Source organism: Ctenocephalides felis, unplaced genomic scaffold (assembly GCF_003426905.1).
Source record: "Ctenocephalides felis isolate EL2017-DRISC unplaced genomic scaffold, ASM342690v1 CF-g0.4_SCAFFOLD_01886, whole genome shotgun sequence".
Taxonomy (NCBI): Eukaryota; Metazoa; Arthropoda; class Insecta; order Siphonaptera; family Pulicidae; genus Ctenocephalides; species Ctenocephalides felis.
The window spans coordinates 92,231,451-92,292,331 of NW_020538040.1; the positions used below are offsets into that span (position 1 = coordinate 92,231,451).

Here is a 60,881-nt window from a genome sequence, read left to right on the forward strand (position 1 = left end):
AATTTTTATCACTAATAAGTAAGCTCCAAATTATTTAAAGCGGCAAAGTCTGGAAAGAACTCATTAGGAACAAAGTCTGGAAGAAGTTTTTCGTCTCATTGAAAAGCATCAAAAGCATTTGAAGCAGCAAAGTCTGGAACGTCTTTATCGTCTTATGGAAAAGCATCATCAGCATTCAAAGCCTAGAAAAAAAAATCATCATAAGCAAACATTACATAAATAAATATATTTATAACACAGTTTAATTAACGTAAATTTTGGGGAAAAAATATTGGAGAAAAAAGTTTTTTTCACGTTTGATTTAAGTGAAAAAGCATGGATCCTTGACTTTTTAACATAAAATATTGATAAAATATTGATAGGAAATGTGTATGTTTTTTACACGTTTGATTTTAGTGAAAAGGCATGGATCCATGATATACAAATTACAGCATTTTCAAACAATTAACACCTTCGGGCCATATATAATTATTTGTTAGTCTATGAAAAAGTGAAAATAATTTTTTGTTCCAAATTTTCGGGTAGTGCGGTTGTTAAAAAAATTAGTCTATTTTTAATTATCTTCGTTAGAAAGGCTATTAATTTTTCTTACGCTATCCAAAATTTAGTTTTAGTCCATAGGGTAGAACACATTCAAAAGTTGAAATAATCTGAGCAAGTAGTACACGCTCGCGCTCATAGAACAGCCGTGTAAATCGTCTCCGTGTAAATTAGGCGCTTTAATTTGAATGCATTTATAAGCAAGATACTTGTTTATCTATGATGCGACATGCGATTTGAGTGCCACAGCGACTTTACGGCCGTTAAAATCTCTAGATCTTTGAACGAAAATATCCCGAGAGAGGAACATCTATATTAATATATTGTCTAGGCATATGCCCTTCACTAGTGAAGTGTCAATTTTGTTGAACTTTTTTTGACAGTATATGTAGATAACAAAGATAATAATAAATAAATAGATAATAATGCAATAAGTAATTCGCGTTCAACAAAAACGTTTCTTTTGATCGAGTATGTAAAAAAATTTTTTTCGAGGTATTGATATTACCATAACCTATAACCAAAATCTATGACTATAACTAAGTACTGCTTCTTCGCATTTTACAGAATGGAGTCATCACTATCGTCAGCAACCGATCAATCGCCCACAACTTTTGGGGGTAACCACTGCCAATATTTCGTTGTACGAAAAAAACGATATTGTCGTATGACACTTAAAGCTGGATATAATTATTGTGGTGAACATCTACCATCAAATATTCCACATACAAATGATAATTCTGATGAATATCTTCGAGTTCCCTGCCCATTGGATCCTACCCAGTTAATAAATTAATTATTTAGAATTGGTGAGCATTTTTGAATGTTTAAATGTTGTGGACTGGTTTGCTTTTCTGAAGCTTAAACACCACATTTTTTTATAAATTTCTATATGCATTTTTTTTGTAATGTTTTAATAGAAGAAAAGTTTAATACAGGTAATCGGTCTAACTCGGTTTAAGAGTTGAGATCATCCCCTTCATGAGACAGTACTTTTAAAGCCCGAGTATGCTATAACATGGTTTGAGTATTGAGCAAAACCCTAATAGAATAAGAAACATAGTAAATCTATGAAAATTAGCATTAGAAACTTTATCTAATCTAAAATTAGTAAAATCGCCATACAATAGATCTGAAAATATCACGAAACTAGTGCAAAATATTAGTAATTTAATATTCATTATTTAAGTGAATCTGTTCTATTGAAACAAAATTCTAGGATTATCAGAACAATATATTTCATATTTCTTAAACAAAGATTTTTTAAATAAAATGGGCATAAAAGTATAATAAAGATAACTTTGCATATGTTAAATATATAAATATCACTTTGCTAAATGCAATACCATTTATATTATAATTTGCAAATTTATTAAGCTAAAATGTATATGTAAGAAATTACTTTCTATATTAGAAGCCTTGAATGATTTAAAATTGCATATAAAAATTAATAATACAAATTTATCGTATTGCATCCAAGGTTAAATGCAAAGAAAATCTATAAACTTCACTTAATTTAATTCACATAATTTTTGCTAAAATACTTCCAGTAAATATCAGGTGCCAGATTTTTAGTATTCATCAACGGTATTATCTATATAATAGAGATTAATATGTTTATTACACACTTCAACATTAATTTGATTTCATAATTAATTAATTAATGATTTTTGTTTTCTTCTGCTGTAGAATAATAATCATGTTATATATATATAATAACTGTTCAGATGGTAATAAATATGTTGATAAAACAAACTTTTTAACAGTCATTCATCCAGATGATATAATAAAAGGAAAACTAAAATGTATTTCTTGAAATAAATTTAATAAGCCCATATTTTTTGAGTTCCAATTTGAATCTTCCTATTTGGAAACAAAAATACAAAAATGGAATGTAATGGTTTTCCAGTTTCATTTTTACATTAAATATTTTTATGTTAGATTTACTAAATTGGGACTCGAAATGTATGGGGCTATTAAATTTACTTTAAAAAAACATTTCAATTTTATTTATATTATTATCTCAATGGATGCAGATTAACTGTTTTTTGTTTTATCAACACACACCCATATATATATATATATATATATATATATATATATATATATATATATATAAACAAATGCTTTATATAAAATGCTCACCAGTTCACATTACTCTCTATTAGCATTAGATAAAAGAATAATTTTTTCACATTATGTTGTAGTTCTTGTTATAAGAGTAAATTATCGAAACACTTAAAAATATGCAATGCAAGAGAGACCTTTTTACCCAAATACATAAATAAAGGAGTAAATTTAGGCTATGATCCAGTTTCTCAACAAGATGTGAATCGAATAGAGTTATCGGATATTGACACAGATGAAATATTAGAAGTTGTTGATAAAATTAATAAACTTTACACAGGTAGTTGATCATTACCCTCATATTACTCATCTTATACCACAGCACACGTATGCTTAATCAAATTTTAATTGCATGGTCAATTGTGTATGCATAACTTGTTGTAAATCAACATTGTGTTCATTTCTTTTGTTTTTTAGTCTGCTAATATAATTATTAATAGTCTGCTCTATAATTATTTATATAATCTCTTAGACGTATATATTAATAGTTTTCTATTTTGTAAGAGATGGAACACATTTTGAATTTGATTGCTGTTTTTAAAATTTTGATAGCATATATCATATATTGAAGAGAATATTGTAATATTTTTAGAATGTTTTGCTGAGGATATAAAATATTGTAATTACAAACATAAATATCTAGAAAGTGAATGTAATAATGAGATATATGGGGATAATAAACGAAGGCATTTAATCCAAACGTCTGCACTTGCTGGGGTGCTTGAAGTGAGTTCCATACATATATATTTTAGTTGAAATATTTATATAAAACATTTAAAACAATTGTAGAGTGAAAACTTTCTTGTTCCAAAAACGTGCTTCATTGAATTTGGTGGTGGAAAAGGTCAAATGACTTATTGGATAGCAAAAATAATTCAAAACATTGAAGAAACAGATGTTCTATTGATAGATAAAGCAAGTCATAGACACAAGCAAGATAATAAACTTGAAGATATGAAAAATCGAGTTCATAGAATAAGAGCAGATATATCGGATTTGGTTTTAGATGAAATTGATTATATATCTAAAGCTGAAAATGTAATTGCAATTGGAAAGCATTTATGCGGAGCTGCTACTGGTATACTCTAATTTTCAATAATATTTGTGCTACTCTCTATTTGATTTTTATTCATTGCTTCTTATCATCATTAATATGGGAATTGGTTATTCAATCCCTAAAATTGATTTCAAAAATCATTCAGCTTTATATATATTTTTAAGTGCATATGCAAACATTACTAATAATTTTTATAAATCTTTTAATGGTAATAACATATGAATGACTGTACTTATATTTTATGAATTTTATTTTCATTATTTCATTTCAGATCTTTGTTTTCGATGCATGACCCGACATGATCAAGTTTCTTTGTCGGGAATTGTATTAGCATTTTGTTGTCACCACAGATGTACTTGGCTTACGTATACTGGTAGAAAATGGATGGAGGTATACAAACGATATGTTAAGTTAATCATTTGATCAAATATAATAAAGATGTTTGCAGTTTGTAGGTATTGGAAAGAAAGAATTTGATATCATGTGCGCAATATCAAGTTGGGCTACATGTGGATCTGGACAAAGTAGAGAGAGAAGATTGAAAACTTCTAATGAAAGTAAAAATCATGTTGAAGAATATATTGATAATTGTGTCGACGGAGCTAATACTAATAAATGTTCATCGTCACAATCGAACACAAAGTATGGAATTTGGATGCTAATAGCTATTTTGTAGTTAAATTTATTAAATCTAATAAGCCTCTTAAGGAGTTGATAATATTTTTAAATGATTAATATCTAAGGAAAGTTTAATTTAATTTTTAACAAATTTTTGATGTTCTATGAAGCATCAAGGTTTGCGGATTTATATTACTTAGAAATTTTTTGTATTTGCATTTGCATAAGAGCAACAGTAAAAGTTTAATTATTTGTTTACATGTAATGGTCACGTTTTTTTGTTGCAGACGAAATAGGTTTGGAATGACTCAGAAAGAACGAGAGCTGATTGGAAGAAAAACTAAGCATATAATAGATTTTGGACGAAAAAAATATTTGGAAGAAGAGGGTTATACTTGTAAATTTACTTATTATGTTTCTACAGATCTTACACCAGAAAACTTATGTATTATAGCACATAATACAGAAAAGGTTAAGAAAAATAAGTGTGCATAAAAATATTAAATTAGAAAATCATTTGTACAATATAAAATAAAAAATATTTTATTTAAAGTTGTTATATTATTTCACTTAATGTCTAAAAATAGTTGCTATCTAACCTACAGCATGTATGTATATATATATATATATATATATATATATATATATATATATATATATATATATACGAGTATATATACAGGCTACAACAAAATGTACAGTTTATTAGACTAATATAACTGAGAAATCAATGAACACAATTACAAGATAATGTAATTGCTTTTAATTGTAAATGCGCATTGTCAAGGTCAATCTTACCGGTGAGATACTTTTCTTGGTTTAAAGTCTAGCCAAAACCCATGTTCAGCTGTTGGAGTGAGATAAGCTTTGCTCAATTTGATAGGCACCTGAGTCTTAGAAGAAGCTTTTAAGTCGAATGCTTCTAAGACATAAAATACAAGTATTTTAGCTACCAGAAGTGCAAACCTTGAACCTGCAAATAGAAATTAAATAAGTGTGTCATTCATGCTGTTGTCAGTTATAATAATAAGCACCGCAATTATCTATATTTAACGTTGAACGACGTTTCACATTTAGGTAAACATAGTTTGATAACAATATATTTATTTATATATTTACACTACATGTAATATTGTTACAATACAAGTGATAAGTGGAAAATGAATATTATTCAATAATGGGTCTGAGTTTTATACTCTAACCTTAACAACCTGGACGTTTTCCATTGGCCATGATATCATTGGTTGCCATTCCTATGGTGGTCAATTAGAGAGTCGCTACACATATCTTTCTTTTTATTTTACTTTATTCTGCAATCTGTTTTTTTACAAACAATAAGCAGCAAAATAAAAATGAGAAAATAGTTAAAATCTCATATTCAAGTTTCATTATAATATAATTTAAATTATAATACTAATCTCATCTCATCAGTGTAATTACACTGATGACAAACCATGGTATCCAAATATTACTAATTAAACTTCATGTAAAAATCACGGTTATATAAGTAATATGTATAAGGAGGGTCAAATTGGGATACTTTACAATTGTGTTTCTATGGGCCATATAAATAAACTTTTTTTAAAAAAATCATTTTCCCAAAGCCAATTTAGTGCCAGCGAAATTTTCAATAAAGTTTTTTTCTCCATATATATCATCTTCAGGTAAAAGTAATCTACGCCGGTAGTAGTACCCCAGTAAACCACAAGACGTAATAATGGTTACGTAGCGCCGCCACTTTCGCACGTGGCATGTACGTAATCCGGTAGACCTGTCATTTAAGCTTAAATTAGCTAAGAATCTCAGAATTCGAGGTACCCAGCTGTAAGTCTGTAAATACTTTTGTATATTGACACCCTAAAGTTGTCTCAAAACCTACATATGGTAGGGTGTCAATACCATATGTAGGTTTTTTGGCAACCTTTAGGGTGTCAATATACATCAAGTATTTACAGACTTACAGCTGGGTATCTCGAATTCCGAAGTTAACTTACTAAAATGACTGGACTATGGAAGGCACACAGAAGTATCTATTTTTCGGGCAATATATATCTTATACATAAAATTTCCGAGTCACAATGTTTGTCTCCATAGTCCTCCGAAACGGCTTTACCAATTCTTACTAAATTTCATATGCGTATTATTTAGTAAGTCTGATAAACGGTAACTATCTAAGTAATGAAAGTTATCCTTTTTTTGACATAAGTATTTTATTTTTTTGTAATGTGGAATTAAAAAATATAGATAAACTTAAATTTTTACTTTTTTAGCACCAATCCCTATTATTTTCATAGAAATTTTAGTAGGGTTACCATAGGTTTCCCTGTTTGCCCGGAACAGTCCCGGATTTCTTGTGGGTTTTTCGTAAAACAAATTTTGTTCCGGATTCCGATCTTTTGTCGGATAAATTTTTGCCATTAATTGACAATAAAAATACAACTAAGCCTCGAATTTGAAAATTATATATACATCGAATATGCTTATTTAGAATAAAGCGTTATGAATGAGAAAACGACTAAACACAAAATTTCAAAGATGTGCTAAAATAGCTACTCACATCATTATTTTCAATCTTTCATTTTCAATTTCACTAAAATTATAAAAGCTATATTCAAGTTAATTATAAAGAAAATTAAATAGAATTTTTTAAAAGACTCAAAAGCAAAATAAAATATAACATATTAATAAAAAAATATTAGATATGAAAAATAAAATAAAACAATAAGGCTCTTATTGAATAAAAAAAAATCATTTAAAACAACTGTTTATTATTGTATTCTTGAATAGTATTTGCGATTTAAAATCATATTCAAGTTATTTGGCATGAAGTAACTTTTTTCTTGAATATTTTGTGCACAATTTTAGCTTAAATTTTACTTAAAAAAACATTTATTTTTATCGATGGTTGTATATCCCTAACATTTTTTTCAATTTTGGTACCAATTTTATTTATTTTAATGTGGAATTGAAAAATTCTTTACACATACTACTATTTTTACTTCAAAATACTTTATTTATTTTTATCAAAGGTTGTTCACCCCTAACATTTTTTTCAAATTTCGGGACCGATTTTCTTTATCTTAATTTTCTTATAATTTGAAATTGAAAAATATCTGAAACTTTCTTTACTTTAAAAAACTAGTTTTATCAAGGGTTGTTTACCCCTAACTTTTTTCAAATTTTGGAATGATTTTTTTAAATTTCAATTTTTATAATGCAAAATTAAAAGATGCATACAACTCTAAATTTTTACCAGCCTTTCACAAAACTCTATTTCATAATAGCCATTTTAGTAAACGAGTAATTTTTCACCACGGTTTCAGGAAAGAAGTGTTTATTTTTTTTACTGAATTTTAACTCATATTGTCATGACCTTATGATAAATCATGAATTTTACTTAATAAAAATATCAAGGGTTGTCCACCCCTTCAATTTTCCCATCGTACAAACAGTGCTGGATTAACCCATAGGTCCGTGAAAGCCGGGCCTAGGGCGGTACGAATAGAGAGCGGCAAAATTTTCAGGTTGTCAAAATTCGGTCCAGCCGTTTTTGAGAAAACACACGCACACACACATACTTTTTCTAAATTTGGTCTCATTCGATTCAGAATGGCTTCTATGCTAGCTAGAGGCTGTTACGGCGACGATATTAGACGGCCGTGCAAACTTTTCCAGACTTGAAACTAAAAAAGACTTTAAACAATAGTTTATGAGTTTTACATAGTTTTATTTACTTATCTTATGATTAGATAAATCTTATAATAAAAATAAATCGCAGATTTTTGTCATGTTGAAGTACCCAAAATGCAACTTTTGTATGGAGGACCTCTAAAGGGAGGTCCCAGGGGGTGAACCATGGGCATGGGTAGATCGGCCTTCCAAAGTTACTGGGGGTCGGTCATACATTTGGACATTATTGAGGCGCTTTAAATGAGCCAAAACATCTTTGGGTGAATGCACGGGACATCAGAATTCATTTCATTGGCAAAGTATATTATTTTGATCCCTAGTATACGAAAATCATATGTGCCTATGTGACTGTTTTTTACCCATACAAATCGACCCGCCCTAATGTATATATAAATATATATATATATATATATATATATATATATATATATATATTTATTTATTTGCAAATATCTTTGCAAATATGTGGGATCTTAACACCTACCTATGCAGCCTCTCGGCCCAATTCCAAATGGAGTATAAGTGAACGGCTGCATTTTTATTCTGTTTGAATCCGAAAATCTCTCTGGATCAAACTTGTCCGCATTCGTAAAATAATCTGGATTCTTATGTATTCCTGATATTGGTATCCATACAGCATCTCCAGGTTTCAACTAAAATAAAAGGCTATAAACTATCTCTGATATTAGAAAGCACCAGAAAGAAATGCATACCTGAATTTTTATTTTATTACTACTATCGGTGAGAGTGTATGGTTTGACACACATTCTATCCAGAAATATACCAGGTGGCCAACATCTGAGAGTTTCTTCTCAAAAATAAATATATCAAATCATAAAATTTATAAGTATAAAGCGCTTATAAAAAATAACAGAAAAGTAAATAGTCTACCTGAAATGATCATATCCAAATATTTCATATTATGTATCACATCGTAAGTAATTTTTGTATTCTGAGCTTTGACTTCATCGATTTCTCTTTGCAACCGTTTTTGGACATCGAGATTTACTGCGAGTTCATGGCAAGCAAAACACAATAACAAAGAAGTTGTGTCAAAACCGGCAAGGAGAAAAATAACAACCTGTGCGGCAAAGTCGTCACTTTCCCAAGCTATATAAATACAATAACATTTAACTTACATTTAATTAAATAAATATCAAGTTTGTTATACTTCATTGTGTAATGGGGTAGGGTTAGAATCAATGAATGAACACAAATTTCAACACTACCGTCACTTTATTTTTGGGTGTGTAGGTACAGAATACGGAAAGAACAGATATAAATATATATAGTCACTAAGTCAAACTATGCTACGCGTACACAGGGAGTAAAATTAACAAAGTCAGAGTTACTTTATTACACTAAGAGTTTACACAGCTTTCTAATTAAATGCCTCCGCATTTAATTCACAAAGTTCAAAAAAGTTATTAAATGCTTCTGCATTCAATTTCACTAAGTCCGAAATTATTTAAATGCTTCTGCATTCAAAATCACTAAGTCCAAAATTATTTAAATGCTTCTGCATTCAAAATCACTAGAAAAGTATTAAATTATTTAAATGCTTCTGCATTCAAAATCACTAGAAAAGTATTAAATGTATCTACACTTAATAACTTTTCAACCGTTTTTGTTAATCTTAACAAAATAATTCTAATACCTTAAGCCAACTTGTTAAGTTTGCTGATGCAGTCAGAACAAGTTCCTTAAGGTATTAGGGCAAACGCGACTAAACACTTTTGACAAATTTCTTAATTTTCTATGACCTTATATACTAATTGAGCTTCTCCTACTCCTGTAGTGGGGTTGATTTCTTGGCGAGGGTGGTGGTTCCTTCGTATCCTTTCGGAGGTCGTCGTCGGTTCATCTCGCCAAAATCTTCGGGGGATGAGACGGTCATTGGTCTATGATGAACTCATCTCGCTTGAGGTCATCGATAATTGGCTATGACAAATTTCTCCTTCGGTGATGTCGAATGTGTATATATGATTATCTTTCTCACACCCTCGCTTGAGTCACAGGGCAAAAGTCGTATCGAGCTATCTTTTATCTTCCTTTTACTTGCGTTGACTCACAGGCTTGGGATGCTTCGTGCAAATTACACAACTCTTTCATCTCTCTCTAACGTTGTGCTGGTTTGAACGCGCTGAGGTCATCGAGCGCCCTAGGATCCTCCGTCCTTATCGCGTGTATGCCAGAGCGTATGCTGCATCGTGCTTTCACGCGAGACCCTTCGTTTATCGTTGTATGCGTAAAACTTTCACTTTGGTGACGTCACGCGTATTCTCGTGCGTTGTTGACAAAATATTTACGTACAGCGAATTTTGTAAATAGATTACGAATATTTTGTAAATACATTTCGAATGTTTGTAAATATATTACGAATGTTTAGTAAATACATTTCGAATGTTTGTAAATATATTACGAAATGTTTGTTAAAATAATAATTGTTACATGACTAATATTAATTAAATATAGAATGTTACAGACTCCCCCTATGGACCTACAGTCGTCTCGGCGGAGAGTCCATACATAAAACATTCTATTGGGTCGTAGTCCTCTTCTTGGGTCGACCGCGCTTTCTTATCGGAATCACAGGTATGATGTTTTCATTACCTAAGAAAGGTGATAGGGCAGATGTGTGGAATGTGCCTATGATTTCGTCTGTATTATCAGGGCGTCCTACTTCATAGCTGGTAGGTCCTCTCTGTTGTAATATGATATACGGTCCGTCGCGTCGTGGAGCGAGTTTTGACGTGAAACCTCTCTTCGCGTTGCTCAGTGTATGCGTGGCTACCCATACTCTGTCTCCTGGACTGTATGCTTGACCAGACCGCCGTTCTTTGTCCGCATATTTCTTTCTCATATCTTGCTGCTTTTCTTGGGTCTCTCGTACCTGTTTGAAAGTGTCAGCCATCTTAAGTAGATACGGTGTGATGTCTGGTATGGGGTTTTCTTTCTCGATGATCGCCCTGAGATCTCTGTAGACATCGTCTGTTGTTCGAAGTTCGCGCGCCAGATTTAAGTATGCCGGGGTATACCCCGTACTCTTGCATATGGCTGAGTTCATCGCGAATCTTATCGCAGGTAACTTCCCTGGCCAAGTCGTGTGTTTCTCACCCACTAAGATGGCTAGTTGAGGTTTTAGATCGCGGTTGCGTCTCTCCACTGGATTGGCTTGTGGGTGGTACACCGGAATAAGGTGCTGTTTGATCCCTAGGCAGTGCGTCGTATGCTGCATGACTGCACTCACAAACTGAGATCCGTTGTCACTGATAAGCCTTCTTGGGAACCCGAACCGCAAGAAAACTTCATCCACTAGTGTTTTCGCACATTCTTGAGCTGTTGCATTTTTCAGTGCGAAGAGCTCCACCCATCTGGTCGTTGGGTCTTCGACGATGAATATCCATTTCAGGTCTTCTTCCGACGCTGGTAGAGGTCCAAATAGGTCTATGGCGATGACTTCAAACCTTTGTTGTAGCGGCGGTGTCTGTATCAATCCCGCCGGCTTCTGATTCGTGGCTTTGTACCGCTGGCACTCCACGCAATCCTTTAAGTGAGCCGTCACGTCGCGTCGCATGCTTGTCCAATAGTACCTTTGGCTGATTCGTCCTATTGTGCGTTCAATACCAGTGTGTCCTGCAGTTGAGGCGTTGTGGTATTCGTGCAGAATATCTTTAACTTCCTGTGCCGGGACTACCAGCTGTGGTTCCTCCGCGTCAGAGTCTGGATTGTACCTGTATAATACCCCTTGATACATTAGGTATCCTCGTTCTGTCCACCTTTGGTAGTCCTGCCGGTCTTCGGTCGTTTCAAACGCATTGATTATTTCTTGCAATTTACTGTCCTCAAATTGACCCCGTCTTGTTTCAGCCGCACTTCTGCTTGGGTAATTGATTGAAACCAATCCAATCCGTGCGGATGTTACTTCTTGATTTTCGATGTTCGGTCGTGACAACGTGTCTGCTACTACGTTAATCCTTCCCGGGGTGTAGTCAATTTGCAGGTTGTACTGCTGCAGTAGTAATGCCCATCGCGCCAGTCGACCACTGGGCGATTGTAGGGTCATTAACCATTTTAGAGGCCTGTGATCGGTGGCTACCGTTATCTTGGCCCCTTCGATGTACCCACGGAACTTGTTAACGGCCCATACCACCGCCAGTGCTTCGCGTTCCGTGGTGCTGTAATTCCTTTCAGCCGGAGTCAATAGGCGACTTGCATACTCTACCGGCCTTTCGTCGGCGCCTTCTCCTTGTAGTAATACTCCCCCTAGAGCGTAGCTGCTTGCGTCGGTTCGCAGGATGTACGGTTTCGTCTCGTCTGCCTGCCTCAGGATAGGTCATCATTGACGGTTCAAATTGATGGTTCGTTGACTGCAGTAATTTGTATAGAGTCTCTCCCGCGATGCTCTTTTCTGCGCCGGTGTCCACAAGTGCGTAACCCATTACGCCTTGGATTTGTGCTTTAATAACGGGCCTGGAGCAAGGATCTTGAGCCGCAGTTCCTCCTGGTTGGCGGTTCCATTTCAGATCACGCTTCTTTACCCAGGCCAGACGTCTAGGGCAGACTTCTTTTAAGTGCCCGTTCTTCTTGCAGTAGCTGCATTTTCCTGGCTCTTGCGTGGTCAGGCTGAAGAATCCGACTCTTTGCGTTGTTGCTGTCTGTGCGGTTGTTGGGGGAGAGCAGACCGGACACTTGCTGCGGATAACCCCTGCCTTGCCGCATCCATAGCAGTAAATTCTCGCTTCGCTGCGAGTTTCTGGCTCCTCTTTCTTAGGAGTCTGCTTGGTCCCTTGGCGTTTGCGACATTCCGTGACCGTGTGTCCAGTGTGGCCGCAAAAAGAGCAAGTTTTTCGTCTTCCCGCCGGATTACTCTCTCCCTGTTCTGCCTCGGAAAGGTTAGCTTCCACGTCGCGAGCTCTTTGAAGCAGTTCATCAAATGTAGTGACCGTTGTCCGTGGGATGCGTTCACGGATCCGCATATGCAGTAGTCCGTAAAGCATATCAAGCTGTATATCTGTCGCGATATCGTATGGCAACTGCGCCAGCAGTGCCCTCTTTTGGCAAACGAATAAGTCGGTACTCACCTTCTTTTCTTGACGAGTGCCAAAAAAATCTATATAGACGCTGTGCGGGGGTTTACTTGGGGCAAACGACGTCCTTATTAAGTGAATCGCCTCGTCGAACGTATTGGCCTCCGACTTCACACCTTCCCACCACGTAGCCGCCGTGTCCTCGAGAAGTAGTGGTAGCCCCTTTAGCGCATTCTCATCCGAGATGCCTTCCACGTCTTTGTACAAGACGATGGTAGTTGTGAAATCTTTCACCTTTTCAGGAACCCGCGTTCCGTTGAACCTGGCCGTGCACCTGGCAAAGCTGCCAGACACCAAGTCCGTCCGTGTGTTTTGTGTGCTTATCACTCCGATCAGTCGCTGCAACATCTCTTCTGACATGGTAACTGCCATTTTTCCGTTTCTGGCCCCACGTTGGGCGCCAGTTTGTAATGGGGTAGGGTTAGAATCAATGAATGAACACAAATTTCAACACTACCGTCACTTTATTTTTGGGTGTGTAGGTACAGAATACGGAAAGAACAGATATAAATATATATAGTCACTAAGTCAAACTATGCTACGCGTACACAGGGAGTAAAATTAACAAAGTCAGAGTTACTTTATTACACTAAGAGTTTACACAGCTTTCTAATTAAATGCCTCCGCATTTAATTCACAAAGTTCAAAAAAGTTATTAAATGCTTCTGCATTCAATTTCACTAAGTCCGAAATTATTTAAATGCTTCTGCATTCAAAATCACTAAGTCCAAAATTATTTAAATGCTTCTGCATTCAAAATCACTAGAAAAGTATTAAATTATTTAAATGCTTCTGCATTCAAAATCACTAGAAAAGTATTAAATGTATCTACACTTAATAACTTTTCAACCGTTTTTGTTAATCTTAACAAAATAATTCTAATACCTTAAGCCAACTTGTTAAGTTTGCTGATGCAGTCAGAACAAGTTCCTTAAGGTATTAGGGCAAACGCGACTAAACACTTTTGACAAATTTCTTAATTTTCTATGACCTTATATACTAATTGAGCTTCTCCTACTCCTGTAGTGGGGTTGATTTCTTGGCGAGGGTGGTGGTTCCTTCGTATCCTTTCGGAGGTCGTCGTCGGTTCATCTCGCCAAAATCTTCGGGGGATGAGACGGTCATTGGTCTATGATGAACTCATCTCGCTTGAGGTCATCGATAATTGGCTATGACAAATTTCTCCTTCGGTGATGTCGAATGTGTATATATGATTATCTTTCTCACACCCTCGCTTGAGTCACAGGGCAAAAGTCGTATCGAGCTATCTTTTATCTTCCTTTTACTTGCGTTGACTCACAGGCTTGGGATGCTTCGTGCAAATTACACAACTCTTTCATCTCTCTCTAACGTTGTGCTGGTTTGAACGCGCTGAGGTCATCGAGCGCCCTAGGATCCTCCGTCCTTATCGCGTGTATGCCAGAGCGTATGCTGCATCGTGCTTTCACGCGAGACCCTTCGTTTATCGTTGTATGCGTAAAACTTTCACTTTGGTGACGTCACGCGTATTCTCGTGCGTTGTTGACAAAATATTTACGTACAGCGAATTTTGTAAATAGATTACGAATATTTTGTAAATACATTTCGAATGTTTGTAAATATATTACGAATGTTTAGTAAATACATTTCGAATGTTTGTAAATATATTACGAAATGTTTGTTAAAATAATAATTGTTACATGACTAATATTAATTAAATATAGAATGTTACAATTGTTAATTATTGATTACCATTTTCACTATTATTCTCCTCTTGCGAAGGGTGTCCGACGTTGTTATTTTCAAAAACTTCATCATGTTTTAGTTTTCCTTCTCGAATTTGCATAAGAAGATGGATCATATCGTGCCTAAGTATATTATTTTCATCTCGTATTCTCATTGTGTTAAGCACCAAGTTTCGGTAAAAATTTTGAATATGTGTTCTAAACATCTTAATGCTAAGAAACTATTTTTTTATAAATATATCAAATTATTAAAACCTCGTATTAGGAATATAATTCAAACGCTTTACCTTCATAAGTTTTGGAAACGAAGTATACCCTAGTATCTTTAATGCTTGTATTCCATTAAATCTGGATATTTCTTCTGCCAATGAATAAAATTCATTATTTGGAGTTTTAAAAGAATCTACTTTGATGCCAAAAGCAGTTGAAGCAATGACGTCGCTGGAAAACCGCGTGAATAAATCCTTAACTTCCAATGTCGGATCTAACATATAATGACGAAAAAATGGAATAATTTGTGGAAGGTACTTCAATAATAAATAATATTAATGAAATGTGTATAAAAAAACATAGGATTCATGTGATTCTTATGATAAATACCACGTTTCTAAAAGCTTCGAACATATAGTAATTTATTTATTTAATATTTCATATTATCCCAGGTCATTTGATATTTCAACATCACTATAAAAACTTGATGTCACCTTCTTCATGAATAAGAAAAATGATATTACCAGTGAATGAATCTTATACTTATGATACCGCCAACATGATACTTATTATATTATATATTTACATATTTATTAGTATACAAGCTTTACATGTGACAAGGTTATATTCAATCATATAATTTAATTAAAAATGTTATTTGATTAATATGTATCAGAATATAATGTCAATATATGTTTTCAATGCTTTATTAACTTCCCGTGAGGTAAGTTTATAAAGCAACAAAATCGAAAATAAACATTTTTATATATTCTTACGTTTCAGAGGCTTCTGAAAATTTTGTCATTTTTTTGAAAAAATTGTATGTGTGTGTGAGCGTGCGGATACAAATTTTCGTCGACGATTTTGGAAACACGGATCAACCGATTTGAATAATTAAAAAAACATTTGATTCGTATTGATAAGGAGACATGCTGATTAGTTTTTGGCAAACAAAAAGTTTCAGTTCAGAAAAACATTCCGTTTTTTGTGAGAACGGAGCATCCGAATTGAATAATTCAGAAAAACATTTTATTTGTATAAACTAAACGAAGAACTGTTCAAATTTTAGGAAAAGGCAGATTTAGCGGTTACAAAACTTTAAAAGAATTGTTTGTGTAGACGGTGTGAAAAAAATGCGTTCACAAAAAATTTCTTAATTTTGAAAATTAAAAAAAAAAATGTCCGAAATTTTTCATAATTTTCGAGAAAAATCTGAAATTTAAAAACGTTCAAGAAATATCATGATTAAAAAAAAATATTTCTTAAACAATTCTAGGATATTTCGAAATTTTCAAAAAAAAAAAAACGATTTTCTTCAGATATTCCAAAAAAAATCTAACTTTTAAGAAATTTTCAAAATTTTGAAAAAAAAAGTAAAAATTACTAAAAGAATCAAATTTTAAAAAATATTCTATCAAATTTCTTGTAAACATACACATAAATTGTTTCGAAAATACGTTTGTCGCCCAATTCAATAAGCACTTTTAATTTCTAATAATTCTATTTAAAAATATTTAAAACAATCGTAATTGATTATTGAATAATTTTAATTGATCATTGTATATTTTTATTCCTCGAATGTTTAATTACGGTACGCGAAGTTTCAGCAATTTGCCTAAAGGCACGATGCCATGCACCACTAATCTATTCATTTGATTGACTTGACGCACATATTTAATTCAGAAATATAAGACTTTAATATTAGTATAAACAATTTTTCAAAAATTTGCATTGAGGAGTTAGTAGGAACATACTACGCCGCAAATAATTGTTTCAATCCGGTTATGGAAAGGAAACATATACAGTATTTAGCACGTGTTTCAATTTACAATACACTGAATATGGAATCGGAATGTCTTTAAAGATTTTGTTGAAGTCGTTGAGTTATATCGTTTATTACCTTTATCTACAAGAGCATATAAGTGCTGTACCAGATTCTCAGCACAATCAGTAATTAGATCGAACATCTTTTTTATTTTGCTCCCAGTAAACGCTGGACTCAAAGTCGAACGCATTTTCCGCCACTTTTGACCTTTCAGTGTCAATAAATTTCTTCCAAATAAAGGTTCAATGTTTCCATCAACTTGCAGCATATGGTCCATAAAATGATCAAAATCTTTTACAGTAATTTGTTTAATAAGCTCCAGATCATTCACGACAACGATCGGACTGAAAAACGCAAATACACCAAAAAACCTAAAGGTACAAAAAGTAATTATTTTTTGTGTTTTATTATGTGCTATAATTTACATATTTGAACTAAAACTGTATATAAAATTACTTACTTTTGATCTGAAAATTGTTTATATGCGTTAATTACGAAATCCGCCGTAGACATTCGGTAGGTAATAAGAGGCAACATATTACCAAGCCAAGGCAAAGGTTTGATATGTGGCACTCCTAACTTTTGAAAATATTTATGATTCCATGTTCCAATGTAGTATAATGACATCAACGCAATTATACAAATCAACGGAATAATAAAAAAACATGTCTATTTGTATAATTTTGCGAATTAGATACAAATAATTATACAATAATATGTATAAAACATATCACATGTTTATTGAGACGCAAGACTTCCATAATTGAAATAAAAACGATACAACAAACAATAATCATTAAATGTTACACTTACTGTTCATTGTTGTAATAATCAATTATTCAAAATAATATATAATATATTATTAAACTTCACAATGATTCTAATATAATAAAGAATTACAATAATATAATTTAAAAATATTCATTTAATATAATTCGAAGTTTCACAACGAAGGCTTCTGCCTATTAACTGTTTGGGCATTCATCAAACTATCGTTGGGAATATAGTAATAATGTACGGAATAAATTATCATATGACCTTCAGAAATATGCTCCAAAACGACTAAAAGTTTTGCATTCATCTTTTTTTGTCGACTTCTAAATGACCTGTGGTACAAATAAACAATTCTGTGAATGCTAATGGTTTTTTTCTTCAATAAATAAATAAAACAAATATTATTAAAATATGCACATTTAATTTAACAGACAATATAAAAAAATACTAATGCTAGTTGATAACACTAATTCATGGGTTTCTTCTGCCTTAGTTTAAAATCTAACCAGAATCCACCTTTAGCTGTCGGATTTGCAGATGTTGTGCACAGCTTTAACGGTATTTGGGTTTTATAACAAGGCTCTAAGTCAAACGACTCCAGAATGTAAAATACAAGAGCTTTAACTTCCATTAAAGCAAATCTTGAACCTTTGAATAAAAAACAGTAAATAGACTCAATTAGAAAAACTTTCCCAAACATATGAAATCAATTCAATGTATTTAAACCAAATCCATATCGTAAACAACAGATAGGTAAGTTTATCACATTATCGCTGAGATTATTAACTTCCCGAAGGAGAAGTTTATGTTTTCATCAAAAAATTCGATTCGCTAATTTTATGTTTGCTCAACGTTTCAAGCCATTCTGAATCTCAAAAACGGCTGCACCAATTTCAAAAATTTAAAAGCCATACGATGCATCTCAATGAGGACTAGCGTTTATCAGTTTTGCGCGACGATCGTCCGAGCCGTTTCTTTATAAATCGCAGAAAAGTGAAAAATTTTTCGTCCACGTTATAGCCCGCAATTCTGAATCGATTTTAAAAATTCAAAAACCGTTAGAAAAGTTTTGGTTGGGAAAGATACTGATTAGTTTTTGGTAAAGATTCGCTGGCACGTTATCTTGTAATTAACTGTTGAAAAAATTTTTTTGATGATTTTTATGATTTTTTGTGGCGATTGATATCATGGTCTGCTAGATCATACTAAAATATTACGGCGCTATAATAACTAATTTAACTTTGAAAATTCGTCAAAGTTTGGAAAAATTGGTAATGTTATTTGCGTTTGTTTGTCAAAATTAGATCCTTTCATCCACGTTTTCTCAAAAACGGTCGAGTCGATTATAAAAATTTGAAAATCATTTAATGAAACTTGATAAGCACTTGCGTCGGTTAGATTTTTGATATAATTGAGCCATTTTTTTTGTAATTAGCAGAAAAGTGAAAAAAATTCAGTCCTCGTTTCAGCCAAAAATTTTGAACCGATTTTAAAAATTCAAAAACTATTCGAAAAATATTATTTGGGAGACGTGATGATTAGTTTTGGACAAAGATCAGTCGTAATTAACTGTTGAAAAAAAATTTTGTTATGAAACTTTTTATGTCAATAGATATCATGATTCTAAACAACATACTAAAATTTTACGATTCTACGGCAAGTAGTTTAATTTTAAAAATTCATCAAAGTTTGAAAGAATATTAGTGTAATGTGTCAAATGTTGCTTTTGTGATGTGATGAGTCAAACATTATCAATTCATTAATATTTAAAATAATAAGCTACTAACTTTGCACTATAAAATTTAATTACAGATATCATAAATATGTCAGAGATATCAGTTGGAAATTATGTTTAGATTCAATTGAAAGCGAAAACTTTATTTTCGAAATAAACAGTTGAAAATTTTATCTAAATATCTAAATTACATTTTCGATTGATTAAGTCAATTCTTAAACATTTTGGCAAGTTCATGCAACTTGCCTTACGGCAAAACGCCACTTGCAAATAGTTTTATTTTTTTTCTAAAATTAAACAAAATCCCTAGCTGATTATACTTAAGTATTATGATTTCATATTAATTTAATATAGTCAAAATATGACATGTATGCATTGTGTAAAACTCATTTCAATTTTAGAAGAGTCATACTAAAGTTTATTATCAGTTTCGTTTCTTAAATTAATAAATAAGTTACCTATACAATTTCTTGGTCCTGCTCCGAAAGGAAGGTAAGCATAAGGGTCGATGCTGCTTTTATTTGAATCAGAGAACCTTTCCGGATCAAATGTATCTGGATTCGGATAATATTTGGGATTTCTATGAATTCCTGACACAGCCACCCATACACCATCTCCAGGTTTCAGCTGTTTATATTTATATAAATAAAAATTATATTTATTAAGTTGGCAAGAAAGTAACTCCGTTAACATAAATTATTTAAAAATTATAAAAATAGTTAGCTTTAATCAATTACATATTTTCCTTTTTGTGCAATAAGATTTTGTCGATTTGGTACCCTTCTAATAAACTGTAACAACTGGTTCAGTTCATGATTACTAGGTAAAGATAATAATTCAAATAATTTAACACATAAAGAAATAAATTAGCATCATATGTCCCAAGGCTTCCAAAGTAACTGAGGAAGATGCCACATCAGTTTCCAGCCAAATTGCAAAAATTTCCTAGATGATACGAAAAGTTACTAAAAAAATATCAGGCCCGTTAGATAAATTCTAATAATAAAATAATTAGAATATAGATAGATTAACTGATATAGATAGATAAATAAATACATAAGGAGAGATTCGAGTCCAATACCTTATAGGACTGAAGTTCTGATTGCTATTAAATATGAGTATGAAAAAAGCCAAATAAGTGTGAAACTTCACATTATTATTATGGAATACATTTCTTCTGTAATTAGTCAATTCTTGTCATTTTTCTCTTTCTAAATTTCCCATCATTTTCATTTCTAGTGATCATTGACTTAAGAAATGTTTCGAGTTTATTACGTTTGTATAGAATATTGCAAATAATGATTTAAATAAATTACATGCTATATCCCAATAATCAGCTTTTCAATGGATTTAAGATATTTTACGAAACCTTCAATTATTTTGTGCAATGCATTTATCTTCTCAACTTTCACACAATCGAGATCCTTGTTTAACAATGGCTTTCGTTTAGTCATCATCAATTTTCGTTTAGTCATCATCAATTTTCGTTGGTCACCATTTAGTTAAAAATCTCAGCATTTAGTGAATGAAAATTTTAAATCATTTCTGACATGTGTGCTTTGACAGTAATATTCCTCTTTGCAATCGTTATATATAACAAATATAAATGTGTGTGTATAGATAATTATAAATAATATACAAAAATATACATACATCAATCTTAACGTTATTATCTTCATCTACTATTGTATATGGTTTTACACACATTCTGTCCAAGAAGATACCAGGTGGCCAAAGCCTAAGAGTTTCTGGTGACAATGAAATAAATCAATTAAATATGTATATCATTATGTATCATCATAACAAATAAAGGCAGGTGGATGAGACTATTTACTAAGTGTTTAAAAATCTGATAAACATCAAGAAATAGTTTAGCGATTCCATTTCGATGAAATAGATGTCGAAATTAAATTAGTTCCCAAAGATGGTACAATTATACAAATGATAAGTACTTAAAACCTTGCATTTGTTTTAACACTATCTAACAATTTATGTAAATTACACAACTGCACACACAAGATGTTTTTCTTCTACATAATAGATGAAGTATTATTACAATAATAACATATTCCACTTATATTGAAGTAATTATAAGTTTGCTTACCAGAAATTACCATATCTAAGTACTTCATGCTTTGGATCACCTCATAAGTGATCTTATTGTTATTGCTTCTGACTTGATCGATTTCTGTTTGCAGTTTTTTCTGAATTTCTGGCTGAAGAGCAAGTTCGTGGCACACAAAACACATTAAAGTTGAACTAGTTTCGAAACCGGCAAAGAGGAATATTACTGCCTGTGCTGTCAAGTCATCATCTTCCCAGTGTGCTATTTTAAATATAAATTTAATGGATAATTTTTATATTTATACTAATAATTGAAATCGTAGTATATGAAATAAAATGATTTTGAAGAAGATTGAATGTAGCATACAGTTTCCAGAAGTTGATTGCGTATTCATGTATCACAAAATATTGATATTAGTAATGAAACATGAAGTATAAAAAAGATTTCACTATTTCATCTCATGGACATTGAATAAAAACAATCTATTGTTTATATATTGGGTTCTTTAAATTGGTCTTTTGAAATCAGCAAATTTTTCTTTGTTTTTTTTTTGAAGCAATATTAATATAAACTCCAAAAATCATCCAAGGATTAATTTATAATTTATAATATAACCTATTGTACAAATATATAAAAATGTATTACAAATTTTATCGTTTACAAATTACTAGATGTCATGTTTCTATTCTTTGTGTTTAATTCATTAATTTATAAACGATCAGAATTTTTATACATTTATATATATTTACAAAATAGTTTATTTTATTAAATAAATTTCCGAAAGCGAAGTTATAATATAACAAAGTCGTATCAATTATTAAAGCTTTTACCATTACAGCTTCAGTTAGTCCACAGATCGCACTCATATTTTTTTGGCAAAATTAAATTGTTAGTAAAATTATAAGTTAAAACAACTAAGTGAAAATGCAGTCAACCCTGCTATAACGCGGCAATATAGAGATGCAGTTTCCATACTACGTACATCTGAAATTACGGCTATAATACGGTATTCGTAAAGCGAAGTTTCTGTACAATAACCATTTATTTATCTATACTTATTTATCTATGACAATAGCCTCTGTTATCGTTCCGCGCCATCTACGAATAACTCTAGTAATTAGATATTGTAAATGGTTTTAACTTATTTTCCACTACATTGCCTTATTTTTGAATATCGAACACAGTTTTTTAGTTTAGTTTTCAGTTCATTGTTATTATCGTATACTTATATGAATTCTACAATAAAATAATTTATATATTCTTTATCTTATCCTTATATGAAGTCTTCCAGACAACAACTTACAATTTAGCTTACCTTATGTGTTTATTTATTTCATGAACTTCCCGAAGGGTAAGGACAAAAAAATTTTTTAGCATATCTAAGTTTTACGGTCTTCTAAGCATTTTGGTCAATTTTTTCCAAAAATTTGAAAACCTCAAAAATCCAGGGAAGTTCCAGCAATTTGCCTTAAGGCACGATGCCATGCACCAGCAGTTTAAGTCCCCATATAACGTAGTACAAAAGATGCGTGTTGTACTATTTTTGAGTTACTTATAGCGCGGTTCCCATAAAACGCGTTCCAGCAGAACGCCAGTTTCCATACGTTGCGCTACAAATTAGCCTGGTTTGTACGTTAAATTTATAATCAGTGCGATTTCCATACTACACGCTACGCACTCATACATACTCACTAATAAATCATCACAATTAGCACTTTGTTTACCAGCTATTGACATTTCTATATTTTTGCAACAGAAGAATTGGTGGGTCTCATAAGCGAGAGAAACAGTTTTGCCATACTGACTTAGCCATAGATAAATAAGCATAAGGACTTATAAATTTGCAATTGCACTTTATTGTAGCCAACGGAGAAAACAAAAGCGATGTGAAAAAATTACAAGTTTATACGTGATTTGGTCAGCAAAATTCGGCCATAATAGCACGAGATAGCTCGTGACCGGTCATCAAAACATGGGCAACCACTAGATTGGCTTAAAAAGCTTCGTAGTAGAAAAAAAATTCATCTCAACAGCTCGTGAGAAACGAAAATATACTAAAACTCAACCAAAAAAAGCAAATAATTATCAGTTCTGAACTTCTCATTGTTTAGGTAAGAATGCATAGTAGTAAAATAAACATTACTTATATTGTTGGAAGATTTTCCAATCTCCGATTCCGTGACTGTAGCGAAACCAGCATCTTTAGTGTCAACGACTTCTTCATGTTTTAGTGTTCCTTGCCGAACTTGCATCAGTAAATGAATCATATCTGGTCGAACAATGTTTTGTTCATCACGCTGCTTCATAGTGTCCATTACCAAGTTACGATAAAACTTTTGAATTCTTGGGCCAAACATTTGAATATTTAGAAACTGAAATTATAGTTTATATTTAAATAAATGTCTGAAATTTTAAGTTTTATGAACGAATACAGATTGTTTATAAGACAGTTTTAAAATAAATCCATATTTTTGAAAATGTAGTATTTTTTTATTATTAATAATTTAAAAAAAAGAAATTTTGAGTATTTAAATTTTATTCGTCGCGACGATTAGAATTAGCAGATAAGTGCAAAATTTAGCCAAAAAATTGAACTAATTTTAAAAATTCAAAAACTGTTCGAATGCTATTTGTTGGGTATTGTGCCAAGTAGTTGATACATCTGCCATTTTATTTCTTCGTAATTAATTGTTGATCGTTTCTATTGTTGCAACAAAAAATGAATTTGATAAAATGATCCACTTTTATATATTTGATATCTCGGCCAAATGATGAGGCGGACGGTTTAAAAATTGCAATACCGTTTTTTAAAAACCTAGATTATACTGGCGTATATTTTTTTAAATGTATATTTTAGAGTGGGGCGGTTTCTGTTTGTAAAGATGACAATAATTAACTACTTGGGTAACAAAACGGTAAATGTAGTGATTCTATGAACAAAACGTTACATGTAAAACTATTTTAAAAATCTTTCATCATTTTTAGTATACAGCATATATTTATGTATATTCATATGTGTGTGTGTTCAAATAGTATGTTCAAGTATTTATTCCTCATTATATAGAATAAGGGCACTTACTTTCATTAATTTCGGAAAAGCTGTGAAACCAAAAAATTTAAGTGCTTGTATTCCACGAAACAAGGATATTTCTTTTGTCATTACATAAAACTCATTGTTCGGCTCTCTCAGAGAATCCACCTTCAGTCCAAAAGCTGCTGATGCAATGACATCATTCGCATATCTAGTGAACAAGTCTTTCATTTCTATTGTTCGATCTGCAATATTTCAACAAATTTACTTTTCAAAAGCTTCGAATTGTTACTTTTGAAACAATATAATAATTGAAGTGTCCAAAATACTGCTCTACTAAAAGTGTAATAGCGTATGTCATATTATGCAGAAAGAATAAAAAAGAAACGATTCTTCAATAATTCATAAGCAAAAGCTAAGAGAGCATTGCTAAAGTTGATGTTCGAGTATATCCACGGCAGACAATTGGTTATTTAATTACGGTAATAATTATATTTTATAAAACTGAAACTAACTGAGCAAGAAGAAAACAAATATATAATTGGTGTTCGAAAACAGATCTGTCATCACTATGACTGAGATTATGAACCAATATTCAAAATATTGGCTCCCAAATGACAGTAAACGAGGTACGAAATCGCAAGAATCTCCAGCATTTTGTGTAAACTGAAGAAGCTCACACAGAAAACTACAAAGGTTGTTCTGCCCATAAGAATTGACTACAAAACAAATCTAAAAATGATTCCTACAACAAAAATGGGTCGAAACAATCATACAATTTTCCTATAAAGATCAAAACTGCAGCCACTCCACAACGATTTGGTAGACTAACAAACACGGAGCACATGTCATATTCTCAAGCCATGAAATCCAATAGAAGCGAAAGCACAAATATAGAAAATAACAACTCTGCGAATAATGAATTTTATCAATTCTTCACTGAATTTAAAAACATGTTAACACGGGAACTATGCCTCTTAAAAACTCATCGGAAGTTGACTGTGCTATTGATAAATTTAATAAAACCCTTCATGATGCAGCTTTAGCTGCTACTCCAGAAACAACAGTTCAGCAGTATCAACTTCTGTCTTTTGAAATTAAAAATATGAAAGAAAAGCAAGACGCCATCGGATAAGAACACATACAATAATTTAAACAATAAACTAAAATTCAGATTGAAAGAAATTTCAAACCAAAACTTCAACAATTACGTATCAAAACTAAATAGATTTGATAACTCAATTTGGAACCAATTAAAAACAAATTAAAACCACATTCAAAATCCGCCTGTTAGAAGGGATGACGGCAATCATCTATCTTGGGCTAGGTGTGATGCAAAAGAAGCAAATTTATTTGCTCATTATTTAAGTAAAGTTTACAAACAGAACCCAGATTACTCTAACGCAGCAGGTCTTAGCTCAAATATAATTCCTTTTCAGAACTCAATGAACAACAGCATAAAGTTCTTTTCATTAAAGATAATAATCGAAGAGATTAGTAAACTGAAAAATAATAAACCTCCAGGTTATGATTTAGTGACGTCAAAAATGTTGAAAGAACTGCCAAAGTAAGGATTCATCCTTCTAACGTATATATTCAACTCAACAATAAGATTAAATTATTGGCCAATTCTTTATAAAACATCTGTAGTAAAAATGATCCATAAAAGCGGAAAAGATCCTAATATGGTTACCTCATATAGACCAATCAGCCTTCTTATATACCCTCTTTACTAGTGATTTTCCAACTTTTCAATGAACCACAACAGCTACATTTGCTGATGACATAGCAGTTCTTTCGACACATGCTGATGCATCTAAGGCTTTGCTAACTTTACAAAGGCATCTAAATGTTATAGAGGATTGGACAAAAAAATAGTGAATAAAAATAAATGAGAGCAAGTCTAAGCATATAACATTTACACTGAACAAGACAACATGCCTAGGAGTACATTTTTATGGTCAAGCAATTCCAAGCACTGAATGTGTCAAATACCTAGGTGTGTATTTAAATTGCAGGTTGACGTGGAAGAAGGATTCGCGGAAATTAAATACTATAAAAATTTGAACCCCTGAACTATAGTGGCTACTGGGACGCAAGTCAATTCTATCTATTGAAAATAAACTTCTAATTTACAAGCTAGTAATAAAGCCAATATGGTCTTATGGCATAGAATTGTGGGGCTGCGCGAGCAGTTCCAACATAGTGCTAATGCAACATGCCCAATCGAAAATATTAAGACAGATTACTGATGCTTCGTGGTTTGTTAGCAATAAAACCTTACACAATGATCTACATATTGAATTTATAAAGAATTATACAAATAAACAGTGTAAAACATTTTTATAAACTACAAACTATATTGTCACTCAGCTTTTCGAGACACCAGCTTCAATAAGACTGAAGAAGAAGCTATCTAAAGATGGAGGACCCTTAGAACTATCACAACTTTATAACTTTATATGAACAGAATAGTAGAATCACTTATTGAAGTGATTCTCTAACTAACAATGTAATTTTTATCGGATGCGAGTGAATGACATAAGCCAAATAGCTCATAAAAATGTCATGTATTCTGATTGCTATTAAAAATAGAATTAAAAAATAAAAAATAAAATAAATACAATTTTGAAAATGATTCAAACTTTGACAGAAGTTTAAAAGCAGGACAAGGCACTATAGATGCTTTATCTACTACATATTAACAACTTCTAAAAGAACACAAGACAAGAAATGTATTCGTATTCGTATTCGTATTATTGTTAAACGATGGCCATCGTCTTATATTTGCATTTGTATGTAATATTTTGAAAATGTTGCAAAATATATGTAAATAATATGTAGTTATGCTTTAACGCAATAAGCGAATATTGTTCAGCATATCACATTTTTGCTTATTATTAGAATAAGATTATTTCAATAAAATAATAAAAGCTTATATTACCTTTTGACTCTAAAGAATTCAAGTATTTAATGAGCTCTTCTGCACATTCCGTGACTAAAACAAACATATTTCGCATTTTGCTTCCAGTAAATGCAGGACTTAGAGTAGCTCTCATTTCGCGCCACTTGTTTCCTTTGATTGAAACTAAATTTCTTCCAAACATTGGTTCCACATTAGGATCTATGGTAAATCGATGATCAATAAAATGATCGAAATCTTTCACGGTAATTTGTTTGATTAATTCAGGATCGTTCACAAGAACAATTGGATTTCTGAATTCATATACTCCAATAAATCTGAAATTAGTATATACTATTAAATAAATTTTGGATATATATATACATATAAATATATATAGTAAGATCAAAATCAACTACATATGTTGACTACATATTTTAGTAACTAATATCTAATTTGTTAACTTAATATAAATAATATAAATTATGAAACTGTGACAATCAGTTTACCATAGAAATATGCCATTCATCATTTTAACAAATATTAACATACAAATTTATACTACAGTAAAACAAAAACTGACAAAAGGTGTAAGTGGCACTTTGCTTTAAGGCAAGTTGCATAAGGTTTACCCGACATTTGTAAATAATTGACTTGATCAATAAAAAACCAACAGATTAATTTATGATTGATTTAAAAAAAAAAATAATTAACAGTAATATTAAAAAAAATAGCCCGACCATTCTTTGCCAGAAACTATTTAGCACCATTCTCAAATGATATCTTATAAGTTTCAAAATCGGTTCAGAATCTTTTATGAAAATGTGGGAAAAATTTTTTGCACTTTTCTGCTAATCCTTTGGAAACGGTTAAAAGACTAACCAAGGAAATTATTTATTAAGTTTTATAGACTTTTTGAAATCGCCTCAATCGATTTTAATAAAGCGTCGTCGAGAAATCAGAAATCGTCTCACATTCACATACACGCAAATACATATATGCAATACATATTATTTGGTCTTAAACAACTCAGAATGACTTGAAAGGTCGAAAACAAAATTAGCAATTCAAAGTTAAAAATAAATTAAAATTGTTTAATATAATACTAAAAAAAATAATATTATAATATATTAGCAGATAAAATAATAATATAAACCATAACTTATTTGTAAACAGAAAAATAAACTATGTGGATGTAAGTATGTAATTTGAATTCAGAATAGAATTAAAAGTGTTGAGTTATATTTGAAACAAAAAAATTGTTATCTCACATGATGATGCAAAAATAAAATTTAAATACTTTAAAACCTTACTTTCTATCAGGAAAGGCTTTATGTAAATTTGCAATAAAATCCATTAAAGACGTTTGTCTGAAAACGAATGAAGTCATGTTTCCAAGCCATGGTACTGGTTTCACGTAAGGTATTCCTAATTTTTCGAAGTACTTATAATTCCATGTCCCAGCAACATAAAGCAAAACTCCTAATATTAGGCCACCAACAACCAGTGCAAATATCATTGTAGCCTGCAAAATAAATTATTCAATTAGAATGTTAGATAACTTTTACATTTTAGATAAAAATTACTATTTGATTGTTTAAATTGTCTAATGACCATTAACATCAAAATGATTTGGATTTTTGCAGAAAATCTTGATTTATACACTTCTCCAGCATAAGATAAATAATTTTATGATAACAATTATCAAAATCAAATTTAAATTACGCAAAATCATCATTAATTCTATTTTTGTTGTGCTGATTTGCAATAATAGTAAATAGCATTTAAAATAAATTGTTTACTATACGCTATTGTGAGAACTGTATCAACGAATAAATTTAAAACACTCTTTGATGATATTCAAATGTCCCTTTTTCTTGACGTATTTTTACGCAAATACAAAATATATATATATATATATATATATATATATATATATATAATCATACGTCTTTTAAATAATCACACACATTTGTAGTGCATTAAAACACTTGTTTAATTGCGCCGTTTTTTGTTCTGACCACTGCGATCATAATTTAGAAGAATTGGTACACAACGTGATTTGTAAACGAATAAGTAAGTTTTGCCATTAAATTTTTTACAAAAATTTCTTTTATTATCTAGTTTAAAACTAGAATGTCAACGTACCATAACGAAGTATTGGTCACTTATCAAAGCATTTCTTATGACTGATCATTGAAAAAAAAAAACGTAGATCCTAATTCTGCCACAGACGTGCTTCTTGCTCATTATTTTTTATTTATTTTCATAAAAATAAATTTATTTTGAAATGATAGATCATAATATTGATAATTAAATTTGGTTTATTCATATTAATTTCTTTTGAAAAATAATTTTTTTCACGAATACCCACTCACTTATATGTTTTTATTGATCAATTTTCATGATTTATCTCATACGACTGATGCGCAATACAAACTATCATCACATATTTTGTTTTTATTATGTAACATATGTTCGTTCGAATAATATCTTCAATATTAATTGACTTTTATTGTGTGAGTTGTCTGTGCCAGCAGTGAGCAACATTTTTAAAGTTGTTTAATGAGAAACCTCATTTTTTGAGATGATCCCAAAAAAGACAGAGGAACTTGAAAAGTTCTTTGCGAAATGTTTAATTGTGTATAGTAAATAATTCTCTCGTGCAAAAAGAAAGGAGAAAAAATTATGCCGAAGACAGGAGAACATAATCCAAGGCAACATTCTTGATTAATCGAATAGTCAATACTAAAAACTATAAATTAAAAATAATAAAAAAAAATCTAGCTGTGGGCGGAATGTCCTAAGACAATTTGCAAAAACTTTTCGATGTGTGTTAATTATCGACTTAATTAACAAGAATTGAAATTTAGAAACTTTTGAAATGGCCCATTATCCCAATGTTTATTGGAATAATGGGCATATAACTTTTTGTAGGCCCATAATACTTTAAGATGTTCGTTAATATCATGAACTTTTACTTCAAATAACCATACAAAGTTCTACTAAAAACGTCAATACAACTAAATGTCCCGGCTGATTTTTATCTGAAACTAATCAGCACAAATTCATTAAAATCTTAAAATTGGTGCAGCCGTTTTTTTTAAGAAAATGTCAAATTTTGACTCATACAAACACATACACAGTTATTTCCATTTTAGTGTCAAACGATTCAGATAGACTTGAAACCTAAAATTAGTAGAGTGGCAAATCTTTTCCTTCGGCATTTATTAAATAAATGAATGATTAAATAAGTAAACTTAAATAAATAAAAGTTTGTGATAAAGATATAGCTAGCAATTGGCTTAAAAGCACTAGTATACCAAATTTTGCTGGTGTAAAGTTTCAAATGTTGAAAATATTAGATGTTTATGCAATTTCAGCCATTCAGTAAGAATTTTGAACAATTATCATCCAAAAAAAAGATTATTTAATGTGATTATTATTTTAAATAAAAGTTTTAAAAAAACTCGTAATACTAACAGTAATCATGAAAATTTAAAAATGTCAATTACATCTTATAATTAATCATGCAATAATATATGTATAAGAAGGTTATATACTTTTCGATATGACAGCTAATTTTATTTTTACCTTTTTTCAATTTAATTTAATTTTGTAAATACTCGCGACCCACAGGTTGGAAATCACAGCATTACGGTTTTCATGAGCGATGGTGTAGAATACTCTGCTATTCAATATCAATTTTAACAGCATATTAAATTCCAGACTAAAACAACAGGTTGCCGACCCCTGGTATACAGACACACAGGTACAAATTATGGATCTGTTGGAAGGCCACAATTAATCCAGTACAAGCCTACAGACTGACTCACATTATTTGGCCGTGGAAGGTCACAACATGGAACTCTATTCAAATAAAAACGACAAAAATAATTAGTCATGATTGAATTAATTATATAAAATTATATTGTCTCTTTAGTATCATTAGTTTATCTTATATTATCAAAAATTACAAAAAAAAAATCGAGGGCATTATCAATGCTTTAAACATCATTAGATAAGGAACGATTAATTGCGGTGTACTACAATGATTGTAATGCACAAATTGCAAAAAATTGCGCAAGATTTATAATAATTTTACTATACTTTAGATTGAAATTAGTAAGTTGATATATTACGTTTATCAAATATTTATAAGTTTACGCGTAATCATTACGGAACTCATATAAGCAAAATTATAATATGTACTTTATTTATAAGTTATTATTTTATTCATAAGTTTGCATAAATGGAACAATATAAAATACAAATGTAATGCATTGCACATGTGTTTGTTTTCTTTAGAACTAAGTTATCGTTAAAAAATATTCGGACAACCTGATATCATTCAGTATTCCGTTTTCTCTCGAAAATAGATAACTAGATGCAAGTGGCATTTTGCCTTAAGGTAAGTTAAATGAATTTTCCTATGTAAGCAAATAATCATGTTAATCAATAAGGACCAAGCTATTTAGATCAAAATTTCAACTGTTAATCTCGAAAACAAAGTTGCCACATCCACTAAAAGTTAATTAATTCAATTTCCAATTGATATCTTTCAATTAAATGTAATTGTATCAATTATGGTGCACCACGAACTGGCGCTTAGAACATACACGGTTCAGAATATATTTTTCCAAAATAAAATGTTTTTTATGATTAATCGCCTTTGATAAGACTTACAATATTTAAAAATATTTGTCGAGACCAGGTTCATGGCATTTATCTATCTCTACACAAAGTTTCATTAAAATAGTCAAAAAAGTAACAATTAATAAGGAATAAACGTAGCAGTCGATCTTCACCAAAGACTAATCAATACAATTCCCAACAGATATCTTTTCAACAGTTCTTCAATTTCAAATATTCCATTCAGGATCGATAATAAAAATGATAAAAGAAATTGCACTTTTTCGCTAATTCTATAAAAACAGCTTGACCGATCGTCTCGCAAAATTAATCAACGCGAGTTCTTATCGAGTTTTTCAAATGCTTTTTCAATTTGAAATCAATGCGAAATTCAAGAAAAAAATGCCGACGGAATGTCAAATTATGCCTTGCATACATACGAAGATACTTTTTGCAATTTTGGCTCAAGCAATTCGGAATGGCTGGAAACGTCGATAAAATTCTCCTTCTAAAACTTAAAAAATATATTTATAAATAAAAATAGCTTTATCGATTAATAGAAATATAAAAACGTTGAATAAAATAGAATAAAACATATCCCATCAAATTATATATGCCATGTTATAAAATTTAAAAAAACAAATGGAATTTTATCCATGTTGTTTCCATAATTTTGAATTGCGGACTATATTAAAGTTAATATTAAGTGCTGAAACTTCCAGAGAATTTTTTTTATCCTTTTGGAAGCATTTGGAGCAAAAAAAATCAATAAAAATCCTTGTTAAAGACAACCCTTATATATATATATATATATATATATATATATATATACTTTATGTATATTAGTAGAATAAGTATTAAAAATACAAGAAATTCCAAAATTAAAAAAAAAACACGAGTGTTTTATTTAATTTTGAAGAAAGTATTTCTGCTGTATGTCTATTGTCTATTTGTATTTATATAATCGAAATGAGTAAAATACGCGAATTTAGGCAATACTCTAGAACTAGATAGATTAACAATTTCCGTTTTTTCTTATCTGAAATTTACTAAGTAATCTAAAATAAAAAATGCTGCTGCTAAATGCTAATTATTACCAGCTTATAATTTTCTATATTTTTTCTAAGCGGTGACGAATATTTGAGATTAATATAAAAGTTTAATCGGTCTAATAAGTAAAACTAAAATGGATTTATATGATATAAGTTATGTAATAAATGCGTTGAATTGAAAAGATTCATTTTAAAAAGAAGATTACCTTTACAAAATAATCAAAATAATTAATATTGCACACACATATGCTACGTACTTGATAACTTGACTACTGAATGCGCCAATAATAAAATTTGCTGAAAATATGTAACAAATACTAAAATAAATAATAATAAAATAAAATAAATATATGCAAAGTGTATTTAAAAACATATATACATTATAATCGTTTCAATGATGATGATGACGATGAACGGAGGTTCTTTGCGTATGAAATAAAATGTGACGTCATAATAATAAAATACTTAAATATAAAAGTATTATAAGTCTGTCGTAAAATATTTTATTTTTTATGTTTAGGACCTAGTTTGTGGCTTTCCTTGGCCTAAAGTATACCCAGAATCCTTTTTCGGCAGTCACGTTACCAGATTGAGCGCTCAGCTTAATCGGAATTTGCGTCTTCGCGCACGGCTCAATGGTAAAACTCGAAAGTATGAAAAACAATAATGCTTTAGCTTCCATCAAAGCGAATCTCGATCCTGTAAAAGTGAATATTAAAATTGAAACAGTACACATTTTTTAGTTACTTTTCATCATCATCATACATTATCATCAGAGTCGAGTAAAATCGCGTATCCTGCACTCTTGGCTTTTCAAGTTTAAGATTTATTTTCGTGTAGTTTTTCGCAAAAAGGTATTATACGCAATTGGTTTTTAATGATAAAATTGTGTTATTCTAATACCCCGTAGGGTAAGTTATAGTAAACGCAAAAACCGAAAATAGTAACTTTTATATATCTTACCTTAGAAAAAATGGATGTATATGTGTGTGTAAAAAATATATTACTCGTATCAACAAAATAAGTAACTGGTTAATTTTTTGAAAAGGCAGGTCCAGCGGTTTCCGAGATTCAATAAAAACGTAAAAAAGATGCCATTTGGCAGTTAAAAATGATCATTAGACATATGCACAAGAAATTATCAGATATTACACAGAGATTTTAATAATAAGTACAAATTTTGCTTATATGATCGCTTATATGAACGAATATATATCCGTAATATTTATGCGTTAGACTGCGACACGACGCTTATGCGCTTCGATATATCGTCCCTAAACAGCTACACAGCACGATTGCTTTGAATAAAAGTTCAAAATTTAATAAATATAAAAGATGATTAAACATTTCAAAAAAGTCAATTTTTTTCAAAAATTTCAAAATTCTCAAAAGTATAGTTTTGTCAAATTATTCGGTACCGCAAGTTTCAGCAATTTGACTTAAGGCACGATGCCACGCACCACTAGTTTTTCTAATTTTTAACTTACTTGCAAATAATAGTACATGCTCACATCATTTTTAAAAACGAATATATTATTTTAAGAATTATTGCTATTTCTTATTATTTCGAGTTATTCTACAGTAGATTAATGTGAATGCTACGATGTTTATTGTTTTATTTTTAATAGACTTGAAAATTATTTATAAAATCACGAAAACTGCTTACATCGTAAAAAATATAAAATGCCAATTTTGTAATTAAATATTACATCAATACGAGTATAGATTGAAAAAAGGTCATCATCCGAGATATACCCATCATATTGTTATTTCTTGAAGTTTCGTATGCCATTTCAATTTATTTTTAAGTAGGTACATTTTAGAAAGATATCAGATAACAAAAATTAGTCATGTAGATTACACGTCAAGGTATGTTTTGAGCATTACATAGCATACAAAATTAGATCAATTAATCACATCCCACTCAGTTCGATTGTAGCAGCCGAGCGATTCACATCGAATAAATAAATCGTAAATAATTGCATAATGTCTTCCGAGTCGGATGGTCAGTGCGGCCGACCACCTGACCCAAACCTTTTTACCTGCCGCTCTGCGATTGGAGAGTCAACAGCAGATGCAAGAAACACTAGCTTAAATAGATTGAGTGACATGGATTTTTGTGATACTGAAAGTGTAATTAGTGTAGAAAATGAATCAGTTAGTAGTTGTGATTTGAACATTAAGAATAGTGTTAATGTTAATTATAAATATAATATCAACGATGTAAGTGCAGATAGTAATAAAAGGGAAACGTTAGAACAAAAGGAAAACAAAGGGGAAAACAGTAATTTAGCGTCAAATAATAGTGATACAACAATGGAAATAACAAAAGATCTAATAAGTGATAACAATATAAACGATCAAAATAAATCAGATGAAAGAGTTAATCCATTAAATAATTTGATACGTTTCGAAGGTTGCGATATGGGCCCTTACACTATATTTGTTGAATCCAAGGACAAAAATATAGGCCGACTACACCCGATGGCCTTGGGAAAAATCATACATAATGCAGGGGCATATTTCAAATTTGGTTTGACAGAAGTTTCGGTTATAGGAAAAAATAAAGTAAAGATGGAATTTAAAAGCGCCAGGGTGGCGAACAAAATTCTAGATGACAAAATTTTAGAAAAAAATAATCTGAAGGCATACATCCCAAAATACCTACTTGCAAGGCATGGCATAATATTTGATGTGGATGCGAATCTCTCAGAACAAGAAATTATAAACGCCATTGAAACGGACATTCCGGTTATAGACGTGGTATGTTTAAGACCGAAAAATAATAATACAATAAAATACTCATCACAATGTGTCAAATTAACGTTTAGGGGCACAAGTTTACCGAATAAGGTAGCTATACATTCGGTAAAATGTGAGGTTCGACCGTTTGTACAGAAAGTGGTCCAATGCTACAAATGCTGTCGATTCAATCACGTTAAGGACCAATGTAGAGGAAAAGAGAGATGTATGAATTGTTCCGGAGAACATAATGCGAAAATATGTATAGCATCCAAATTTCTATGTGCGTTGTGCAATGGGGATCACCCTGCAAATGATAAAGAATGCACGGTATTTATTAAAAATAAAAAAATTAAAGAAATTATGGCTTGGCAGAATCTAGCATACCATGAAGCCAGAAATATATTATATAAAGACAGCTATGCAAACAAGTCAAAAGCCGGATTCAGTTTCACGGGCAAAGATAAAGAATTTCCAGGTTTGTATGCAAAACCTGCATCTAGTACAGACAGCAAGATAACTAAAAATAGGTTCGACGCCCTTTCTGATTTAGAGGAGGAGGAGCAACCGGAATTTTTAAATCCGACAACCTTTCATAAACCTAAAAGAGCGACTTACAAAATTACCAAAAGCAATACTCCATTCAATTCTGGATCCTCAATAAAAAAACAGTCAGTGAAGGAACCTGTATCAAATAGAAATAACAAAACCGAATTTAACCTCAACCCAAGAAAAAGGTTAAAACCGAGCGTGGAACGTGAATCTGCAATAGTCGAAAATAATAGCAATGTTCAACAAGATGGTTCATTAAATTTCTTAAACGAATTCATTGAAAAAATTAAACATATATACATTCCTAGTAGCGCTGAACATTATAACCTGTTGTCAGAAATACTAAACAAAATGATGAGGTCCAAAGTTGGACCCGACAAACAAGTTTGATTTGGCTGTGAGCACAGTATATTACGTATGGAAGCCTAAAATTATTTAGTGATAATAACTTAAAAAAAAATAATAATAATAATAATGCTAAAAATTATTCAAATCAATATCAGATCTGTTTTTTCAAATAAGCTGCATCTAGAATCCTATTTAAACACCAACCATATAGATATCGTAATATTATCTGAAACATGGCTCAAAGATAATAATAGATTTCAGATATCTGGATACGCCTTTATATCAAAGAATAGGGAAGATGGTTATGGAGGAGTTGGAATACTTATCCACCGAAGATACCAATTTCAGACGTTAAATTTAAACAGTTTCATTACCAATAAAATTCAGATTTGTGGAATTAAGCTGGCCATACATAACATAACACTTAATATTGTGGCGATTTATTGTGCCCCCGGGCACAAGACAGGCACGGAATATTGGGTGTCGCTATTCCAGGAACTAAATCAACCGTTAATACTAGCAGGGGACTGTAATGCTCACCACATAAGTTTTGGAGGGTTAAAAAACAATAATGCAGGCATAAATCTTAGTGAAGCCATAAACTCAGAGGGTTTATGTCTTATGAATGACGGAACACCTACAATGATAAGAAGACACGATAGGAATCCTTCCGCGGTAGACTTAACAATATGCAGCCCATCAGTGATGATTAGGGCTGAATGGAGTGTATTAAATGAAACTCTAGGGTCTGATCATTTAGCAATTAGTATTAATGTTAAATTAGGCAATGATAATAAGTTTAAATACAATCATAGTCCAGTAAACAGATATCGGTGGAAAATTAAAGATGCAGATTGGTCAGGTTATGCGCAAACTGTAGACAGAATGTTGTCGAATACTAATCTCAACTCTAATCCGATGATTTCCTATTCCAAGTTTATTGAATGCATTAATAATGCAGCACTAATGAATATTCCAAAAACAAATCCGTATTTGGGTACGAAATATAGAAATAAATCAAATCCTTGGTGGGACGAGGAGTGCAACAAAGTGAAGAAAATAAAATCGGAAGCAATTAAGAAATACAAAGAAATACCAAACATAGACAATTATATAAAATACAAGCGAGCGGTAGCTAAGTGTCGATTTGTATTTAAAAAGAAAAAATACGATAAATGGACAGAGTTTTGTAACTCTTTCTCCAGAGACATGTCTTCACAACAAATCTGGCACCATATAAAGGTCGTGAAAAATGGAGCCACTCGAACCAATGCATTTCCTAATAACTTAGCTGATCAGTTTCTTAACTCACTTACTCCGGATACGGTAATTAATGACGTCAACATACAGGACATGGAAAAAAATGACGAATTAGAAAGTCAATTTACCATTGATGAATTACATTTGGCACTAAAAAGGAATAGTAATACTGCGCCGGGTAATGACAATATACATTACCCCATGCTAAGTAACCTATCAGATAAGGGAAAAAAAATTCTACTGAAGGTCTTCAACGACATCTGGACTAAAGAGATTGCTGTAAAAGACTGGAGGACATATATCACAATACCAGTTCTAAAGCCTAATAAGGATGCAACAAAAATAGAATCATATCGGCCGATTTCTCTAGCGTCATGCATGTCCAAAACATTCGAACGCTTAATGAAAAGAAGAATCGAGTGGTGGCTCGAGAATAAGAAGAAATTGCCAAATTACATGCAAGGTTTCAGAAACAAAAGAGGCACGTATGATGTTCTAACTAGTTTCGTCTATGAAATTCACAACAACCTGGCCAAGAAAAATTGTGTATTGACTATCAACTTGGATTTGGAGAACGCATACAACAGGGTTCAAATACCGATTTTAATAAACATTCTACATGAATTAAAACTCCCTAAAAGATTTATTGTTCACATTTATCACTTATTGAAAGATCGAAAATTAGTCCTCAGATGTAAAGATACACATTATGGGCCACGGTATATGTCGGAAGGCTTACCTCAGGGTTCTGTCCTTAGTCCCTTGTTGTTCAACGTATACACGGCACACCTTCAAAATGAAATTGGCCAGGACGCTCGGATCATGCAATATGCAGATGATCTAATATTATCACATAGTGGAGTGTCATTAAATGATGTGATCAAAAAAATGGATCAGACCATGACGTCATTTGGAAAATGGACCACATCACTGGGATTTTCAATCTCCGAGAATAAAAGTGCAGTATCGTTTTTCACCAGACAAAGGAATTCTATTGCGATGGAGTCAATAAAATTAGGTAGATACACCTTAAAAATACAAACTACCACAAAATGTCTGGGTTTGACTATAGATAACAAATTACGATGGGGTCCACATTTGGAAAATCTGTCAAGAAAATGTGAAGATGCATTAAATATCTTGAGAGTATTAAATCACATGATGTATGGCGCTGACGTGAAGGTTGCAATCAGGATATATAAACAGCTTATATTATCTAAACTTGATTATGGCTGCTTCATTTATGGGGATGCAAGTAAAAATCTACTACGCAAACTGGATACCCTGCAAAATAAAGCTATAAGGTATTGCCTGGGAGTTTTGCGTTCAACGCCCATTAACGCCTTACATGTGGAGGCACACATAATGCCTCTGCATTTGAGGAGGAAACTGTTAGCAACGAAATTCGTTATTGACAGAATAAGGTCCAACAACGTAGAGGTGATACAAAAAATTAGTAGTGCTAACAACTGTCAGAACAGACAATATTGGCAGAATAAGAAGAAACCTATACTTATGTCAGTGATCTCAGAAACTGAATACAAATGCAAGCCATTAGAAGAACAAAACAAAGCAACAAAATTCTACTTCAACTATGAAATCACGACTACAAACCTTCAAAATATCATACAGACGGAATTTTGTAATATATATAGCAGTCCAATTGATTGGGGGTATAGATTAGAAATTGAAGATAAAATTAAAAACACGTTTCCGGACTTCGAGGTTTTCTTCACAGATGGTTCAAAAGGTCCTGAGGGCGTAGGTGCTTGCATCTATCATCAGAACACTAACTTATATACTAAATATAAGTTAGATATAAATGCGTCGATTTATACAGCTGAAATGTACGCCATAAACAAATGTATTCGGAACATCGCCTCACTTAGCTTGGAGAAAGCCGTTGTATTCAGTGATAGCCGATCATCTTTAGAGAGCCTGCTATCTATAGGCAGGGACCCAAGTTTTTTAGTGTTAGATACTCTTAATCATATACATAACGTACTCTCGAAAAGAAAATCCGTTTACTTAATTTGGATCAAGAGTCATATTGGAGTAACAGGGAATGAAGCTGCTGACAAAGGAGCAAAAGATGCAATAAACACGGGTATAATCGTAGAAGATGGAATATCCCACCAAGATATCAAAAACCTCTTTAAGGCAAAGATATACAAGGAGTGGCAATTGGAATTCCAAGAGTCAAGTCGTGAAAAAGGACAGTTTTATGCAGCCATACAAGAACAAATTCCTGTCAGACCATGGTTCGACAAATTTACGAGGAGTCGTCATTTTTACTGCATTTTTAATCGTCTGAGAACCAATCACACCTTTACGCCTTTCCACTTGAATAGGATCGGAATTAACATCAATCCGTATTGTCATTGTCTTGGCGAAGCAAATAATGCAGATGCCAATCACCTAATTATGGAGTGTAGACATATGGAGGAAAAAAGAGAAAAACTATGGAATAAATTAACAAAACTGAGGATCCCACTTCCCACAAACCTGAGACTGATGTTGGCAGACACTGTAACTTATGATGCTATATACGAGTATATATGTGAAACTAGATTAATGGTATAGAGATTCAACATGTGTAATTAAAATTAGGTGTATATGTATATTGATGTGTCTTTGTGTATGTATATGCGTGTGTATGTATGTATGTATATATATGTATATATATATGTGTATGTGTATATATATATATATAGGTGTGTGAATGAGTATGTATGCATGTGGATTTATATATATATGTATATTAGTCTTAATTTTTGTAGATGTGAAATTCTGTAGACAATGGCCAATGTACAAGCTTACAAAGCCAATAAAAAATAAATAAAAAAAAAAAAAAAAAAATCACATCCCAACAATAAAAAAATGGGAAAAGACCTCATAACTAAATCAACTTTAGCTTCAGGTATGGATCTATTGAAAAAAGTTCTAAATTAAAAAATCACTAAAGAAGTTAATATATAGACCCATAAAGAATATAATGATTTCTGATTGCCTGAACAGATAAAAATTTTTTTTGTAAATGTGTAAGTAAGTTACCGATACAACTCCTTGGTCCAACTCCAAATGGCAAATAAGTAAATGGTTTAATATTCTGTTTATTTTCATCTGAAAATCTTTCCGGATCAAATTTTGTAGGATTTGGATAATATTTGGGATCGCGATGAATACCAGCTGCTCCAAACCAAACGCCATCGCCAGGTTTCAACTTTAAGAAAAAATCAAATCAAATCACAGAAATAACAGAAATATATAATAATATGACAAATAGTTAATTTTAATCGTTTAGTATATAATGTATATATATACATATATATATATATATATATATATATATATATATATATATATATCATAATATCATGCAATTGGCAAGTAAAAATTAACATTTCTCTCAATAAATGGTAAAGTATTACAAAATTTGCTCTTGGGGTAGGTTGAACGCGCGTCAAAATTATATTATAATATCATTTTAATTTTTATTATTTATACGTTTTCTCCTTAATTTTATTATTTTTATGTTTTTGCTATGAAGACTCATACCTCAATTCTAGCGTTTGTATCTGGATCAATTAGAGTGTATGGCTTAACACAAATCCTATCCATAAATCCAGCTGGTGTCCAATATCGTAAACCCTCTTTATCATAAAAAAGTTGAATATGTAATATAGTTATTATTAATAATTAGATTTTATACTATAATGTATTAAAATATGTACCTGATATAACCATATCCAAATATTTCATTTTCTGAATTATATCATAGGTGACTTTTTTATTTTCTGCTCGAACTTCGTCAATTTCATCTTGTAATTTTTTTTGAACGTCTGGATTTATAGCAAGTTCGTAACAAGTGAAACACATTAAAGTGGAACTTGTATCAAATCCAGCTACCAAGAATAGTACGGCTTGAGCTGCCAGATCATCGTCTTCCCAGACTATAATGGTAAAATATTTTATTTATTCATTTACGGAAAATATTTTATTATTTATTCATAAGCAAGCCGCAATCAATAAGAATAACTACTATTTCAAGCTTTTGTCAAGTTTATTGATGTATATTTGTGTGTGAAGTAGGAAAGACTGTGTACGTTTGTGACACTTCTTTTGTTCAGCCATATTTACGAAAAATAACCAAAATGGTAATTTGAACATTTGTTTTTATAAAAATGCTGAAATTCTTTCCTAAAGATAAAAGAATGATAAAGACATATATTTCAATAATTATAGATGTGTACATAACACTTCCGATTTTGTTCAAATTTCTACCCGCAGGTATATCATCCCTCATATCTGTTCTATCAATACAGTCATAATTATTTTAAATATAAAAGGTGTGATACAATTGTGTGACAATAAGGAGGAAAGGAAAATTTTCCTCAAAAAAAAATCACATAACATTTATAATAATATATGGTTAAACAAAAAAGAAATTCTATCCCTAAATACGATGGATCAGTTATATAATAAAATCATACAAGGAAAGGGCGAGTTATCACAACCACACCCCCAGGACAGTTGTGACAGGCATAAAATTAGGTTCAAAAACAATAGCTATAAATACAAAAATTTAAACAACAAAACTTATGAATATAATATAACATAATTTTTTAAACAAATCTTCGTGAAATGTTTTTTTTTTGTATTGAATTTTCTTTTCTCTTTCTCTTTCGTATTTTGTCTTACAATTGGTTAAGTTACATTTTTCTTTATCTGTTTACTCTTCACCCGAAAAGTAGAAGACCCACAACCACATGTCACAACCGTACCCAACGTACACTTTTAAAAACAAATCATCGTTATGACTGAGCAAAATTATCTACCAAAAACTAATTGCTATTAATAACTACCGATGTTCATAACATTAATTACTAAAGTAATTAACTACTAATGTTCAACTTACAGCAAACTAACAAACAAGATAATATATCCGAATACAAATAACAGTTATTAGTAAAAGAAATCGCAGAAAAAACTTTTGTTGATTCTATAAAAGCAATTCGGTCTACAGATTATGTTAATATAGGACGCAGACTTAATTCATTAATGGAAACATGTTCAAGCAAATATATGTACTACATATTTGCCCCTTTGGACCCTATTTCAAAATCACTAGGCGTTTATTAGGTAGTGACAACTGTCACTACCGTACCCTGGCACAATCGTACCTGGTCTCATCTACAATGAATTAGGAAGCTATTAAAATTATTTCGATCAAATATTTCATAATGTTATTTTTTAGGTTTAAAGTAACAACTATCATAACTTATTCCCAAAGAATAGCATTGGACATTCTTGAAAAAAAAAAAAAAAAAAAAACGTATTCGAGTCGGATGTATGAGAATTAAGAGGAATGTACATTGACATCTTATTATTAGGGCATTAATAAATGTCTTAAGATTATTTCTTATAGTATAATCAAGATATTTTTCCACATGATGAATTTGCGATCTTATCATTTTTTACAATATATTATTTATTAAACATACCTAAAGAATTAAAATATGTATAAAATAACTTCAACAATATTAGTTATTTCTGATGAAATAATCCACTTACTTCGATTATTAGTTGCTTTTCCTACGGTAGATTCTGTAACGGTAGCAAATCCTGCATCTTTAACGTCTGGTGTGTCTTCGTGCTTCAAAGTTCCCTTACGGACTTGCATCAGAAGCTGGATCATATCAGGCCTGGTAATGTTTTCTCGGTCTCGCATTTTCATTGTGTCTTGAACCAAGCCGCGGTAGAATTGCTGAATTTCAGGTCCAAACATTTGAACTTTGAACAACTGCAATAATAACAATAGTAATTGATATATACAACACATTCATTAATTTATAGATTATTTTGCTCTTGGGAAACATATTTTATTCAAACATGATGATATTAGTTATAAAAATACGCATTTCAATACGTGTACTATATAATTCTCAGAGATTAGATCTTTCTTAGATATTAGAACTATATTTTGTATTTTTAAACAAAGCGAGTAGTGTTTAGTATAGACATCATCAACATACCTTCATAAGTCTTGGAAATGAAGTATATCCAAAAAATTTGAACGCCCTCAAGCCGCCAAAATTGGAAATTTCTTTCGTCATTAAATAAAAATCATTATCTTTGTTTTTAAGAGAATCAACTTTCAGTCCAAAGGCACTTGAAGCAATGACATCGTTTGTGAAACGAGTGTAAAGATCCTTCAATTCCAAGGTGCGTTCTGAAAAAAAAAAACAAATTGAATTTATTGAACAAAAATTCAAGCAAAATAGTTCTGAAAAATTGATAAAAAGAAACTAAAAATTCAACTATCAAAACACTAATTGTTGAACATGCTATACATTTTAAAACAATTGAACAAGTACGTATAGCAAATTTGTAAATTAAAAAAGTAATTTTTAGTTATATTTTTCACTCCCAACTTTATCCGTAAAATAATCTTTTTTAATTATATATTAATATATTTTATATATAATATATATATATATATATATATATATATATGTATATATATAATTAATTTATTTATAAATAATAAAATATTTCATTAATTATTATATCTTACTTCTTAATACTTTAAAATATTTGACTACAATTTGAAATAGTATTTTGCTAATATAACTATTAATTAGTAATTTTTAGATTTTTTTTATCATACACCCCACATGGCAATCCTATAATTAAATTATTAAATTTTCACAAGTCATTCTTTTTCATTATACATCATTCACATTTTAGTGGATAAATACGAATACAATTTTCACGAAACGTCAGGAGTATATAATAATTAAAATAACTATAGAAATGTAATTCTTAGAGCATTGTTTTCATAGTCGATTTACGTTTTTGTTTGCGATCATATAATTAACCTTTCACTACGAGAGGATTAATCATTATTAATTAAAATGTATTTAAAAATTAAAAATTACATTAGGTAAATAAAAACCACAATAAATATTAAAATGCATTTTATGTCGTCTACAGACGACGCTCGTACACAGAGATAGTCAGGCGTAGGTGGCTAACAGGCGACTCTCGTAGCAATAGGATTAAATTAATGAATAGCAAATTTCACAATTAATTTTTCATCATTATACTTCATCTTATTTATTGTAGATTTACAAATATAATGTTTACGAAACGCCAGAAACATATTGCTATCAAGTTATTTAACTTTAGTCACTTTTTTAATATTAGACTTAAGGGGGGAGCCTGCTTTAGAGGTTTCAGAAAATCGATTTTTTATTTGCAAAAATATTCTCTCCTATCCAAAAATATATCCCTAAAATTTCAGTAACAAATTCAAAATATTTTCGGAGTTACAGAATAAATAGTGAGCATGTATACGAGCGGAACGAAAACTTCGATGCGCTATTTCTCTTTTTTTTTCGATTTTTTCCAATTAGCGGGATAAATAGGGAAAAAGTTAAACGTCCTATCAAAACGAGACAAAATTGATTGCATTCAGGACTAAATTCTCTTCTAGTTGAACCCAAAAAACCTTAAAAGAAAGCTACCCACTTTTTAAACAATCTTAAATGATTTTTTTACATTTTTTTTAATTGCGAAAAATTGTTGAATTTCTCACTCTATTTTAGACTTTTTAGGATTAACTAGAATTTATACAATTGAAAATATAAATTTGTTTTGGTTTTTTATTTGTTTCGGATGAAAAATGCGACCTGCATCTTTTCCACCGCATGTACCCGGCATGTTATGTCATATATTTTAATGAAAAAATTTGAAAGAAATGTTGAAATACATAACAATAAAACCTAAAAGTTTTGTTTCAATTAAATATTTGTTTCCGCCTCAAAAATTCTTAAAAAAATGATTTTTTGAAGCTTCTAAAGCAGACTACCCCCAAGAAAGTGTTTTGTAAATTTGTAAATTGCAGAGTGATTTAACCATGGTAAGAATAAATTACATTGTTATTGTTATGGCATGTGTAGGAGTACGTAACATATATCGATATGGATATTTTTAAGATATGTCTCACCTGACTCATTAAGCGTTTCCAAATATTTAACCAAATCTTCGGCACATTCGGTCACCAAACCGAACATGCTTCTCATTTTGCTCCCGGTAAAAGCGGGACTGAGCGTGGCTCGCATGTCCCGCCACTTTTGTCCTTGCAAGGAGAACAAATTCCTTCCAAACATAGGCTCGATAACTTCATCGATTTTCACTCGATGGTCCAAAAAATGATCGAAATCTTTCACACCTATCTGTTTAATAATATCTGGATCACGGATGAGCACAACTGGGTTGCGAAATTCAAAAATACCACATATTCTAGAAACAACAGACAATAAAATAATAAACACATATATATATAGAGTAGGGCGGAGCACAAAGATCCAATTTGACTTTGAGCTATAATATTGTGAGAAACAAACCAATTATTTAACAACAAATAACATATCAAACCAACTATATCAGATAATTGTTTATCCTGGTCCTTCTTACCCCATAGATGAGATAAAATGAGACGGCTACGAAGTAAACAAGTTCAATGTCTTATTTTGAATTTTTAAGGGATTTATAGCTATAAGAGCTATATTATTTAACCAATGCAAATTATAAATTTTATGGGTACATTTATTAACAGAGGTACTCTATATAACCTTGATTTGATATATAACCGCTATTAATATTCATAATCGGAAGAGTTAAAAGAACTATTTATTTAATTTATCTCTTGTGAAATTGCTTCTTTAACATAATTTACTTTTTTATTGGCTATTTTTGATTGTTTGCACCTTTGCCAGGGTAATAGCTCAGTTGGTCTTTTTTATCCCACCCACGTGCAAGCTTTTATATAGGGTACCAATGTCTGCAAAGCTTAACAACAGTACTCACAACCAAAAAAACTAACAATAAAAGAAAATACTTTTGATGTGGATTTTCAAACATTGCCATTTATATCCTGATAGCGACATCGTAAGAATCAAGGTAATGGCTGGTGGTTCTGCATATTTTTCCCTCTACTTTCAAATATTGCTGCTATAAAATTCTAAACTTTAGTTGTTTTTTGAGATACCGGTGGTGGACCTTGCTTGTTTTCTTCGTCATTCGAGCAAAATTCGAGAAACGAGCCGCCAAAAGAGCGATTCGGTGTTTCGTCATACAAGCAAGATTCGAGATACGTGCGAGAGAGAGTCATAGGATAAAATTATGGAATGAACTTATGAATAAACTTAGCGAATGAAACAGGTTCTTCTAATATTAAATGTAACAATAATTTTTATATATAAAGTAAACTAAAATACAAATATTTAAAATAAATCATTTTAAAGTTGAAAAATTCAATTCATTAATATTAATGTTATGCAATTGTTCGTGCAATGCATTTTTAGTTAAATTGATAGTAAAAATAATATTCAAAATAAATATTCAAGATCATATTACAGATATATAACTTACTTGCTATCAGGAAACTTGTTATATAAATCAACCAGCATGTCCAATAAAGAATTTTGTTTGAAGACAAATGGAGCCATGTTCCCGATCCATGGAAGTGGTTTTGCAAAAGGAATACCTAATTTTGCAAAATAGTTGTGGTTTGATACCCCCAAAAAATATAATAAAACGACAATCACGGCCAGATAAACTAGCCATGTTAAGGCGACTGACATCTTGGTAGATTCCTGCAACACATTTAATTATTATTGGCATCTCATTGTAGAAATATTATTGACAACAAATTTGTATTTTTATTGACACAACATTGAATAAATTAGCGGTCAATTAAATTGACGTTTGCAGATTAAATATTATCAGTTATAAATAACTAAAAACTCAAATTGTCATGCATATTGTATTGAAAAAAAAAATTTCATTCATTTATTTATCTAAATCATTAACATGCAAGTTGTAACATCGGTTACAAATGAAATAAAATATTAAAACATGCGATTTCACGAATATTGAAATGATCAACAACTAATTCGCGAATTGACGACTGCGCATTTATTTTATTTTATGTAACTCTTAAACTATTCATCTGATATTTATAAAATATTTATCATAATATTATCAAAATCTATAATATTATTCAATGTGATTTTATTTTCCATAAGAATCTTGATATTAATTTTATACGCGTAAACAACGCAATAGAGTAGAAAACTGAAGATTAATTTCAGAGTGCTAAACAGTTCATTATATAAATATATATATATATATATATATATATATATATATATTTAATATATGAATAAAAATATAAATATAGAATACATATGTTAATACCAAATATTTTATATTATATATTATTACCAAAAAATAAACTATATATATATTCCATGGGTATAAAATAATCTTTTTAAAAATAATTATATTCATATGCTGTAATAACATATAAAAATAGACATTTTTTGGAAAAAAGTTTATGGCTAATAGTGATTAAAGATGTTAATAATATGCAAAAATATAAATTGAACAAAATTATTTTTAAATATCTTTAATTTGAAATTTTGATTCAAAACTTTAGTCCAAATGCTATTCTTTATATAATATCTAATTTCAAAAATTTTCAAAAATAAATCATTTCACAAAATCTTATTATTATGCAGTACTCTTTAACTATATTGTTTATATTATGCAGTAAATACATGTATTTAAAAATTATTATTGCAGAAACATTATATATTATACAAGTACAATAATGATTACTTATGATAATTTGCAAATACACTTCTAAAAATAACAAAATTTCGAAAATTTCGTAAAACTAAGTCAATTCGCAGATCCTATTATATAGTAGGTTAGGGCGGGGCACAAAGATCCAATTCGATTTTGAGCAACTATATTGTGAAAACCAAACCAATTATATCACAAAAAATAACAGAAACTAACAACTATCTGACTATGTTCAGTAAAACTTTCAGATAAATCTTCATTGTGAAAATATGTTTATTATTTTTAAATTTGTCACCTGGTTCTTCTTACCCCATAGACGTGGTGAAATGGGACGGCGAGGGGTAAACAATTCCAATGTCTTACTTTTAATTTTAAATGAATTTTTCGAAATAATTGCTACATTATTCAACCAATGCAAAATATACATATATTGCAAAATATATATTTCATGGGTACATTTTTCAAGGAAATAACACTGTATATAACCTTGATCTGGTATTTTGTCAAAATTATTCATCAGCAGGGTTGGAATAACTCAATTTATTCTTGTATAATTGCTTTTTCAACTTTACAATAAAAGTTCAGTTCTTTTTTACCCTATCAACGTGTAAGCTTTTATAGACGTTATATGGAAAAAATAACAATTCATTGTATAAAACAATTAAAAATGAACATTTAAAATTTATATTAAGGTCTCGAAAATTAAACAACAGTACTCACAACCAAAAAAACTAACAACGAAAAAAAAATCTTTTGTTATAGATTTACAAACATGGCCGTTTATCTCTCGATAGCAACGATGTAAAAATCAAGGTGATGGCTGGTTATATATTTTTTCCCTCATACTTTTAAATATCGTTATTAAAAAACATTCTTATTATTTTTGAGATTGATGGTGAACCTTTTTACCCGCGCACCCCTAAGCCCCGCTCTACCCTACTACGTTAAAAAAAAAAATTATCGCAGAAACTGTATTTGCATAACGTAAACAAACATTAAAAATGTTTTTTTATGAAAATAGAACAACACAATTCTTGATAAAACTTTTATAAACAAAATATGCATGAACTTATTTATTAAACTCACTTATAAAATGCACAAAAAATACCTTATAACAATTTCTTAAAAAAATGTAATTGAATGTTTTTAAACTCTTTTTCAAACGTTTTGTTCGTCTGGTGTCCAGAAGCGCACTGTGCAAACCACGTGTCGGCGCTAAGATAGGTGTGGGTTTTGATTATGGGCATCCGCGAACATGACGCAGCAAATGTTCTGTATAATCATGCTGATGTTTGGAATTTGTATATTTTTATAAATTTGCGATGACTTTTATTTTTGATCCGCTAAAACATTGATTTAATCTCATATTTGTGTCGCGGTATAATTATTGATAGATTGTATATAATTGATGATTAAGGATACGCGCCGCATACAAAGTTAATGTGTATGAAAAACATTAACTAACACACCTATGTGACGAATGTATGTAACAAAATGTTTAACTTTATGAAGAAGTTTGTTTTCATAAAAAAATCCGATTTGCTAATTTAATGTTTTCTCGATATTTCGAGCCATTCTGAATCTATTGACAAAATAAAACTGAATCAAATAAGACGAAATTTGGACTAGCTGTAAGTGGAATTCTGTCTTAAGGCAATTAGGGCATCGTGCCTTAAGGCAAATTGCTGGAACTTCCCGTACCAAAAATTATTATTTTTTTTTAAAAACGATTAACATTTTTGAAAAAAATTTACTTTGAAAAAATGAGATTTTTGAGAAACTATAAATTTGACAAAAAATTACTTTTTTTTGAAAAAAAAAAATTTTTTTTTAAAAATTTTTTTAAAATTTTTTTTTTGAAAAAAAATTTTTTTTCTTTATTTTGACATATTGTGGAAGATCTGAACTTTCTTTTCAAATCAATCGTACTGCTTTAACTGCATAGGGACAAAATATAAAGCGCGTAAGCGCCGCGTCGCTGTCTAACGCATGAGCATTGGTACGGAACCCATAGGAATGTTAACAAAATGTATAATTATTGTTAAAATCTCCATAAAATATCTGATAATTTGATGTGCATATGTCTAATGATCATTTTTGACCGCCAAATGGCCCATTTTTTTACTTTTTCCTCTATATCTCCGAAACCGCTAGACCTACCTTCATGAAAATTTTATCGATTCTTCATCTTGTCAATACAAGTGAAATGTTTTTTGAATTATTCAAATCGGACGCTCCTTTCTCTTAAAAGCTGAGGTACCGTTTTTGGCACTTTTTGCCCCATATCTTCGGAACGGCTAGACCTGCCTTTGCCAAAAACTAATCAGCACGTCTCCTTATCAATACGAATCGAATGTTTTTTAAATTATTCAAATCGGTTGATCCGTGTTCCCGAAATCGTCGACGAAAATTTGTATCCGCACATACATACACACACATACATACATACACACACACATACACACACACACACACACACACATACATCCATTTTTTCTAAGGTATGCCAAAATGTTCAGAAACCTCTGAAATGTAAAGATATATAAAAATTTTCATTTTTGATTTTTTTGCGATTACTATAACTTGCCCTACGGGAAGTTAAAAAAGTATGTGTGTGTAAACATATTATTGACCTTTTGTCGAAATTTTTCTCCAAAACGGCTGGACCGGTTTCAAAAATTTATAAGCTCTTCGATGTAACTCGATATAAACTACAACAAACTTAGCGTTTGTCAGTTTTGCGCGACTAAAAATTCATCGAAGCAAGAAAAAATATTATAGTCAAAATTTGCGTTAAAAGTTGCTTTTGTAATGTGATAAGTCAAACATTGTCAATCCATTACAATTTGGAATAATAAGCTACAAATTCAGGACTTACAAGCACTTGTCTGTGCAACATAATTAATATAATTGCAGGAAATTTAAATGTGTTTGAGAAAATTCAATTAAAAATTGCAATATTTAGATTTAATTGAAAGCGAAAACTTTACTTTTGAAATAAACAGTTGAAGGATTTATTTAAATATCTAAATCTCAATTTGGGTTGATTAAGCCAATTATTACACATTTCAAGAAGTTCATGCAACTTGCCTTAAGTTAAAATGCCACTCTAAACCAGTTAAAAATTGTATTTATTGTCGACGTTCGTTCCAAAACATGTTCATAGTCAGAAAAAAAGCGAAATAAAATGATATATTATCTTAAAAAATATTAAAATTAAAGCATAGGTTGAAAAAAATCTGATAAAAATACATAAAAATTCAAAAATCAACGAATTCATATAAATAGACTAAATATAGATCCACACATATATATATATATATATATATATATATATATATTATATATATATATATTATATATATATATATATAATATATATATTTCAAACAAAAAAGTGTATGAATGTCTAAAAAAATGCATTTGTTTTTAATAGTTCCTGAAGTAGAGGACATTCCACATAAAAATAATTATAAATGTAAAATAAATAATTTTATTAACAAAAAATGGAGTTCACAAAAATAATTTGTAATGCGATAACGAGATATGTTAAATGATGATAAAATATTCTTACAATAAATATAAAATAAGTTTGCAAAAGCAATGTATGAAAAACAAAACCAATTTTGTTATGATAAAACAAACAATTCTAACAATACTATTTTACAAAGGTAAACAAAAGACGCAAGCATGTGGTTTTTGGATATTGATAAAAATTTAAAATAAAGTTATTTGTTATCTAAGCAATGTAAAACTACCGAATAATTGGACAAACTATAAGTTTATGTGTTGTATTTTTGGATATTTTTCCTTGCACTAAAATTATTCGATTTGGATGTTTTATTCGTTCTTCTCAGTTCGTATCGATTGTATTTAATTCTTTTGACTTTGATGAAAGACATCGAGTATTTTGCATACGAATATCGAATTATAATATGTTTTTATTTAATAATCGTTTTTGTAATAAATTTGTTTTGTACCAGTATTTGAAAACATTTAATATTAATATATAATTACTTTTATTGACCTTAATGTTTGTATTATTTTTTACCCTTTTAAAAACAATCTACCAGTAACTCGGTGCAGCATTCCAACGAAAATCTTCTACAAACTTGATATTGTTGGAAACGTTATGCAATTTGATGCGAATTTGTGGTGATTGAAGATCATACATTTGCAATAATATCTAAATTTATTTTCGCTCAAGTGAAAATCGCCTCTCGTGGGTATAGTTGCAAATATAATAAAAATGTCAGCAAATACTTCGAGTATAGATAATTAGTCATAACTGGACTAGACAACTACTGGGTTGACATCCATTCAAGATCCATATAATAAAAAAAAAGCCAAAACAATTACTGAATGTCCTAAGTGTGACAGATTGAAATTAAAAATATATAAAAAAATATAAAAAAAAATATTTTCGGCAGAATGTTAAAGTTTAAAACAAATTCCACAAAGCAGAGCGAGTTGATTCCAGTATCGTTGTAATTAATTAGCATCATGACAATTTTTTTTATCATTCTACGGAGAAGTGTAATATACAGTTTTTAATGTCTCTGCCTTTTTTGATAAAAAAAAGTTTTACCGTATTTAGAAAAAGGATTGAAAAAAGAACACTGTCTTATCACTGCATAATTTTTTTCTTAACCCCTTCGCTTACCAGCTAATATCCAAATTTACGGGCCCAAAGCGACACTAAAGGTCGGTCGCACGCAGTGACATAAACAACTCTGCTCAGCGTTCGAAACTGAAGAAATCACAAAAATCCTATTATATATAGTTTCTATATGCACGTGTGCGGTACAATTAACTTTGCAAGATGTTTGATAAATAATTACGTTGATTCTTGAATAAAAATAAAAATTTATTATTCAAAATATATAAATTTATACATATAATTATAAATTTATATATTTGTGCGAAACGTACAATATCATTACCACTGTTAGTACTACTGGTAGCAAAGTCATCACTGCTTTGTAATCATCACTAATTTTGTTAAGACATTATAATGGGTATTTTTTTAAAACTTCTTACACACGATGTATGTATATGTCTCACCAAGTTTCGGAAATGTTTTATTTATGTTTCGTCCGGTACACTAACGACGACTCTAAGGCGTCCTATTCGTGTTTGGGCCGATAACCTTGCGACGCCTCTGAGGCGAAGTCTTTGTAAGCGAAGGGGTTAAGAATGAGCAACCTTTTCAACTCGCGGGCCGTATTTAATTTTTAAAATTTAATGGCGGGCCGCACTTATTAAATAACAAAGGACCACAAAATGAAAAAAGTTGTCTGTATTCTGTGTGCGGAATATGTTTTTGAATATAGCTTTTACCGCTGAACTCGAATCTATAGTCAAAATTGGGGGAGGGTCAATTGGCAAAAATTTAAAAATCTTTAACCCTCCGTCGGTCGGCGTGGTCTGGCCAGACTTTTTTCGACTTCAATTAAAAATAAAAAATACTTCTAGTAATCCTATCGACTTGAAATTTCTTGACTTTTCCTAAAATTTCATTAGCTGTCGATCAATGAAAAAATCAGGACGAAAAAATGTACAGAAGGATAATTATAAGGATATTAACTTTTTTATACTTCGAACGGTCGGAAAGGTCTGTCCAGACCACCTATACATTTTGTATGAAATATACGCTTTTTGATACATGTAAACCAGTATTTTGTCTTTTTTCATGGTATTTTCTATTCAAACTGCGTTGTTTATATTCTTTGCTATGTGTTCTAACATGAATGTTAGTATTTTCATGATGAGAGTTCCTTGAAAACCTACCAAACTTATTGGTAATCGCAAACACTGAAAATCGGATGAGTAATGCACACATTCATTTGAAAGGCGCCGAAAAAGAATAAATATTGTTTTTCATTGATTTAAAAGAGAAAAATTAACAAAAAAAAGCAACTATTTTTTTATATTTATTGTTTTTTTTATATAATCGTTAATACATAAGACACCAAAAACTCATTTATCCTATATAAATGCATGTAAAATGAATGGTGGTCCAGCCAGACCTTTCCGACCGTTCGAAGGTGAAAAAATATCCGACCGACGGAGGGTTAAAAGAACGATAAAATCTCCGATCTATTAATTCTTCTGCAAAATACCTAAAATCTTATAATTTTTGTCGTTTCCTCGTGCATTCTACCTTAAATTACTTTGAGTATTCACAGTAGGATACAGCATACAGCAGTATTCTGCCAAAAAAAACTAAATAGATTATTTAATTGAAACTTATTAGTCATTTAAGATAAAAAAAAGCCGAGAAACGACAGAAATTATAAGATTTGGATTATTATAATCAGAATAATCACTAGATCAGGAAATTTACCGTTTTTTAAAAATTTTTCAAATGTGTGTTTAAAAGTGCGTGTGTATGTGTGCGAGTGAATGACATAAGGGGTTAGGGGTACTTGCAGGCACGAAAAAATGAGTGTTTTCAGTATTTTGTTTTTGTTATTAAATGATGTTTTTCTACAAAAATATTAATACAGCATTATTATACAATGTTTTAACTTGATGTAACAAAAATTTCAGAAAAAAAAATCAATATTCCCAAAGTTATAGCTGTTTTTGTTGACCCTGTTTCGAAAAACGGTCCTGGCGGTGACCATCATAACTCCTTGGAGATTCGTCTAAAATCAATCAAATTAAAAAAATAGTTTTATGAATAGTTAATCCCGGGCCGGATTGAAGGTTTTCTTTTTTTTTGCAAAAATTAACAAAATGGCAGCATCAGAAAGAACAAATCTAGATTTTGGGGTAAAAAATCAACAGTTAATTGGTCTTAAAAAATTCAAATTTTTGAAAAAATAAAAATCCTTCGATCAGGCACGAGTTTATTATGTATTCTAAAAGCTGTATAAATTTCATTAAAATTTACTAAGTGGTTTTCGAGTTACAGTGGTCACCGTTTCAAAAAACATAGTTTTGAGAAAAACGCGTTTAAAGTTTCACATTGGATTTACGTACAGAAATTCGAATTATTGAATTACTTAAATTGAGTCATCTATATCTGGGCCATATAATAGTTTATCAGTCATTGTGCAAGTTTCCAAAATTTCCATTTGCTGTTGCCTACAAAGCATTCTGGCCTCCTGTGTGTTCTCGTTGGCGCGCTGATCTGCCACTTTCACACGTGCAGCATCCAATTTTTCAGCATACCAATGGGAATTATACCCACAATTAGGTTCTAGGGTATCCATAATCAATAATAATAATTATGTATGTGCATTCAGCAATTTGTACGATAGTAAAACTAGTATTCACTAGTTTCTAGGTATATTTTTTACACTAGTTGGTTGAAGCTTTTAATTTTTTCTGATTATGGATTTAATCTTGAACTACACATCTTGAAAGTAAATTATCATTGTTGAGATTGTCGTAAATCGGTTTGAAAGCGTTTAAAACATCAGGAGGTGAGGGAGAATGATCTTGAGTATAAGTATCGAGCTCTCCACTTGCGTCAACGCGCTGGTAAGAGTCCAATAACTCAAAAAGTAATCATCGGATCAACTTGAAATTTTCAGAGAATAATATAATATAAATATAAAAATCGATTTTTCAAAAATCCCAAGTACCCCTAACCCCATAAGCCAAAAGGCTCATAGAGTTGTCATGTATTCTGATTGCTATTGAAAATAAAATTGAAAAAAAAACATGTTGAACGGTAAAAACTACTTTGGAAAACATATGCTGCACACCCAATACAGACAACTTTTTTCATTTTGTGGATTAGTGTAATATACAAAACTTGATATATACTAATGATAAAAATACTATATTGTATAAATAATAATATAAAAATACTAAATTAAAGAAGTAAATATTTCATAAATTAATGGAACAAAAAAAAGAACTATAATAAAATTATACTTTAAAAAAATATTTAACGCTAGAGCTATATCCGCACGCCTTCGAGGCGGTGAAGTCAAGAATCAATAATGATGATACTTTTGTTATGAAAATTTAAAAAAAAAAAAATAATAATAAAAAGACTATTTGCCACTAAACCAGCGTTTTATATTTTCTAAATTAACCTTTGATGGTATCACAAAGTATACAATGACAAAAAACGGAAAAAATCACTGGTTAAGTTGTAAAATGCATTAATTAGAGGGCACGCCTAGGTAGCGTATAGATACCATTACCGCTCTAAAAAGCACAATACCGTTCTGGGGTTAAAAATCTGCATAAAGCCCGCGGGCCGCAGTTTGCTCAGCTTTGATCTATTCTATTCAACAGTTTTAATGCAAACTGAGTCATTATGTATACAAACAACCAGGTGCCTCAGAGGAGACAAACGAGCTTACAGACGGATTTAGGTTGTTTCCTCCTCAGAGAGACAGCCGTCCGGAAAGGGTTGATAATGAAATTATCACCGAATAAATAATCACATTATTGTTCCTTTTTTGCATCTTAAGAATTGAGATATCTCATTATAATCCAAGTTTTATACCATATACTATCATTTACTAATAGTAATTTATATAGTAATTTACTATATAAGTAAGAATTACCAGAAGCAATATTGTGTGTTGACACGAGTACCATAACATTAAGCATAAAAATGAATGAGATTGAATTTTTGTACTACCTGTTCTGAAATTAATTGAAGGTTGTAAACAAAATCTATAGCAGTCGTTAGTTCGTTTGTCTGTCCATCTATCCATATTCAATTTGTCCTCCATCTACGACCTCGTGTCTCTTAAACTCCTGTTTGGCAACCTTTTGTCCCTTGGCAACACTTTCAAGACATTTTTATAAAAGATTAAAACAAATGCATTTTCACAATTATGCCTGTAATTAGAGAAATTCGTATTAAAATGCCATTTTATTATATAAAATTAATAGTCTATTATTTTGTATTTGAGCACTAGAAATATAAACCGAATGAGCATATATATAATATATAAATTTCTCCAATTTCTTCGATTTCTATATATATATATATATATATAATTCAAAAAATAATAATAAAATTAAAAATAAAATAATAAAATCTAACAAAAAATATCAGCATATCAAAAAATGTTTGAATTGTTTTTTCGTAAAAACAAAACTTGTTAAATTAATAATGGAATTAACTTCGAATAAATTATCACACTCTTGCTTCATTTATGCAATTTGAAAATTGAAACTTAATATTATAATCCTTGTTTCATACCTTGAATTATTTAATTCAATCATTTCCAATTTTATTAATTTATATATATATATATATATATATATATATATATATATGTGTGTGTGTGTGTGTGTGTGTTATTACGTTTATTAATTGCTTAGATATTAATTAAATAACCATATAAATTGTTACAAAACCTGTAAATATTAGTTTATCAATTTTCATTAAATCTTACATAGTTCATACAAGTTTATATTGTAACAAAATATGCTCTAAAATTTTCTTTTTAAAATATAAAACAATAATAAGCCAAATAATAATAAATCATAATGAATGGCCGCAATTTGAGGAAAATAGAGTGATGCCTTCCAAAATTAATAGTAATATAATTATAATAATTAGTTATTATAATTGCAGAAATATTATTATAATTGTAGTAATTAATTATTATAATTTATATAAAAAATTCTTAAAATACCTGCTGTAACATGAGATTCCTAAATCCAAATCCTTAGTGAACAATCCGAGAAATCGAAGCACATAATGTTCATAATATGGCGTCTATTTGCTGCAGTAAATGCCATTTACAATATTTTTCTTAAAATGTCTACTGTTATCAAATTCCGAAGACCTAATCCTAAGTGAAGAATCCAAAAAATCGAATTGTAGTATTTTACTAACATGGCGTCTATTAGCCCCAGTAGATGTCATTTGCTATTGAAATAGATTTTTTGTCTATTCACAAAATTATAGTCAACGCAATTCAAATATTTTTCTTAAAATACCTACTGTAATATCAAATTACAAAATCTTAATCTTATGTAAAGAATCTGAAAAATCAGAGCACATCATGTTTATAACTTGGCGTCTATTTACTGCAGTAAATGTCAATTACAATTGAAATTCATTTCTTGTAAATTAACAAAATCATAGACAGGAGTTCCAAAGATACACACAAGAAAAATGATTTTTATATTGTCTCTTAGATCACAATTCAAGTAATATTTTTCTTAATACCTACTGTAACATCAAATTCCAAAATTTAATCCTAAGTGAATAATCGGAGCACAGCGTGTTACTAACATGGCGTCTATTTGCTGCAGTAAATGCTATTTGCAGTTGAAATTCATTTCTTGTCAATTAAAATTATGATCGGAAGTTCCAAACATACACAAGAGAACAAATATTTTTATGTTGTCTATTAAATCGTAATTTAAATAATATTTTTCTTAAAATACTTACTGTAACATCAAATTCCAAAATCCTGATCCTAAATAAATAATCTGAGAAATCGGTTAGTAACATGGCGTCTATTTGCTACAGTAAATGTCATTTGCAGTTGAAATTCATTTATTGTCAATTAACAAAATTATAGCCAGATGTTCCAAAGATACACGCAATAAAAAATATTTTTATATTGTCTATTAGATCACAATTGAAGTAATATTTTTCTTAAAATACCTACTGTAACATCAAATTCCAAAATCCTGATCCTAAATGAAGAATCTGAGAAATCGGAGCGCGGCATGTTACGTAACATAGCGTCTATTTGCTGCAGTAAATGCCATTTGCAGTTGAAATTCATTTCTTCTTAATTTAAATAGCATTATGATGCTATTAAATTGAATTGATAATTTCTTGCATTTTATTTTCGATCGTGCACACGAACCACTCTTATTATTCATCAATGTTTACTTGTCACTAGCAAAAAACGGAATGATATCAAAATTATTTTTTTGGCCTAAAGTAAATTTACCATAGATAGTTTAGACCAAACGTAGATGTGCATCAAAATAATCTAAAGCGACACAGGTGGTCAATATATGAAACAAAAATTCAGGTAAACTAGTGTTGCCAAGTGTGACATTAAATTGGCTATGAGAAATAAGTCACTACCACTCGAAGTACAATTTCATGTTATTACTTTTATTGATATTACTGTTGATGAAAATTAGTAGCGAAGGTCGTTAACGCGTTGACTTTGTATGGATAGGGTGGCGCGTTCGATTCCCCGCTCTGGCGATTTGATATCGGGCAGCGCGATGTCCATTTTCAATTGAAAATGTAGATCGAAATATGTTTCAAATTCAAAATAGGCCCATCTCGGGCACTACGGTGTGAAATGGAAATGGGAAAAACTCTCACACTACTTCTTCCCTGAATCGAGTTTGAGTTTAACTCAGCTCACAGACCTGCCCTAGGGCTACTATCTAATATTTTTATTGTTATAGAGTTAAATTTCTACTTGAAGTATATTTCATGGTATTACCTTTATTGATATAGAAGTAAATATATAAATATATAAGTAGCAAATATTATATTTTTCATAGATGCAGGGCTGTGCAATGCGTGCACCGCGGCCAAATCAAAAAAGAACAAATCAAAAGGCGGCCATAACAAAAAGCGGTCGTATTATTAAAAGTCCACTGAATTAAAATACGGCCAAATTAAAAGACCGCTGGATTAAAAGGCGGCCAAACTTTACGGCCATAGTAAAAATCGGCCGAAGGCGGCCGTATTAAAATCTAATCTTTGTAATGGCTTTTGAATTTTCAAAATCGATTCACGAATGTAGGCTATAACTCGGACGAAAAATTTGACACTCTTTTGATAATTCTAAAGAAACGGCTCGGCCAAACGTGAGGCAAAATTAACCACCAGCACGAGTGCTTATCGAATTTCAACGATTTTCCAAATCAGATTGCGCATTTTTTAAGAAAAAGTTGGTCAAAGATGAAATTTTGACTCACGTAAAACAAACAGCGCTGCTTATTTTTACAAGCTTTGATAATATTTTTTTTTTTTTTTTTATTTTTCTTATAAATTACAATCTGTCTAAATAAAAAGACATTGAGTAATTATTTTGACAAATAACATTAAATTATAAAAGGAAAACCCAGTGGTTCACCTTTTATTAGTGTACTAAATTATATTATAATTTTGGTATAATAAAGAAAAAAGAAACTCAAATAAACATACAATTATAAACAAAGTAAAAAACAAAACAAAACACACACCTATTTTAAATAATATTGTAGAACAACTTATTACTGGTTAATATGTTAGATTTATTAATTGTGTTCTTTTTAATCTTATATTGTGTGTGGTA

The 60,881-nt window shown here is 30.5% G+C and overlaps 3 protein-coding genes across 3 annotated transcripts; 1 reads left to right on the forward strand and 2 right to left on the reverse strand.

Annotated features, from left to right (window-relative positions):
- The first annotated feature begins 917 nt into the window (after positions 1 to 917).
- On the forward strand, positions 918 to 4,837 carry LOC113375529 (tRNA:m(4)X modification enzyme TRM13 homolog). The gene is made up of 8 exons (XM_026615462.1): positions 918 to 1,035; positions 1,108 to 1,323; positions 2,748 to 2,947; positions 3,260 to 3,393; positions 3,457 to 3,745; positions 3,996 to 4,114; positions 4,173 to 4,366; positions 4,630 to 4,837. Exons 2-8 carry the CDS (start codon positions 1,109 to 1,111, stop codon positions 4,835 to 4,837), a joined length of 1,359 nt encoding a protein of 452 aa, XP_026471247.1. The 5' UTR covers positions 918 to 1,035; position 1,108.
- Positions 4,838 to 19,858: 15,021 nt separating this feature from the next.
- LOC113378004 (cytochrome P450 9e2-like) lies at positions 19,859 to 29,565 on the reverse strand. The gene is made up of 7 exons (XM_026618493.1): positions 29,537 to 29,565; positions 28,702 to 28,913; positions 27,431 to 27,726; positions 24,535 to 24,731; positions 23,599 to 23,827; positions 21,495 to 21,716; positions 19,859 to 20,017 (listed from the first exon to the last, which is right to left on the reverse strand). Exons 1-7 carry the CDS (start codon positions 29,537 to 29,539, stop codon positions 19,971 to 19,973), a joined length of 1,206 nt encoding a protein of 401 aa, XP_026474278.1. The 5' UTR covers positions 29,540 to 29,565; the 3' UTR covers positions 19,859 to 19,970.
- A 3,941-nt stretch (positions 29,566 to 33,506) lies between these two features.
- Positions 33,507 to 59,468, reverse strand: LOC113378003 (cytochrome P450 9e2-like). Its single transcript, XM_026618492.1, has 13 exons — positions 59,238 to 59,468; positions 59,015 to 59,089; positions 58,794 to 58,904; positions 58,251 to 58,409; positions 57,242 to 57,444; positions 47,413 to 47,636; positions 45,986 to 46,281; positions 44,010 to 44,206; positions 43,549 to 43,777; positions 41,709 to 41,927; positions 41,533 to 41,627; positions 41,029 to 41,197; positions 33,507 to 33,771 (listed from the first exon to the last, which is right to left on the reverse strand). Exons 6-13 carry the CDS (start codon positions 47,622 to 47,624, stop codon positions 33,596 to 33,598), a joined length of 1,593 nt encoding a protein of 530 aa, XP_026474277.1. The 5' UTR covers positions 47,625 to 47,636; positions 57,242 to 57,444; positions 58,251 to 58,409; positions 58,794 to 58,904; positions 59,015 to 59,089; positions 59,238 to 59,468; the 3' UTR covers positions 33,507 to 33,595.
- Between the last annotated feature and the right edge of the window lie 1,413 nt (positions 59,469 to 60,881).

Coding starts and splice junctions, on each gene's coding strand:
- LOC113375529 (XM_026615462.1), top strand. CDS start 1,109: ATGGAGTCATCACTATCGTCAGCAACCGATCAATCGCCCACAACTTTT. Junction 1,324..2,747: donor TGCCCATTGGATCCTACCCA/GTTAATAAATTA, acceptor ATTATGTTGTAG/TTCTTGTTATAAGAGTAAAT. Junction 4,115..4,172: donor CTGGTAGAAAATGGATGGAG/GTATACAAACGA, acceptor AGATGTTTGCAG/TTTGTAGGTATTGGAAAGAA.
- LOC113378003 (XM_026618492.1), bottom strand. CDS start 47,624: ATGTCAGTCGCCTTAACATGGCTAGTTTATCTGGCCGTGATTGTCGTT. Junction 46,282..47,412: donor AACAAGTTTCCTGATAGCAA/GTAAGTTATATA, acceptor TGTTGTTTCTAG/AATATGTGGTATTTTTGAAT. Junction 41,198..41,532: donor ATACAAACGCTAGAATTGAG/GTATGAGTCTTC, acceptor TTTTTCTTAAAG/TTGAAACCTGGCGATGGCGT.
- LOC113378004 (XM_026618493.1), bottom strand. Junction 24,732..27,430: donor GAATTCTTTAGAGTCAAAAG/GTAATATAAGCT, acceptor GAAATATTGCAG/ATCGAACAATAGAAATGAAA. Junction 21,717..23,598: donor AAAATCTTCCAACAATATAA/GTAATGTTTATT, acceptor TATTTAAAATAG/CACACTGGGAAGATGATGAC.